General features: G+C 43.1%; 1 protein-coding gene across 1 annotated transcript; it reads right to left on the bottom strand.

Annotated features, from left to right (window-relative positions):
- Nucleotides 1-50,320: 50,320 nt before the first annotated feature.
- Nucleotides 50,321-69,673, bottom strand: LOC311136147 (protein phosphatase methylesterase 1-like). Its single transcript, XM_084170236.1, has 14 exons — nt 69,390-69,673; nt 64,549-64,642; nt 64,252-64,344; nt 57,093-57,150; nt 56,931-56,982; nt 56,152-56,306; nt 55,868-55,958; nt 55,694-55,759; nt 55,449-55,575; nt 55,081-55,210; nt 53,277-53,321; nt 53,035-53,099; nt 52,778-52,845; nt 50,321-50,707 (listed from the first exon to the last, which is right to left on the bottom strand). The coding sequence occupies exons 1-14, from the start codon at nt 69,476-69,478 to the stop codon at nt 50,704-50,706; spliced, it is 1,137 nt and encodes a 378-aa protein (XP_084026362.1). The 5' UTR covers nt 69,479-69,673; the 3' UTR covers nt 50,321-50,703.
- Nucleotides 69,674-72,089: the final 2,416 nt, after the last annotated feature.

Here is a 72,089-nt window from a genome sequence, read left to right as displayed (position 1 = left end):
CATTTATTCACATTACTTTACTTTAATAAAATATTTCAGTTGTTGTGAATATTACATTTGTTTAAGGCCTATTTGCAGCTCTATAGGCAACGGCTCTGCCTATGCTGTCTGACAAAATCACTATTTTAGTAGTTCTTCAAAGTAAATACTTTTACGACTGCTGAATACCAACTATGTATTTTCAGGTTGAGATACCTCACGAAACTGCTGCTCTCTATCGCGCTCGATCGTGCATTCTTCTGTCTCTTCTCTCCGTCTCCATGTCTGCACCACACAGACCGGCCAAGTAGGTGCACAATGGATTATGGTCATTGTAGTTAATTACCTAGTATTTTGCGCTAAACTATGTAGAATATTGCTTGTTGGAAACTACAACTCCCTACTACATCGCACAGTTCGGGCTTGATCTGATTTATATCTAGAGAAACTGTGCGTTGCCCTCACAGAAAAAAAATGAACGAAATGGAATTCAAATAATTGAATCGATGTTGTTTAAAAAACAAAAAATAACTACTATGTTGTGTGGTGTGTGATGCACGTGGTGTATAGTTAGAAGTTAAAGGGTGACATGGTTGGAGAGCCACTTCAGCTAGCGCAGAGAGCAGGTGTTCTAGACAGAGTGAAAAGACTGGGGCTTTAACACTGACTGCATCTGTGCATGTCAAACACACACACACACACACACACGAGCATTGAACACAGGGACAGAATGTTTTGTCATTACTGTGTTTGTGTACGGGAGTTTGTGTGCACGTGTACTTCTACAAACAATAAACACACAAGGTCAGAGGTTAGATCATTACTTTGTGCACAGTAGCAGCTCCAGAGGCATCAGGTTTCACAAATTCCCCTATTCACACACACACACACACACACACACACACACACACACACACACACACACACACACACACACACACACACACACACACACACACACACACACACACACACACACACACACACACACCTCTCAGCTGCCTGAATTCTGAGCACTGGAATGCACAGGGGACTTAAAATAAGTCTTCCCCAAAATAAAATAAAAATGTAATGCCCCAGCTTCAGAGATCTCTTAAGGCGTCCGCATGCTTTCCAGTTTGAAACAGTTTGTGCATATATTATGACGACATTTTGTGACGTTTTTGTATGTTTTGGTCTCCTGCATTTTATTTTTTTTGGGCTGTTCATGCACAATAGTTTTTTTTCTTGAGGCAATTTAAGTTCAGTAGCCGAAGTCTACATCCTTCGTCAATGATTGGTCAACAGTAGGGATTCTTCAATGAAGTGCTTGTTGACGACTAAATGTTAATGCACATTTTTCACTTGAGAAATACTGCACCAAGCATCTTAGTTAGATGTAGAATTGTGTGACTGACACCTCATCGGAAAAAAACTCAAAATTAATTACAGTTGTCTTAGATTAATTCAGACTATTTTGAGGAAGTGTATACTGGCTATGGCGTCTCAAGAGGGACAAACAGTACTATTGACACTTTTTTTTCTCCGTTTATCAAGTAAAGGTCTTTTAAGGGAGTATGCGAGGCACAGACTTTCACTTCGTCTAGCTGAGTTATGTTAGGAGCAAACTGAACCTAGTATGCAGAACCCTTAACTCTCCAGAGGTGGTTAACTGTGTCTGGGCGAGGGGGAGGTTGAGGACAAGGGGGAGGATAAGGGGTCATCCCCCACAGGCCTCCAGTACCAGACAGGGGAGTATGTCTGTCTCTCTGCTGGGTGATGGAGAAACCAGACCTGCTAATGCTGAGGTTATGCCATGGCCATGATAACTTAAGGCTCAGGCTGTGGTAACCAGCACTCTGCTAATGGAGTCATAATGCCTTTCTAATGCCGTTATAACGTTGAGGTAACACTGGGAAAACCATTCCATAATGTTTATATAAAGGTTGGTCATACGGAGGGAGAGTGGCTTCAGGAGAACGACTCATGGAGTTATCATCATCACAATAAACCACAGATCGAAGTGTGGCCTAATCAACCCCTCTAAAGAAGAGTATGTATCGCTCTCTTTCCTCCCTTTCAATTCACTCCCTCCATCATTCACATAAGCATACCACCATGGCATTCACAGACCCTTATTCTGTATTGAATGAACAACATGTGGTAGAGCCTGAATGGACCTTGAAGAGCAGGCTGTTGCTATTAGGTTGTTTCCTGTCACTCAGTATAGGCCTAATGTTGATCACATTCCGTGTCTCTTCGACGTCAGACAGGGGAGTGAGAGAGAATACAAGGGTCCTAAACCACAGGGCAGACAGGAGGACGGATCCGTGTTGATAGAGCATCAGCAGGATAGCTACAGAGACAGACCGGCACTACTACTGGGTTGGAGCCAATGACTGTGGGTTGGAGCACTAGGACAGCCAGGAAAGCAGTTGTGGATAGTGTAAAGGCCTACATAAACAGTCCCATGCGAATGAGGTAGGGAACACACCCTGTGTGTGTGAAGCAGTGATAAATTCACACAGTCCTCTCACTGAGGGAATGTCAGGACCACGCCAAGCCAACACGGCCTGCATGCCTAAAAACACACAATGCTAAGCTCATATTAGACAATGGACTCCAAGGACACAAAACTGTCTAGCATGGAGGGAAATCCCCTTCAAAACACCATTCCCAGTTCCCATAAACTCCCTCTCAGACACAAACATTGAACTTATCTGTGGAAAGATCTAGCGCCAAATTATATTCAGATAAGAGACATATGCTTGCTCAGTAAAGAGTTTAAAGCAGGGCTGTTCAATGTCGGTCCTGGAGGGCCGAAACACTTTGGGGTTTTAATCCACTCCTAATAATGGACTAATTCAGGCCTGGGACACCAGGTGAGTGCAATTAACTACCAGGTGGAAATAAAAACCAGAAGTGTTTCGGCCCTCTAGGACTGGAATTGAACAGCCCTGGTTTAAAGAGTGAGAAAGCAGAGGGATGCTGAGGCTCTGTCTATCCGTAGGGGAAGAAAACAGAGGCTTGATGATGACTCAATCCCAGGCAAAGGGCTCCACTAATGAAGAAGGCTATTTCACATATTTTTCTGCATCTCATTCCTGCATCAAACAGCAGTAGGGGCTGCATAATGCCTAGGCTTTGCGTGTGTGTGTGTGTGTGTGTGTGTGTGTGTGTGTGTGTGTAGGCCAATGACTGTATGGTGTAGGCACTGGGGGGTTGGACACCCCTTGTGGATAATTACATCTTTCCATTAACTTCCGCTTCTAGATTTTCAGATCTGTTTCATCCAACACACCCTGCTCACACAAACATACCACACACACACACACAAACACGCATTACTTACAATGATTCACACCTATTTCATGCCATCCAAAGCCGCTCTAAATTTTAACATGGCAACAGTAAACATGTTATCTCACACGAATGATGCAGTGTCAATTAGTGTCAACAATTCAAACTAGACCGTGTGGTTGATATGAATGTTCTTGAATATGTTGAGTCTTGACAATGTTTGCAACATGTGTGCCAAATTTTGTTACAATACGAATATCTGTGACTGATTTACATAAATTACGGTCCCATTCTCATTTGCTTTTAACAGTACCAAGAACTAGAACAGGTCATGGTAGAAATGGTTTTAGTTACTCAGCTCCGTGGTCCTGGAATTCTCTCCTGAACATTACAAAATGTGATGATCTAGTCATGTTGGTGGAGTTTAAACACTTGGTCTATGTAAATATCATAGAAGAGTGTAATTGTCTTTAGGACAGCTGTTTTTTAGTTATTACATTTGTGTTTCTTTACGTAATATGTCATTGTTGTACTGTATGTGTGTTTATAGTTTTGTTCAATGTTGTGTTAGTGTATGTAAGTTGATTTGTCTGAAACTTTGTTCTCCCTGCTGCTGTTCGACCAGGTCATTCTTGAAAAATAGATTTTATCTCAATGAGAAAACCTGTATAAATAAAGGTTAAATAAAATAAAAATATACTTATGTGCCAGACCACGCACATTTTTATTGGTCAATAGCGGCCATGTTGTTTTAGGTACTAGTTTGGAAAATATTGCGTTGAGAGACCTTTGTCTATAGATACCACATATCATGTTTCATGCAGATCAGTCATTCGGTGCCAGAGTAGCAGCATTTTAAAGCTGCAATATGTAACTTTTTGGGTGACCTGACCAAATTCACATAGAAATGTAAGTTATAGATCTTTCATTCTCATTGAAAACAAGTCTAAGAAGCGGTAGATATATTCTATGTGCGCTATTTCTATGCTTCCTGTTCTTAAGTTTTGTTTTTGCAACAGCAAGGCATGAGGGAATATAGTTTGCTAAAATGTTGTATGACCCTTAGGCCTTGAGAGTGGTTGATTGGTGGGTCTGGGGGTGAATGAGCTGGTCTGATTGGCTGTGGTTCGATCTTGTTTTTAGAGAAGCTGACAGACGCCTGTCGCCAGGAGAGCCACAGTAATTACGAGTGTGAGAAAGTGTGTGTGTGTGTCTGAAAGAAAGAGAGAGAGCAGAAGAGGGAGAGAGTGAATCCTGTCCCAAAGCTAAATGTATTTTGGCGGGATGTGGCACAACACTAGGCAGCATTCTGTGAGTCATTGAGAGGTTATCCCTTCCACAATCCTCCCTCTCTCGTTCTGGCTCCTTTACTTAACAGCAAACCCTAACTAAAACAAGCTTTGTTGGCAATGCCACAAAGTGACAAGACAAGAGTGATTCAATGTTGGCAAAGCAAAAAACTTGAAATAGTAATAATAGCCTAACTGTCTCTGATGCGCATCTCGGTTTTGTGAAAATGAGTTGTTTTGAACTGTGGTTAGTCCTCAGACATACCACCCAATAAGAAAATCTTCCCTCCTCATTCTAAGTTTCAGTTTGGTCTCTGAACAAAGTTATTGTTTGAGAAGTTTCAAAACAGAGGGCTCAAACACAGTATGACTGTTCCTGTTCTTGCAGCCTACAGACTGAGTTGTTATAAAAGTGTTGTTTACTCCGGTTGTTGTGAGTCATACAGTATCTCCAGAAGCCTTCCTTCTCTGGCAACCAACAGGCCTTGTGTTAAAGTGTATATGGAACTCATAGAACGTACCCCATGATCTGCAATAAGCCCTCAATGTAGGCTAAGGTGCTCACACTCATATGGCCTGGAATGCCCTCGCTCAGCCATCTCAAAGTAGAGGTTGCAAATCCTCTAGCAAAGAAAGACTAACTAACTTGAGACAGACTACCCGTCTATAACTCTGTTCAGGCTAAGTGGTAAAACACACAAACATGCTGTGTACACAGATAAACGTTGGGCTTTCGGCTGGTCCTCCGGTACCAAGAGTTAATTAAAGCCTTCCAGAGCCATGGGCAGAAACAAAGACAGGGTGAGGGCTGACAGTGAACCCCATAGACCCACCACACAGTGGCCTGGTGGTTGGTCGCTGTCAGAGACTCAGTCATTGACTGACTGCAGAGAAACCACACTGGAAGGGAACAACCTCCACTATCACTGGGCAGGATATGGCATCACAGAGGAGCCCCATGCAGACCCAATTAGAGTCCCCCAACAGGAAACAATAGCCGAGCAGTGGGAGAATACACTGGGTCGTAATGGCATTAAAACACTCTGTAAAAGGGTAACAAATGTTACCAAGTGCTGTGCATTCATAATTGCTGGGCTGCTGTTATGGAACAGTGTGTTCACCACTCTGCACAAGCTAGGCTACACACATCAGCACACTCTGCTCAGCCCATCAGCAATACACTAGTCATCCGACATGTCTTCTAGCCTTCTAGTTGCACTGAAAAATAGGCTGTCTTATAAAACACACCTTCACAGGTTCATACTGCAGGGAGGAAGAGGAAACACGGCTCCACAGGCACACAGGCTGTGCATGAACCCACCCATCCCTTTGGACACATTAACGAGAAGTGCCCTACTTTTTCATAGCGCCCCTCTCTTTTCTGCACTGCGTGTGGGTGGGAGTTATAGTAAGAGCAACTTTAAAACAGTCTCACTGGCTGAGATTAAGTGCTTCAGCTCTGGGGCAGAATGGATAGGCCTACAACATCCCCCAGAGGGACTCCACAACCATCTGGTTACCAGTTCCCTGCCTTCCCCACACATTTCCTTAGCAGCGTCAATCCATGCCCACACATAGACAAGGGGGATCTGAAAAAGTAACCTGTTGTACCTCAAGCCAGAGTGAAGCACCAGTTAGAGAATTATGTGGAGACGTCATTCACAAGTCTGCCCACAAACCCACGAACAGTACAGTAGTGTCTACTCCAGCTCTACCTGAAAACGCTGGTGGTATTTTAACCCCCAGAGATGCCTTTCCTGTTTCCAGAAATATAAATAATTAAACTAAAAGTATCATTTAATGTAGGTCTACAGTGAGCTGGATGAAATAAGTTCTCAGGAAACGACAGAGAGTAGGTGGGTGGAATAAAAGGAGAAGAAGATGAAGTTAGATGTCAGGTTTTTCCACCCTCCTTCCTGGCCTGCTGTGCTGACTAGGAGATTGTTGCATAAAGAGGAGAGACCATTCAGTGTAAACTCTCCTCCTCAGCAGGACTGCGGCTGGAGACCAGGGTGAAGAAGTCACTACCTCCAGCTCTGCATCATCAGACTTAACCAACCACAAATGATGAATAACAGATGACAAGTGCTGCTATCTGCCTTCGGCATTGCAGGTCATGTACAAGAAAAGGAGGGAGGAAGAGAGGAGGGGAACGGATTAGAGATGGACAGAAGAAGAGTCAGTAGAGGAGCCTAATATGAGGGGGTAGGAGACTAAGGGTGAGCTCTTTCGCTCAGGACTGGTTTTATGGTATAATTACATTTGCATTAAAACATCTCCCAGTCCTAGATTTCCTCAACTGGCTGCACATTTTTTGGCTGAGGTTAACGATGTCATTTTCCAAGGCTGCTTTTCCTATTAAAATGCCCTTGCGGGTTGATGTGATCAACAATGAGAATAGTCTAGGCCCACTTAAATGCTGCCTTTTCTCTCGCTCTTCCTCTTAAAGCACAACGGCAAATCTCCATTTTCATAACTACAAAATAGCATAAGAGCGGAAATGAGAGCATATAAAGAGCCTTCAGAAAGTATTCATACCCCTTGACTTATTCCACATTTTGTTGTTACAGCCTGAATTCTAAATAGATTATATAGATTTTTTTCTCACCCATCTACACACAATACCCCAGTTTTTAAAAGTTTTTGCAAATGTATTGAAGACAAAATACAGAAATATCCATCTCATTTACATAAGTATTCACACCCCGAGTCAATAATTTGTAGAAGCACCTTTGGCAGCGATTACAGCTGTGAGTCTTTCTGGGTAAGTCTAAGAGCTTTGCATACCTGGATTGTACAATATTAGCAAATTCTTCAAGTTCGTTGTTGATCATTGCTAGATAGCCATTTTCAAGTCTTGCCATAGATTCAAGACGATTTTCTAGGCCACTCAGGAACATTCAATGTCATCTTGGAAAGCAACTCCAGCGTATATTTGTGTTGTAGGTTATTGTCCTGCTGAAAGGTGAATTTGTTTCCCAGTGTCTGTTGAAAAGCAGACTGAATCAGGTTTTCGTCTAGGATTTTGCCTGTGCTTAGCTCTATTCCATGTATTTGTATCCTACAAAACTCCCTAGTATTTACTGATGACAAGCATACCCATAACATGATGCAGCCACCACCATGCTTGAAAATATGAAGAGCGGTACTCAGTGATGTGTTGTGTTGTATTTGCCCCAAATATAATGCTTTGTATTCAGGTCATAAAGTTAATTACTTTGCCTCATTTTTAGCAGTTTTACTTTAGTGCCTTATTGCAAACAGGATGCATGTTTTGGAATATTTTATTCTGTACAGGCTTCCTTCTTTTCACTGTCATTTAGGTTAGTATTGTGGAGTAACTACAATGTTGATCCATCCTCAGTTTTCTCCTATCACAGCCATTAAACTCTGTAACTGTTTTAAAGTCACCATTGGTCCTTCCTCTCCAGAAACTGAGTGAGGATGGACAACTATATCTTTATAGTGTCTGGGTGTATTGATACACCATCCAAAGTGTAATTAATAACTTCACCATGCTCAAAGGGATATTCAGTTTTTTTTTTTTTTCTACCAATAGGTGCCCTTCTTTGCGAGGCATTGGAAAAACCTCCCTGGTCTTTGTGGTTGAATCTGTGTTTGAAATTCACTGCTCGACTGAGGGACCTTACAGATAATTGTATGTGTGGGGTACAGAGATGAGGTAGTCATTCAAAAATAATGTTAAACACTATTATTGCACAGAGTGAGTCCATGCAACTTATTATGTGACATGTTAAGCACATTTTTCTCCAGACCTTATTTAGGCTTGCCATAACAAAGAGATTGAATATTTACTGACTCAAGACATTTTATATTTTATTTTTAATTAAATGTGTAAAAATGTCTAAAAACATAATTACACTTTCACATTATGGGGTACTGTATCTAGGACAGTGACACAAAATCTCAATTTAATCCCATTTTAAATTCAGGCTGTAACAACAAAATGTGGAAAAAGTAAAGTGGTCTGAATACTTTCTGAAGGCACTGTATAATGCATTGTAGACATGTTTAACCAGCCTGCTCTCAACTTTAACACCAGCAAAGATGGACTGTTCTGAGTATAACAGAAAGGGAAGGGAGGATATTACAAGGGTATCATAGATAGGAACTCAAAGACAAAGTCTGCAACAAATTAATTCAATCAAGGTCAAATACAGAGTGGGAGGGGTACATTTCTCAGTTTGTCTCTTCCTTTTGAGTTTAAAACAACAGTTAAAAACAACTGCATCTGGTAGTACTCTGTAGTCTGTCTCTTATACTAAACTCCTTTCAAGAGAGGGAGGAGACACATTAGAAAAAGATAGGCTGATATCAAATCTACACAAACAAAAACAGATATCAACATGGCCACTGTCATATTCTCTTCATTGAGTCACAACACTTACAAACACAGAGGCCAACACTTACAACACACAAGCATTTAAACCTAGCCTTTCGGTTATTGCTTGAATCTAATCCTCTAAAGAGCTAACAAAAGACAGATCCTCCAAAGCTTGTTCCGGGTCACTGCATTAGACAGCCTGCCCAGTGAACCCCCACACCCCCTCCCTAATGCACGCACGCACGCAGACACACTCACACCACGGAAGAACGACTGCCCCCTCTCATTGAAGCCACAGAAGTTCAAGGCCGACCACGGCAGTACCCCAGGCATTGTTCTCAGAAAACTCAAAAAAAATAAAAATAGAAGACAATCATGGTACCAATAATTGCTTTTATAACACCAGATGTATGCTCTTGAACCGATTATTTTATCAATCGCAAACAGAATAAGTTATAAGGATAATTTAGTTGCTAATGGCAGCCTGCAGTTTCCCAGTTGGAATTCAATTTGAGATACTCAATGAGAGGGGGCAGCACTGAGGTAGCCTGCAACATCACTTCCTGGAGTATCACTTCCTGGAGTAACTCAAACTGCGCATGTTATGTCTCCATAAGAAGCCATCTTAACTGACTTCCTTGGCTTCAAATGCGCTATATAGGGCTCTCTATTCAATCTGTAAAGCGTTACATTCCGCAATATACGTTTACAGGTAATTTCCAAATGAGCCGACATATGCAGCGTTTACCGTGAATGCAGTCTCCACTGAAGCGGGAACATCACCTTTAAATGTAAATCACGCTCTAAAGATGAACTTCCACACTGCAGATTAAATAGAGCCCTGAATCTTCACATAGGAATGAAAGGTATCACTCGATCGATGGCTTTGTGCATTCATATACAATGAGTATGTTTACATGCACGCTAATAATGGGATATTAAACTGATTATGGCAGTAGGCAGATTACGCAATAGTCATGTAAACACCTTACTCTGCTTATCTTAAATCAGCGTAAGGTCAAAATCGAAGTAAGCATCAAATTATTATTAGGACATGTAAACACCTTACTGCATGGCGTACTGCATTAGCATCAAATAGCCCACGAGATATGCAACTTTTCAGGGAAGTTAGGAACCAATATACACAAGCAGTCAGGAAAGCAAAGGCTAACTTTTTCAAACAGAAATGTGCATCCTGTAGCACTAACACCAAAAAGTTTTGGGACACTGTTAAGTCCATGGAGAATAAGAGCACTTCCTCCCAGCTGCCCACTGCACTGAGGCTAGGAAACACTATCACCACCGATAAATCTACAATAATCGAGAATTTCAACAAGCATTTTGCTACGGCTGGCCATGCTTTCCACCTGGCTACCACTACCCCGGCCACCAACTCTGCACCCTCCGTCTTCATCGACCTGGCCAAGGCTTTCGACTCTGTCAACCACCGCATTCTTATTGGCAGACTAAATAGCCTTGGTTTCTCAAATGACTGCCTCGCCTGGTTCACCAACTACTTCTCAGATAGAGTTCAATGTGTCAAATCGGAGGGCCTGTTGTCTGGACCTATGGCAGTCTCTATGGGGGTGCCACAGGGTTCAATTCTCGGGCCGACTCTTTTCTCCGTGTTTATCAATGATGTCGCTCTTGCTGCTGGTGAATCTCAGATCCACCTCTACGCAGACGACACCATTTTGTATACATCTGGCCCTTCATTGGACACTGTGTTAACAAACCTCCAAACGAGCTTCAGTGCCATACAACACTCCTTCAGTAGCCTCCAACTGCTCTTAAACACTAGTAAAACTAAATGCATGCTTTTCAATCGAACGCTGCTGGCACCCGCCCACCCGACTAGAATCACTACTCTCGGCGGGTCTGACCTAGAGTATGTGGACAGCTACAAATACCTAGGTGTCTGGTTAGACTGTAAACTCTCCTTCCAGACTCACATTAAGAATCTCCAATCCAAAGTTAAATCTAGAATCGGCTTCCTATTTCGCAACAAAGCCTCCTTCACTCATGCTGCCAAACATGCCCTCGTAAAACTGACTATCCTACCGATCCTTGACTTCGGCGATGTAATTTACAAAATAGCCTCCAACACTCTACTCAGCAAATTGGATGTAGTCTATCACAGTGCCATCCGTTTAGTCTCCAAAGCCCCATACACTACCCACCACTGTGACCTGTACGCTCTTGTTGGCTGGTCCTCACTACATGTTCGTCGTCAAACCCACTGGCTCCAGGCCATCTATAAATCATTGCTAGGCAAATCCCCGCCTTATCTTAGCTCATTGGTCAGCATAGCAGCACCCACCCGTAGTCTGCGCTCCAGCAGGTATATCTCACTGGTCATCCCCAAAGCCAACACCTCCTTTGGCCGCCATTCCTTCCAGTTCTCTGCTGCCAATGACTGGAACGAATTGCAAAAATCTCTGAAGCTGGAGACTCTTATCTCCCTCACTAACTTTAAGCATCAGTTGTCAGAGCACCTTACCGATAACTGCACCTGTACACAGCCCATCTGAAATTAGCCCACCCAACTACCTCATCCCTATATTGTTATTTATTTTGCTCATTTGCACCCCAGTATCTCTATTTGCACATAATCTCTTGCACATCTAGCATTCCAGTGTTAATACTAATTGTAATTATTTTGCACTATAGCCTATTTATTGCCTTACCTCCATAACTTGCTACATTTGCACACACTGTATATATATTTTCTGTTGTATTTCTTTGACTTTGTTTTTTTTACCCCATATGTAACTCTGTGTTGTTGTTTTTATTTAACTGCTTTGCTTTATCTTGGCCAGGTCGCAGTTGTAAATGAGAACTTGTTCTCAACTGGCTTACCTGGTTAAATAAAGGTGAAAAAAAAAGCAGCAGTGTATTTGATGTGCGCATGTGCTAGCACCACTCTTTAGTGTGAGTGAAGTGAGTTCGTAACGACTGAATGTATGCGTCTTAGAAGTAATTCACATACAAACGTTATATGTCCGAACTCAGAATCAAATATGCTTCCCACAATGAACATGTTCGCTGTGGTAGGATGTTTATTTTGCCTGGCGATTCAGGTAGCCTAATTTCAGATGTGTCCATGTAAACAGGATTATTAGGGAAATCGTTCTTCTTGCAAAGCATGTAAACGTTTTAATCAAACTATTATATTAATCTGACTATCCGCAATAATCACATTAATTGTGTGCATGTAACCACACTCAGTCATTGATACACACCTTTTCAGCATATTCAACAATTATTCAGCATAACACAAAGAGTCCCTTCAGATTATTAAGAACAACATGTTTTGAATCAAATACTATCAATCAATATACTGAAAGTACCTCATGTTCCCGATTCTGGGAATATAGCCTACTAGAAACATTCATGCAATGTTTCTACAATGGAAACTCATATACCAGCTAAAAATGCTTACCGCACGCACGCACGCACACACTCCAGAGATATTATTATACTGAGCCAGGTTGAGTGTGTGTGTGTTTAACTGTCATGACAGTCGGCCCTCCCCAGAGAGAGAAGGAGCATGCTTAAGCTGCCTCCCTCCCTCCCTCCCTCCCTCCCTCCCTCCCACTGCCCCTCTCCCCCTCTCTGTCAGAGTGAAGGTTGGGTCAGATGCAACAGCGCAGAGTAAAAAGCAGAGGTGTGGGAGGGAGGCTGAAGAGGAGGATGAGGAGAAGCAGGCTTGCTGAGCTTGCTGAGTTTACAATTTAGTCAATCTTGACACGACATTGTAGTGGCATTGAGCGAAGACCTGGGGATCACCAGAGAATACAAATGTGTTAGCCAGGTGTCCGTGTGTGTTTGTGTACGTGCTTTACATAAACCCCCGAGAAGAGCTGTTTCTGAACACACATCTGACATTAGGCAGGAAATCACAGACACATACAGTAGGCCTACACATAGCGTGTCAAACAGGTAACACAAAAGCAGCAGATTCTAACAAATGCACAAGTGAGGCCTGACGCAAATTAGAAATCTCTCAGAATGTCTTGCTAGTTTCTCATTATTGAATGAGGGAATTTGGCATCGTCCCATTTGAGCTTGGTCAGGTTCAGATTTACCACAGCGGAGGCAGCAGCAGCAGCAGCACAACAGTGGGAGTTGGATAGGTTTAACACAGGTAAGAAGTGGAGTATAATGAGTTTAACACAGGCAGGCCTGCCTCTGCGTCTCCCTCCCTCTCTCTCAGTCAGAGTCGACCACAGTCCCATGTTTGATGGCTTTGATGTAGAGAGGCAGCAGGAGTAGAGCTGCACTAGGAGACTGGAGGAGTGTGGTGGGAGAGTGGGTGTGTGGGGGGCTTTAACTGAACATCAAAGTGAGGCTCTGGGTTTTGGATTGATACAATCCCACCCTCTTCATGAGGACCACCCTGATCCCATGGCCCAACCATTAGAGCACTGTCAAGGAGCAACGCCAGCATGTGGCTCAGAGTGGGACCAACCTTCCTATTACAATCCAACCAGCAACAGCAGGGATAGTGACAGCTGAAAGAACAACACCAAACTACACTAATGTGACTGTTCCAAAATACAATACAATCAATCACACTATAAGTGTGTGCATGCAAGCAAAGTGTGTGTGTAGTGTGTGTGGTGTGTTGTGTGTGGGCGGCATGCTTGTGGGAACGTTGACATGTAAGAAGATGACAGGCTCCATGTGAAGAGAACATGATTTATTCAGCATCCCTTCTTTCTCCCTGGTAGCCCCTGGCCTGGCCTGCCCTGCACAGCCCAACATCAACACAATGCTCTCATTGCGTTATTACAGGTCAATAGGGCTGGCACAATAATCGTATAATCATGTAACTGACAATTATGTAAAATAACTGAACTAAAATGAGTAATCTGCAAAATCGTCTTAATACATAATCATTTTAAGAGCAGAATGGCATGGTCGGGAGGAAAAGCTAAATTTCCAAAAGTTCCAAGTGGTCAAAAAACATTTGTTTTTGAGACAGGGGTGTCACTAAAGCTGTTTTGTATTCATTAGCTAGGCCTATGTCGTAGCTAATTTCAAAGATGCATTACAAGCTCAAAACATTTTCCAACAAAAATGACAATTATGTCAATAACCGTGGCCATTTGCATGACAATTAATCATTTCCCAAAATTCCATAATCGTCACAGCCTTACAGGTCAAACAATACAATTTAATCTAACATTGTGTCTGTTGTCTTATAATGCTTACCAACAGTTGTTGTGGTCCTCTGTAGCTCAGCTGGTAGAGCACGGCGCTTGTAACGCCAAGGTAGTGGGTTCGATCCCCGGGACCACCCATACACAAAAAAATGTATGCACGCATAACTGTAAGTCGCTTTGGATAAAAGCGTCTGCTAAATGGCATATTATTATTATTATTATTATTATTAGTGCTATCAAAGACATATAAATACTTTACAGAGACAACAGTGATGCAATGAGAGGGTGTGTGTGGGTTCAGTAAAAGGATTGAGCTACTTTCAATTCCCAAGTCACATCAGTGCCTTCATCGATCCAAGGCAACAAGCAGGAAGACATACTGACAGAAGACGAAGGAGACAGGACATAGACAGAAGCTGACTATAGAATGAAGGGTAGAGGAGGAAATTAGGAGGAGAGGATCCTCCTACACTCTTAGAAATAACCCTTTTTGGTTCCACATTGAACCCTTTTGGGTTCCATGCAGAACCCTCTGTGGAAAGGGTCCTACATGGAACCAAAAAGGGTTCTACCTGGAACCAAAAATGGTTCTTCAAAGGGTTATCCTATGGGGACAGTGGGATTTTTTGTTAGGTTCTGGATAGCTCCTTTTTTCTCAAAGTGTAGAAGAGGGAACAGAGACACAGCATTCACCAGTGATGTTAGAGGAGGAATACCAGCAGTAATCCCCCGTTCCCCTGTGGTATTTTAACTGTTCCTCCTCTTCCCCTCTCCCCCTGTTGCCATCAGTCAGTCAGAACACATTTTACGTTTACATTTTAGTCATTTAGCAGACGCTCTTATCCAGAGCGACTTACAGTTAGAACACAGCAGCTAATGGCCATGCATGGGCCACCTGGGGGGCTGTGTTCCACCTTACCGGACCCAAGGTCACACACTGGCTGGAGACGCTCTGTGTGTGTGTGTGTGTGTGTGTGTGTGTGTGTGTGTGTGTGTGTGTGTGTGTGTGTGTGTGTGTGTGTGTGAGAAAGAGAGGCAATATTGATCGCTAAACAACAGGATCGCCTGCATTTTTTTAAATAATCACTAAATAAATAATTTACTATTAAGCAGACAGACAACAGAAATAGTTAGTCTCTAGCTCATGAAAACCCCTGCTAAACCAGGCAACTATAACAACATGTCCCACCATTTCTAATGTATGAGAGGTGTGATAAATTACCACAGTATGAAAAATGTATGCACTCACTAACTGTAAGTCGCTCTGGATAAGAGCGTCTGCTAAATTACTAAAATGTAAAAAATTTAACTAGCCTACTGACAATCGTGTCTATATTGGAGCATCGTTGATCTCCCTAAAGAGACTGGGAAGTCGACGGCCATCTTTATAGCACTTGCTGTACAGCATAATAATATGCCCCAAAATAAAGAACTGACACAACAGAAAGTGCATCTCAATCATAACAGGACAAGAGAAACAGATTAAACTGCAGACACACCTACCCCAAATCAATCAACTAATGTCCACTTGCCTGACAGCAACCGTTTCAACGCCAGCGACAGGTGCTGCCTATGGCATACCAATTGGACCAATTGGCCATATGTTTATTTCATCTTCTGTCATGGCTAGCGAGACCACCTTTAGACCATCGTTTGATCGTCGTCAGTCTAGTAAATGGAGACAGATGTCCACAAACAAACTCAATATCAAGCACTGTATTTCCCACAATTGACTGTAACCATCATGTTGATGCTTCTGGACTGGTCTTCAAATTCTACCACCTCCTACTACATATATCAAATAATTCCCAGTCAACTAAAATATTTGTCAAACACCAATTTTTCTGTGGCAATTGACGAGACGATAACTGACTAAATAGACCCAGAAAAAACTATAACTAAACGAAAATGATTTTTCACTTCGGTTGACGATAACCGAGATGAAACTAAATGATCTCCGTGACTCAAATCTGACTAGTAAGTGGACTGGACAAGAGTTTTGAGAGATTGAGAGCTTTTCAGTATTATTTGTTTAGTCCAATCAAAAGCATGCATGACATTAACAGAATTGTAAGGCTTTCTCTTTGCAATGTTGCAATGCTGTTATTGGATGACAGAACGTTGAGTACAATATACAGTTGAAGTCGGAAGTTTACATACACTTAGGTTGGAGTCATTAAAACTTGTTTTTCAACCACTCCACAAATTCCTTGTTAACAAACTATAGTTTTGGCAAGTCGGTTAGGACATCTACTTTGTGCATGACACAAGTAATTTTTCCAACAATTGTTTACAGACAGATTATTTCACTTATAATTCACTGTATCACAATTCCAGTGGGTCAGAAGTTTACATACACTAAGTTGACGGTGCCTTTAAACAGCTTGGAAAATTCCAGAAAATGATGTCATGGCTTTAGAAGCTTCTGATAGGATAATTGACATCATTTGAGTCAATTGGAGGTGTACCTGTGGATGTATTTCAAGGCCTACTTTCAAACTCAGTGCCTCTTTGCTTGACATCATGGGAAAATCAAAAGAAATCAGCCAAGACCTCAGAAAGAAAATGGTATACCTCCACAAGTCTGGTTCATCCTTGGGAGCAATTTCCAAACGCCTGAAGGTACCACGTTCATCTGTACAAACAATAGTACGCAAGTATAAACACCATGGGACCACGCAGCTGTCATACCGCTCAGGAAGGAGACACGTTCTGTCTCCTAGAGATTAACGTACTTTGGTGCGAAAAGTGCAAATCAATCCCAGAACAACAGCAAAGGACCTTGTGAAGATGCTGGAGGAAACAGGTACAAAAGTATCTATATCCACAGTAAAACGAGTCCTATATCGACATAACCTGAAAGGCCGCTCAGCAAGGAAGAAGCCACTGCTCCAAAACCGCCATAAAAAAGCCAGACTATGGTTTGCAACTGCACATGGGGACAAAGATCGTACTTTTTGGAGAAATGTCCTCTGGTCTGATGAAACAAGAATAGAACTGTTTGGCCATAATGACCATCGTTATGTTTGGAGGAAAAAGGGGGATGCTTGCAAGCCGAAGAACACCATCCTAACCGTGAAGCACGGGGGTGGCAGCATCATGCTGTGGGGGTGCTATGCTGCAGGAGGGACTGGTGCACTTCACAAAATAGATGGCATCATGAGGAAGGAAAATTATGTGGATATATTGAAGCAACATCTCAAGACATCAGTCAGGAAGTTAAAGCTTGGTCGCAAAATGGCTTAAGGACAACAAAGTCAAGGTATTGGAGTGGCCATCACAAAGCCCTGACCTCAATCCTATAGAAAATGTGTGGGCAGAACTGAAAAGGCGTGTGCGAGCAAGGAGGCCTACAAACCTGACTCAGTTACACCAGCTCTGTCAGGAGGAATGGGCCAATATTCACCCAACTTATTGTGGGAAGCTTGTGGAAGGCTACCCGAAACGTTTGACCCAAGTTAAACAATTTAAAGGCAATGCTACCAAATACTAATTGAGTGTATGTAAACTTCTGACCCACTGGGAATGTGATGAAAGAAATAAAAGATGAAATAAATCATTCTCTCTACTATTATTCTGACATTTCACATTCTTAAAATAAAGTGGTGATCCTAACTGACCTAAGAAAGGGAATTTTTACTAGGATTGTGAAAATGTTTAAATGTATTTGGCTAAGGGGTATGTAAACTTCCGACTTCAACTGTAGCTACAGTATGTCAAGGGGCAAATCAAATCACATTTTATTTGTCAAAAACACGTTTAGCAGATGTTATTGCGGGTGTAGCGAAATGCTTGTGCATCTAGCTCCGACAATGCAGTAATATCTAACAAGAAATATCTAACAATTTCACAACATATAATAATATGCCATTTAGCAGACGCTTTTATCCAAAGCGACTTACAGTCATGCGTGCATACATTTTTGTGTATGGGTAGTCCCGGGGATCGAACCCACTACCCTGGCGTTACAAGCGCTGTGCTCTACCAGTTGAGCTACAGAGGACCACAATATATATACAGTGGGGAAAAAAGTATTTAGTCAGCCACCAATTGTGCAAGTTCTCCCACTTAAAAAGATGAGAGGCCTGTAATTTTCATCATAGGTACACGTCAACTATGACAGACAAATTGAGAAAAGAAAATCCAGAAAATCACATTGTAGGATTTTTAATGAATTTATTTGCAAATTATTGTGGAAAATAAGTATTTGGTCACCTACAAACAAGCAAGATTTCTGTCTCTCACAGACCTGTAACTTCTTTAAGAGGCTTCTCTGTCCTCCACTCGTTACCTGTATTAATGGCACCTGTTTGAACTTGATATCAGTATAAAAGACACCTGTCCACAACCTCAAACAGTCACACTCCAAATGGCCAAGACCAAAGAGCTGTCAAAGGACACCAGAAACAAAATTGTAGACCTGCACCAGGCTGGGAAGACTGAATCTGCAATAGGTAAGCAGCTTGGTTTGAAGAAATCAACTGTGGGAGCAATTATTAGGAAATGGAAGACATACAAGACCACTGATAATCTCCCTCGATCTGGGGCTCCACACAAGATCTCACCCCGTGGGGTCAAAATGTTCACAAGAACGGTGAGCAAAAATCCCAAAACCACACGGGGGGACCTAGTGAATGACCTGCAGAGAGCTGGGACCAAAGTAACAAAGCCTACCATCAGTAACACACTACGCCGCCAGGGACTCAAATCCTGCAGTGCCAGACGTGTCCCCCTGCTTAAGCCAGTACATGTCCAGGCCCGTCTGAAGTTTGCTAGAGTGCATTTGGATGATCCAGAAGAGGATTGGGAGAATGTCATATGGTCAGATGAAACCAAAATAGAACATTTTGGTAAAAACTCAACTCGTCGTGTTTGGAGGACAAAGAATGCTGAGTTGCATCCAAAGAACACCATACCTACTGTGAAGCATGGGGGTGGAAACATCATGCTTTGGGGCTGTTTTTCTGCAAAGGGACCAGGACGACTGATCCGTGTAAAGGAAAGAATGAATGGGGCCATGTATCGTGAGATTTTGTGTGAAAACCTCCTTCCATCAGCAAGGGCATTGAAGATGAAACGTGGCTGTGTCTTTCAGCATGACAATGATCCCAAACACACCGCCCGGGCAACGAAGGAGTGGCTTCGTAAGAAGCATTTCAAGGTCCTGGAGTGGCCTAGCCAGTCTCCAGATCTCAACCCCATAGAAAATCTTTGGAGGGAGTTGAAAGTCCGTGTTGCCCAGCGACAGCCCCAAAACATCACTGCTCTAGAGGAGATCTGCATGGAGGAATGGGCCAAAATACCAGCAACTGTGTGTGAAAACCTTGTGAAGACTTACAGAAAACGTTTGACCTGTGTCATTGCCAACAAAGGGTATATAACAAAGTATTGAGAAACTTTTGTTATTGACCAAATACTTATTTTCCACTATAATTTGCAAATAAATTCATTAAAAATCCTACAATGTGATTTTCTGGAGAAAAAAAATCTCATTTTGTCTGTCATAGTTGACGTGTACCTATGATGAAAATTACAGGCCTCTCTCATCTTTTTAAGTGGGAGAACTTGCACAATTGGTGGCTGACTAAATACTTTTTTCCCCCACTGTATACCCAATACACACAAATCTAAAAAGGAATGGAATTTAAGAATATATACATATATGGACAAGCAATGACAGAGCGACATGGACTAAGATACAGTCAAATATTATAGAATAGAATACATATGAGATGAGTAGTGCAAGATATGTAAACATGATTAAAGTGACTAGTGTTCCATTTCTTAAAGTGGCCAGTGACTTCAATAGGCAGCAGCAGCCTCTAATGTGCTAGTGATGGCTATTTAACAGTCTGATGGCCTTGAGATATGTTTTTAATTCTCTCGGTCCCAGCTTTGATGCACCTGTACTGACCTCGCCTTCTGGATGATAGCGGGGTGAACAGGCAGTGGCTCGGGTGGTTGATGTCCTTGATGATCTTTCTGGCCTTCCTGTGACATTGGGTGCTGTAGGTGTCTTGAAGGGCGGGTAGTTTGCCCCCGGTAATGCGTTCGGCAGACCGCACCACCCTCTGGAGAGCCCTGTGGTTGCGGGTGGTGCAGTAGCCGTACCAGGCGGTGATACAGCCCGACAGGATGCTCTCAATTGTGCATCTGTAAAAGTTTGTGAGGGTTTTAGGTGCCAAGACAAATTTCTTCAGCCTCCTGAGGTTTGTCAGTGATTTGTACGCCAAGGAACTTGAAGCTTTCCACCTTCTCCACTGCGGTCCCGTCGATGTGGATAGGGGGGTGCACCCTCTGCTGTTTCCTGAAGTGTACGATCATCTCCTTTGTTTTGTTGACGTTGAGTGAGAGGTTATTTTCCTGGCACCACACTCCCAAAGCCCTCACCTCCTCCCTGTAGGCGGTCTCGTCATTGTTGGTAATCAAGCCTACTACTGTTGTGTCGTCTGCAAACTTGATGATTGAGTTGGAGGCGTGCTTGGCCACGCAGTCATGGGTGAACAGGGAGTACAGGAGAGGGCTGAGCATGCACCCTTGTGGGGCCCCAGTGTTGAGGATCAGCGAAGTGGAGATGTTGTTTCCTACCTTCACCACCTGGGGGTGTGCCATCAGGAAGTCCTGGACCCAGTTGCACAGGGCGGGGTTCAGACCCAGGGCCTCGAGCTTAATGATGAGCTTGGAGGGCACTATGGTGTTGAATGCTGAGCTATAGTCAATGAACAGCATTCTTACATATGTAAGAGGAATACCTAGGTATTCCAGGGCTCCAGAATGCCACCATTTAGTTGCATTTTGCGACCCTTTGACCTGGCTGTGGCTGTTTCGCTGGGGCCTGCTGCTGTGATGAGCAGGCCACTTGATGTGCGCTCTGGGAGAGAGTAAAAAGGCTTCTGATTGTATAACATTTCAAAACACAATTGTGGGAAATATATACAGTAGCTTTGGAAGCAACTAGGGATGTAACGATTCACCAATACGTATTGGTCCTGATTCAAATGTTTAAGATACAACTGCATCGGTCCGCAGACCCCAAACCGATCCAAATGTAGCATGCATCAGTCAGAAAATCGAATCAAATGGTACGAATCGCCGATTCACATTTTTTGTTGTTGATCATATTACTTTCTTTCTACCTTCCGAATATTCCTAATCTTTTGTGACAACTGATGTGTCGAACTGCATGTAACAGTGTTGACAGTCATTGATCTACAAGTCATTTTCCATGCTGTACAACCAGAGGGAATATCAGTAGCCTAGTCAAACTGCGCACTGTACCCAGCTTCGCACGCTGACCAACATGAGGTAGGCGGCCTCTTCCTGATCTTGCACATCTGCACAGCACCTTCAGCATTCAAATGCTAAAATGGCTTGCGCGATATTAGGCTTTATTAGTTGAGTGACAAACCTATGTAATTTTGCTAGGTTATTGTTAACTATGCGCTGTTGAAAATTGTGTTTTACTGGAATAAAAGTAAGCTACCGGAGACAACTAATTTGGCTACAAGCTACCTGCTGAACAGCGCTTACAATTAATTTTATTTTGATAGTTCAGGTTCACCATCAGCAATAGGTTTGGTAGTTTTGCTTTAAACAATCAGTGCATACACTCATTTTTAGATATATAGAGGACAGCAATCACTTTGCAAGGCACACTGCATGGCCAAAGCGGGAAGAGAAAATAAGCTCACTAAAAACTTCCAAACAGTTAAAACCATTCGATTTTGAGATGGAGGTGATATCCAAAGTTGTGCTATATATTCATTGGCTAATTTGTAAACGATAAATATCGATACATTACTAGCTCAAACACTGATGGTGATTTCAGAACCAAAGTGGAGGTACCAAAAACATAAGCTACATTGCGCCCTATTAAATGTACTGTTAGATTAATACATGACTACTTGCAGCAGTTATTATATTTCAGGGTTTTTCTGGATCAAAAAGGGACTTAGGTGGTAGGCATGGCAGGGGGCAATGAGCATGGTCGGACGTCGTCACGGCTACATTTTAGACAAAGTTTTAGAAGCCCCCATCTTGGCACTGTAGAGAAATATTAGCATTTTTAAGCCAATTTCCTGCAATTGAAAAAAAATTAACTAGATTTTCTTATATGAAATGTATCTCAGTAAAATTGATGAAATTGTTGCGTTTATATTTTTGTTCAGTATAAACACACCCCTGTTGATAAAAGCACCTAACATCACAGGTGAGTGACTACCTCCTATTATGGAATTTATGGTAGGAACAGCCAGGGGTCTCCTTGCTTTTTTTTTTTTTTGTCATTTTAGCATACGCTCTTATCCAGAGCGACTTACAGTTAGTGCATACATTATTTTTTTTATTTTTCATACCGCCCGTGGGAGTCGAACCCACAACCCTGGCGTTGCAAACGCCATGCTCTACCAACTGAGCTACATCCCTGCCGGCCATTCCCTCCCCTACCCTGGACGACGCTGGGCCAATTGTGCGCCCCATGGGTCGCGGCCGGCTACGACAGAGCCTGGATTCGAACCAGGATCTCTAGTGGCACAGCTAGCACATTCCACTCTCCAAAACGAGTCTCCAGTCTCCAAAAGAGGCCTAGTTTGGAGCTGTGTAAACAAATGTAATCATAACTTCAATTAAATAAATAAAAACTAAGTATTGGCTGTTTGGATCAGACGTCTTCAGTTTAGCTAGTAAAAGTGAGTGCAATTGCTGTGCGACCATGTTGCTCTTCAAAGTTGTCTCACCACTAAAGACCACCTCGCTGTTGCTCCTCAGTGGTTTCCTATGTGAATAATGCTCACATGAATAATGTTTCCATGGTAGCCGCTGCTCACACAATCATCCGCAGCCGCACCATTCCAACACTAAACTTCTCAACAAAAAGGACGCCTGCTTTGTCCTTGCACAGTCCTTAATGGTAAAGTCAACCTTTGTTATAGAAACAATACAATCCCAATTTAAAATGAACTACTAAAACAAATGTTTGCAGACTGTAGACGAGCCCCATACAAGTACTCAGAGTCGCGCGAAACACTCGGCTTTCTGTCTCGCTCTCGCTGGCTGCACTCAGAACTTCTCAACATATTTTACATTAGCTAATGTTACCGAGCGGGCGGGCATAATGGATAGCATACCTGTCAAGCTGTACAGAAGAAACATAAATACAGCATTCTGTCTCTTATGAAGCGGGTAATTCCTGAGGCAAGGCATGAACATTTTGAAAGTAGATCCGTCTTCCATCGAACACGTTTGTCTGTCCGCCGGACTATGAAACCTCCTCAGCAACAACTCCAAACTGCGATTGGACTGTACCACTAGAGCAGCGATAGGGGAGCTCACCTGATTCCAGCGATACAGTCAAATGAGAGGCAATCTTCCACCACACCACCCCAGAAAGAAATTGTCTAAAATATAGATTACGTCATCCTTATTGCAAATAATGATTTAAATTGTGTTGCTACAGTTGAAGGACATATTTAGGCTGCTGAGTATGAAATAAAGCCTGCGTGCCTTTGTTTTTTTAACGGGGTTTAATTTTCCCGTGATAACTGGTAATTAAAAAACAACACATGATTATAATTCATTCACTGAAGAATGAATAAAGCTTTTCTGAAGATCAATATGATTGACATGAGTTGAGTAACACTCTGGCCTTGACACATATTCTCACCAAGTGGAGGTTTTAATCAGACACATTGCTATATACAGCATGGAGAATGCAGCACAATGAGTGTGGCACATGTGCCAGTGTGGTTGTGTCCACAATCATCCATTGCTGTAGGCCTATCTCTGCTCCCCATGTCCAAATTAATTTGTCTTCTATGCATGTTTCACCTCTCTCTGAAGGCGAGTTAACACAGGACCAGTATCAACCTTAACCCCCTGTACCCCACTGGTAATCCCCCACCATATCCTCTCTCCAAAAACCCAATCTGTGTATCCGACCCCCTGCCGCTATTCAACAACTAGAGCACCCCCACCACTCCACCCCAAGTCTAATTGGGGCGTTCACAAATTAACTAGCTAATCCTTGCAAACAGCAATTATGGGGGGCACCCCTCCTGTTGGCTGGAAGCTAACCAGGTCAGTGTTTTAATTTGAGTCTCGTATTATGTCTTCTCAAGAGCCACCAGGGACACAATTACTCTCCTGCCACCCTATTCATCCACACCCTGGCACAGTCTGAGGCAACCCAGGGTGTGTGTGTGTGTTGGAATGTGTGCTGCACATCTTTCCATCTGATTGATGAGATGGGGAAGAAATATATCTTAAAGAGTGCCCTAGCCATTGTGAAGTATGCTATGAATACTTTTCTGACCACAACAAAGGATGGATACTTTTTTAAGAAAGCACAATGTCTTGGTATTAGATTCTCAGAGATAACTCGTCAGATTAGTGATGAAATTACATTAATAACAGGGTTACGAAGTGCTCAGACACTGATATCCTAGTATGTGAAAAAAGAGAGCATGTGATCATTCACAACAAGCAATGATCTAGCAACAGGCTACTTGGCTATATACCAGTCAGCCAAAGCCAGAGTCATTACACCTTGCACAGATGCAGGCTTACAGATGGTACAGAGTCTTATTGTTAGCGAGTCTGTTGGACCGTTTTGATGGTGAGAGAGAGTGGAACAAATACTGTACGTGCTTCATTTGTTTCATTTTATGATCCTTGTATGATCTATGGTTACACCCAATGATTTATATATACATCATTGGTTACACCACACTCATGGCCTCATCAAAATACAATACTTCAAAGTTTCCCAAAACTCTCCCACAACCCCTCACCACGGGGCAGTGAGTGGCTGTCATTACAGGAGCATCCTGTCTGTCAGTGGCCCCAGTAGCAGAGCCCTGGGAGCCCTCACCTCGCCTCAATGTGCCTGAGAGCAGGGGAACTCACTCAGCTCTGGACAAGCCCTTCTCATCTGCCAATGTTTAGATCAACTGAGACCTGAAACTTGACACTTTGTTCTATTTCACTCTATTTCTCCTTTAAAGGCGCTGCATGGTCATTCCGACGTCTGCATTGGCTGTGCAGCATTTACGGTGACATGGCCTCTGCAGAAGTCAGGGCATTCATACTTATTGTGCTTCACTGAGCAGCGCAGAGCTGTTTTGAAGGAAGTTGTCAAGGAAGTGAGTTTGTGTTTATACAGGACCTCCCGCCCTCACCTACCGTTAACCAATCATGTAAATGTGGAGCTATACGGAGCCTTCTGCATTGTTAAAACATTTGAGAGGCACACAGCGATTTGGTACGGAGCTCAATTTGACCTCTGCATGCCTCTGGAGGCTTCGCAATTGCGTCACACCATCCATATGGCGCCTCCGACCACATTTTCGGATCAAGCATAAATTGGCTCTTAGCTGTCTAAACCCTGTCTTTCTCCTTTTTTCACTTTGTCATCCCTCAGGTGTCTTCACTCTTTCCTACATAGCCTTCCCACTGATGCAATATCTTCCTTCACACAGTGATGACATGTGATATTAGGATTTCATAATGCAGTCAAGTATATCTCAAATAAAATGCATTTCATTATTGTGTGTTTACAGATCAGTGTGCTTATTGCATCACCAACTGACAATATCAAAAGAGAAGCTGGACTTGCCAGTAACTTTCAGTCTCAGATGATCTACCACATTAAGTCAATTTATAAGTCTATACAGTGAGGGAAAAAGTATTTGATCCCCTGCTGATTTTGTATGTTTGCCCACTGACAAAGACATGATCAGTCTATAATTTTAATGGTAGGTTTATTTGAACACTGAGAGACAGAATAACAACAAAAAAATCCAGAAAAACGCATGTCAAAAATGTTATAAATTGATTTGCATTTGAATGAGGGAAATAAGTATTTGACCCCCTCTCAATCAGAAAGATTTCTGGCTCCCAGGTGTCTTTTATACAGGTAACGAGCTGAGATTAGGAGCACACTCTTAAAGGGAGTGCTCCTAATCTCAGCTTGTTACCTGTATAAAATACACCTGTCCACAGAAGCAATCAATCAATCAGATTCCAAACTCTCCACCATGGCCAAGACCAAAGAGCTCTCCAAGGATGTCAGGGAGAAGATTGTAGACCTACACAAGGCTGGAATGGGCTACAAGACCATCACCAAGCAGCTTGGTGAGAAGGTGATAACAGTTGGTGTGATTATTCGCAAATGGAAGAAACACAAAAGAAGGAGTGGCGGAGGGAGTTTTGAGCCATCTCTGCCCAGGGGATGAAAGCTGCCCACTCCCCCGGCCGGTCCTGGCAATAGGACCGCAGAAACCTACCCACATCCTGGTTAACTCTCTCCACCTGCCCATTACTCTCGGGGGGGGGGACCTGAGGTCAGGCTGACCGAGACCCCCAGACGTTCCATGAACGCCCTCCAGACCCTCGATGTGAACTGGGGACCCCGATCAGACACTATATCCTCAGGCACCCCGTAGTGCCGGAAGACGTGGGTAAACAGGGCCTCCGCGGTCTGTAGGGCCGTAGGGAGACCGGGCAAAGGAAAGAGATGGCAGGACTTAGAAAACCGATCCACAATGATCAGGATCGTGGTGTTACCTTGTGACGGAGGAAGATCCGTCCACCGATAGGTGTGACCACGGCCGTTGTGGAACGGGTAGGGGTTGTAATTTTCCTCTGGGCAGGTGTCTAGGTGCCTTGCACTGGGCGCACACCGAGCAGGAGGAAATATAAACCCTCACGTCCTTAGCTAAAGTGGGCCACCAGTACTTCCCACTAAGACAGCGCACTGTCCAACCGATGCCAGGATGACCAGAGAAGGGTGACGTGTGGGCCCAACAGATCAATCGATCGCGGACATCAGACGGAATGTACAGACGCCCAACTGGACACTGGGTGGGAGTGGGCTCCGTACGTAACGCCCACTCGATGTCCGCGTCAACCTCCCATACCACCGGTGCCACCAGGCAAGAAGCCGGAAGTATGGGAGTGGGATCCGTGGACCGCTCCTCTGTGTCATACATCCGGGACAGTGCGTCTGCCTTAGCGTTCTGGGAACCTAGTCTGTAGGATAGGGTGAAAACAAAACGGGTGAAAAACATGGCCCACCTTGCCTGGCGAGGGTTCAGTCTCCTTGCCGCCCATATGTACGCCAGATTGCGGTGGTCAGTCCAAATGAGGAAAGGGTATTTAGCCCCCTCAAGCCAATGCCTCCATGCCTTCAGAGCCCTGACAACAGCTCCCGGTCCCCCACATCATAGTTTCGCTCCGCCGGGCTGAGCTTCTTCGAAAAGAAAGCACAGGGGCGGAGCTTTGGTGGCGTACCCGAGTGCTGAGACAGCACAGCTCCTATCCCAGCCTCGGACGCATCCACCCCTACTATGAATGCCAAGGAGGGATCAGGATGAGCCAGCACAGGAGCCGAGGTAAACAGAGCCTTCAGGTGACCAAAAGCCCTGTCCGCCCCAGCTGACCACTGCAGTCGCACCGGTCCCCCCTTCAGCAAGGAGGTAATGGGAGCCGCTACCTGACCAAAGCCCTGGATAAACCTCTGGTAGTAGTTGGCAAACCCTAAGAACCGCTGCACCTCCTTTACCGTGGTTGGAGTCGGCCAATTACGCACGGCTGAAATGCGGTTATTCACCATCTCCACCCCTGACGCGGACAGGTGGTACCCTAGGAAGGAGACGGACTGTTGGAAGAACAGACATTTCTCAGCCTTGACGTACAGGTCATGCTCCAACAGTCGACCAAGCACCTTGCGCACCAGGGACACATGCTCGGCGCGTGTAGCGGAGTATATTAGAATGTCATCTATATACACCACTACACCCTGCCCGTGCAGGTCCCTGAAAATCTCGTCTACGAAGGATTGGAAGACTGATGGAGCATTCATCAACCCGTACGGCATGACGAGGTACTCATAGTGCCCAGAGGTGGTACTAAATGCCGTCTTCCACTCATCCCCCTCCCGGATACGCACCAGGTTGTAAGAGCTCCTGAGATCCAATTTGGTGAAGAAGCGCGCCCCGTGCAATGACTCTGTCACACTGGCTATGAGAGGCAGTGGGTAACTGTACTTCACAGTGATCTGATTTAGACCTCGATAGTCAATGCACGGGCGTAAACCTCCATCCTTCTTCTTCACAAAAAAGAAACTTGAGGAGGCAGGTGAAGTGGAAGGCCGAATGTATCCCTGTCCCAGAGATTCGGAGACATATGTTTCCATAGCCGCCGTCTCCTCCTGAGACAGAGGATACACGTGACTCCTGGGAAGTGCTGCGCCTACCTGGAGATTTATCGCACAATCCCCCTGTCAATGGGGTGGTAGTTGAGTCGCCTTCTTTTTACAGAAGGCAAGAGACAAATCGGCATATTCGGGGGGAATGTGCATAGTGGAGACCTGGTTTGAACTCTCCACCGTAGTTGCACCTATGGAAACATCTACACAGCACTGACGTGACCATCCCTTGAGAGCCCTCTGTTGCCACGAAATAGTGGGGTCATGAGCGGCCAACCAGGGAAGCCCCAACACCACAGGAAACGCAGGAGAATCGATCAGGAAGAGACTAATTCTCTCCTCATGACCCTCCTGTGTTTTCATCCATAGTGGAGCTGTGATCTCCCTAATCAGGCCCGACCCTAAAGGACGACTTTCTAAGGCATGTACAGGGAAGGGCACATCAACAGGAACAATAGGGATCCCTAATCTACGTGCAAATGAACGGTCAATAAAGTTCCCAGCTGTGCCTGAATCTACTAGCGCCTTATGCTGGGAAGGCGGGGAAAACTCTGAAATTCTATGCATACCCACATGTGCGCAACAGGGAGCTCTGGGTGAGCCGGGTGCCTACTCATCTGGGATGATCCACCAGTGCCCTGCCTGCTGCCTCGACTCCCTGGGGAACCTCCCCAGCACCGACCAGCAGTGTGCCCTCTGCGGCCCCCGTTGGTGCAGGAAACGGCCCCCCCTCCGGTCACCCTAAGAGCAGCAGCTCCGAGCTCCATAGGGGTAGGGTCGGAGGTGCTGGGGGATGGAATGGACGGACCCTGACCCGGACGTCTGCGGGTGGCCAACAGGTTATCCAGCCGTATAGATAAATCCACCAGCTGGTCGAGGGTAAGGGTGGTGTCCCTGCATGCCAGCTCCCGACGAACGTCCTCACGTAGACTACACCGGTAATGGTCGATCAGGGCCCTCTCATTCCATCCCGCACTGGCAGCCAAGGTCCTGAAGTCCAGTGCGAAGTTCTGTGCGCTCTTCTTCCCCTGTCTGAGGTGGAACAAGCGTTCCCCTGCCGCTCTCCCGTCAGGTGGATGATCGAAGACCGCCCGGAAGCAGCGGGTGAAATCCTCATAGCGAACCAACGCTGCGTCTATTCCTCCCCATTCGGTGTTGGCCCACTGAAGCGCTCTCCCTGACAGACAGGAGATGAGGGAGGACACGCTCTCGTATCCCAAGGGAGCCGGGTGGATGGTCGCCAGGTAGAGCTCCACCTGGAGCAGGAACCCCTGGCACCCGGCAGCCGTCCCATCATATGCCCTCGGGAGTGAGAGCCGAATCCCACTGGGTCCAGGTGACAGAGGGGTAGACATCGGTGTGGGTTGATCTGAAGTTGATGGGGTTGTGGGAAAACCCAGTCTCTCCCATTGCTCCATGGTCTGCAACACGCGATCCATGGCTATGCCAAGATTCTGGAGCATCGTCACGTGCTGCTGGATGCGCTCCTCCACTGGTACCGGAGGACTGGATGCACCTGCTGACTCCATGTGTGGTGCGTGTTTCTGTCAAGTGTCAATGTGCAGCGGTAGGACGGAGTCAGGCGCAGGACACAGAACTGAGTAAACAACGTACTTTACTCGAAAAAAAAACAACACTAATTTCCACGCAGGGAAAACACACCAGCTCACATAAGTCTTAGACACAAAACAAAGAACAAACACGCACAAAACCATGTGGGAACCAGAGGGTTTAATAGGGAAATAATATAATGTAATGGGAACCAGGTGTGTACAATCAAGACAAACAAATGGAAAATGAAACGTGGATCGGTGGCAGCTAGAAAGCCGGTGATGATGACCGCCGAACGCCGCCCGAACAAGGAGAGGCACCAACTTCGGCGTAAGTCGTGACACTCTCACTGTTCAAATAAACCTACCATTAAAATTATAGACTGATCATGTCTTTGTCAGTGGGCAAACGTACAAAATCAGCAGGGGATCAAATACTGTTTTCCCTCACTGTAGAACTTGTTTATGTGTGACTGAAAATCAATAGGGTATCATATTTCTGTTTGCATGTGCCCCTCTATATCATTATAGAGACATAGAAATCTATGGCGTGTGAATAATCTGGAACCAGACTGCAATCCTCTTCTCCTGATCTTCCCATTTCACAAGTGCTTCCCCTAATTACCACACACACACGCACCCAACAGACTTTACACTGGACAGCCTGAATAGGTCATACAGCATGCACACACACTCACATGCACACATACACACACTCACAAATGGCAACAGAACCTGCACAGTTAAGGTCCTGTCCTGTTAATCTTAGATGAATGCTTTGCACTCTGCTCCATGTTAAAACACATATGCATATCTTTAGCAGGGAAATGAATGGTTTGTTTTGAGAGAGGCAGCATAATTAATTAATCAAAGGTAGAGCAGTAAAACCATTAGCACTACCATTGTCAGACAAGAGGGCACATTTTTTCACAAATTCTCCTGTGGGACCACAATAAACTGTTATAAAACATAATTAATTAAATGAAACACTTAATTGAAGCCGAAGGCAATAGAGGAGGAAAAGGAGCTGTGTAACAAAATTTCACTTTGAACAAGAACCATGATGACAACATGTTTGATGGAGGATTTGAGGAGTCTGTTTAAAAATGTGTTGTGCTGTCCTGTGGCATGGATAACAAACATCTCTCCGTGTTCACATTGTTCTCTTTCACAGAGCACTTTGTCTCTCTGAGGAATGTTATGTAAGCCTCAAGTGCTCTTCAGTGAGGGCCAGGGGGGATTAGAGAGGGGCTGGTGAATGCTGCTGGCGAATGCTGCTGGCGAAGTGAAGATCAAATAAGTGCAAGTCCCCCTCTTTCTCTATTCTTTATCCTTTTATTCTGTGGGTCTCCTCCTCCCCTCTCTGTTTACCCCAATAAATCTCTCTCTCTCTTTCCTGTCCTGTCTCATACACAAGTGTCTGTCTGGGCCGTGGGCAGGTCTGGGACTATGGAGCATAATAAGTCATGATGGAAATAGAGGGAACTATACTCTCAAGCGTCCAGTTTCCCATGCCAGGGTCAGTGGATGGATGGATGGATGGATGGATGGATGCATGTTTTCCCAGGGACAATGATACTCTGTACAGTACTCTGTTCGGACTGAGTTACTTTTGGAGTTTTATACCATTTCACTCTGCTTTTTCCATGAAGGCTAAACCACAGAGAATTTAAAGACGTCCTCCAGTGAAAAAGTGATATCCCGATATCCCAAGTATAAAAGCGATATCCCAAGTATAAATACAGTAAACACACTAAAGGGTAAAATAATAGGTTTTGAGCAAAATAGTGTTTTTTAGACACAACTGCAAACTTCAAGGAGTAGGGCATTCAAGGAGTTGGTCTGATGTGATGTCATTGGCCTCCCCCCCTGCTACACCCCCCTTGCCCCCACGTGTGCCATGTCATGTCATACCTGGACCACCTATTGAGATGTGCCATTTGTTATGTAAATCAGGTGTTAAATTAGGACTTTAAATGTGGCTAAATCCTCACAGAATCACAGTCAGGGAAAATACCATGGATTTAGTTTACCCCAGATTCAAAGGGTCAGAGGTTTTCAAACCTCAACAGCACTCTAATATCAAGATGAGTTCACACCCCACCCAGACTATTTTATGCTTCAGACCCAGACTAAGTTGTATGCTTCAATGAATGGGAAAGATAGGCATAATTTGAAAGAGAGCTATTCTGACTGAGTGAGGGAGGGAGAGACCAATCTCTAACGTGAGTGCATGTTAATAAAACCACCATAAAGTTGTGCATTCATTCACTAGGGTCTAGTCTTCCACTGGATTTCTGATTTATTCCTCCCAAGATTACACCTCATCATGCATGAGCATTCATAGTCGAGAGCTGCACAGCGAGGATCCTGTTTGAACCTACATCGACATCTGTTGGCCATAATAGAGAATTCACATAGGCTGTGACACTGGTAACACATCTAGTATGCTGCTCTTCATTGGAGGCCTGATTCAGACTTGAGATAAGACTTAACATGGACTTAAGTCAACATTTATTGACTTAAAGGAAATATTCACCCATTTTATCTCAAGGCCCTGAGTGCATAAGAAATGTAAGTGTTTCACACCAGACCAAATCCTATGCTATTCTATTGGCATGTTACATACTAGTAACTAAATCATCAGAAATCATTCAATCAGAAATCCTTTTTTATTTACACTGAACAAAAATAGAAACGCAACATGTAAAGTGTTAGTCCCATGTTTCATGAGCTGAAATAAAAGATCCCAGAAATGTTCCATAAGCACAAAAAGCGTATTTCTCTCAAATGTTGTGCACAAATTTGTTTACAAAACTACCTTCATTCTTCCATTCATTTTTTAAAACCGGTACCGGTTACCTTCAGACAAGTCCCGTGACACTTTTGGGGGTCGTAGAGCAAAAAACGGAGAACACCATCGTGTTCGTGAGAGTTTGTAGATCAAACCGTATGTACTCTACAGACGTTTTCGTGAGAAGACCGATTTTCGGGATGTCTCATGGTCTGAAAAACACAGCTCTAGCTCTGCCACTTTTCACCACAGATGCGGAAGTGCGATATCGGCGGTTGTGGTGGATTGAGACGCATCCAATGCAAAAAAACAGATCTTTAGCTTAAACTGACTTTTTTTATTTATTATGTTACTTAGATTGACACACCATCAATCGACTCTAGGGGGTTAAACAGCATGATCATTGCACAGGTGCACCTTGTGCTGGAGACAATAAAAGGTCACTCTAAAATGTGCAGTTATGTCACACAACACAATGCCACAGATGTCTCAAGTTTTGACTGCAGTAATGTACACCAGAGCTGTTGCCAGACTTGAACTTCTCTGCTTAAATGCACACAAGTGCATGACAGCAATATTTATATTAGCAGTATATGTGCTACGATTTGGTTACAATGATTTTGAGTAGCAACTTTTTATATCAATAACTGATCATGGTCATACCAAGGAAATCCCTTCCGCTCTAAAACCAGATCCCCATTAGAGGTCTGTTTCACACTAGGCTTCCATACAGGCAGCATCAATCCATGTGGCCTAGTACAGTCACATTATGAACAGTATGACGTGGACAACAGTGTAAATGGTTCAAAGGTGTGAGAATAGATGTAAAGTTATTCCTCTCGCAGATATGCCTCTGGGATGTCTTCTTCCTCCTCCATGGCAGCAGGTTGCGTGATCCTTTGGCTGTTTTGTATTTTCTTCTCTGCCTCCAGAGAGAAATGTCTGATCTTCTCGACATGCGACTGCGCCACCTGGAGGATGCTCTGTGCTGTCACAGACGCCTGGTCTGCACCTGGTCTTTACCTAAAAACAAACACACAACCAAGGACTAAAACGGACACAGAAGCACTGGTAGGTAGCCTGGTTCAAGATTTGTTTGTGCCATCATGTCACTGGTACCCAGGCTAACTGGTAGGATTATAGGAGGGTCAGACAGTGACACGTGCAAGTACATACTGTGTGTGTACACGAGTATCAAATCAAATCAAATTTTATTTGTCACATACACGTGTTTAGCAGATGGTATAGCGGGTGTAGCGAAATGCTTGTGCTTCTAGCTCCGACAGTGCAGTAATATCTAACAAGTAATATCTAACAATTGCACAACATATACCTAATACACACAAAACTAGTAAGGAATGGAATTTAAGAAAATATACATATATGGACAAGCAATGACAGAGCGGCATGGACTAAGATACAGTAGAATATTATAGAATAGAATGCAGTATACATATGAGATGAGTAGTGCAAGATATGTAAACATTATTAAAGTGACTAGTGTTCCATTTCTTAAAGTGGCCAGTGATTTCATTAGGCAGCAGCAGCCTCTAACGTGCTAGTGATGGCTATTTAACAGTCTGGCCTTGAGATAGAAGCTGTTTTTCATTCTCTCGGTCCCAGCTTTGATGCACCTGTACTGACCTCGCCTTCTGGATGATAGCGGGGTGAACAGGCATTAGAAATCCAGGGCTTAAAAACAAAGGTGTCATTATACGCTGATGATTCATGTTTTCTTTTAAATCCACAACTAGAATCACTCCACAGCCTCATAGAGGATCTAGATACATGTTCTAACCTCTCTGGATTACAACCAAGTTATGACAAATGTACTATATTACGTATTGGATCAATAAAAAATACAATTTTTACATTGCCATGTAGTTTACCAATAAAATGGTCTGATGGTGATGTGGATATACTCGGAATACATATCCCAAAGGAAATAAATGATCTCACTTCAATAAATTATAATAGAAAGTTAGCAAAAATAGATAAGATCTTGCTACCATGGAAAGGTGGGTGCCTGTCAATTTGTGGAAAAATCACCCTGATTAACTCTTTAGTATTATCCCAGTTTACCTATTTGCTTATGGTCTTGCCTACGCCTAGCGAACAGTGTTTTAAATTACGGTATATGAGAAAAGAATATTCCATTTTATTTGGAACGGCAAGCCAGACAAAATTAAACGGGCCTATTTATATAATAAATATGAATTCGGAGGACAGAAATTATTAAATATTAAAGCATTAGACCTAATCACTAAAAGCTTCAGTCATACAAAAGTTATACATAAATCCGAACTGGTTCTCTAGCAAATTAGTAAGATTGTCTCACCCAATGTTCAAGAATGGCCTTTTTCCCTTTATTCAGATTACAACCTCTCACTTTCAGTTATTTGAAAAGGAAATAATCTCCCAGATATCACTATTTCTAAAACAAGCCATAGAAAGTTGGTTGCAATTTCAATTGAATCCTCCAGAAACGACAGAACAAATAATGCAACAAATATTGTGGTTAAACTCAAATATACTAATTGACAAAAAAACTTGTTTTTTTGACAAAATGTTTAAAAAAGGTATAATCTTTGTAAATGATATCATCGGTAGGACTGGTGGAGTTATGTCGCACACGCAGCTAACAAAAACATATGGAAATGTCTGCTCTACCCAAAATTACAACCAAATAATTGCAGCCTTACTGCAAAAATGGAAGAGGAAAGTGCTTGGAGGAGAAAGTAAGGAACTTGTCTGTCGGCCTTGCATTAAAGAACATAATTGGTTAAGGAAAACTGTGATAAATAAAAAGGTATATCAGTTTCATTTAAGGACCAAAGGATTGACAGCCGTCCCATATAGATTGCAAAATAGTTGGGAAGAGCTTTTTGACGTACCGATCCCATGGCATAGTGTTTATGAACTGATACGCAAAATGACACCGGATTCAAAACTTAGAATCTTTTAATTTAAATTATTATATAAAATTCTTGCTACCAATCGAATGTTATTTATATGGGGGATACAATCTTCCCAGCTCTGCAGATTTAGCTGCGAAGAGACAGAATCATTAGATCATTTGTTTTGGTACTGTCCATTTGTAGCTTGTTTTTGGACACAGGTCGAGGAATGGCTAAAGGATTGCAATATTTACCTGGAGCTAACCCTGCAGATAGCACTACTGGTTGATCTGAAAAGTCATAGTCAATCGATCAATAACATAATAATACTATTAGCAAAAATGTTTATTTTCAATTCACAATCTGTAGAAACAATGAGAATAGAAAGGTTCAGAACTTTTGTAAGACATCACAGTACAGTTGAAATATATATGGCAAATAGAAATCCTATATGGATGGTGTTAAAAGATAGATGGGAGGTGTTGAATGGAATTGAAGGATGGGACTAATAACAACTAACAACAAACAATAACAAGATAACTAATAACGTAGGCAAGCTGTGTCCATAATAAGTGTATGGGTTGTAGGTTGGGAGCTTTTGTGAAGGAGCACAGTTAGAAAGATATGGCATATAGAAGCAAAACGGATGGACATCATGAAAATGATCGGAGAGGTTGAGAGTAGAATAAGTTCAGGAGAAAGAACTAACAAAATGTAATTACTGTAAAATTGACTGTGTCCATAAAATGTAGATAGTGGGTATGGGCTGGAACTTAATATTTGGTACAGAAACCTTTGTTTGCAATTACAGAGATCATACGTTTCCTGTAGGTCTTGACCAGGTTTGCAGACACTGCAGCAGGGATTTTGGCCCACACCTCCATACAGACCTTCTCCAGATCCTGCAGGTTTAGGGGCTGTCGCTTGGCAATACAGACTTTCAGCTCCCTCCAAAGATGTTCTATTGGGTTCAGGTCTGGAGACTGGCTAGGCCACTCCAGGACCTTGAGATGCTTCTTACGGAGCCACTCCTTAGTTGCCCTGGCTGTGTGTTTCGGGTCATTGTCATGCTGGAAGACCCAGCCACGACCCATCTTCAATGCTCTTACTGAGGGAAGGAGGTTGTTGGCCAAGATCTCGCGATACATGGTCCCATCCATCCTCCCCTCAATACGGTGCAGTCGTCCTGTCCCCTTTGCAGAAAAGCATCCCCAAAGAATGATGTTTCCACCTCCATGCTTCACGGTTGGTATGGTGTTCTTGGGGTTGTACTCATCCTTCTTCTTCCTCCAAACACGGCGAGTGGAGTTTAGACCAAAAAGCTCTATTTTTGTCTCATCAGACCACATGACCTTCTCCCATTCCTCCTCTGGATCATCCAGATGGTCATTGGCAAACTTCAGACGGGCCTGGACATGCGCTGGCTTGAGCAGGGGGACCTTGCGTGCGCTGCAGGATTTTAATCCATGACAGCGTAGTGTGTTACTAATGGTTTTCTTTGAGACTGTGGTCCCAGCTCTCTTCAGGTCATTGACCAGGTCCTGCCGTGTAGTTCTGGGCTGATCCCTCACCTTCCTCATGATCATTGATGCCCCACGAGGTGAGATCTTGCATGGAGCCCCAGATCGAGGGTGATTGACCGTCATCTTGAACTTCTTCCATTTTCTAATAATTGCGCCAACAGTTGTTGCCTTCTCACCAAGCTGCTTGCCTATTGTCCTGTAGCCCATCCCAGCCTTGTGCAGGTCTACAATTTTATCCCTGATGTCCTTACACAGCTCTCTGGTCTTGGCCATTGTGGAGAGGTTGGAGTCTGTTTGATTGAGTGTGTTGATCGGTGTCTTTTATACAGGTAACGAGTTCAAACAGGTGCAGTTAATACAGGTAATGAGTGGAGAACAGGAGGGCTTCTTAAAGAAAAACGAACAGGTCTGTGAGAGCCGGAATTCTTACTGGTTGGTAGGTGATCAAATACTTATGTCATGCAATAAAATGCAAATTAATTACTTAAAAATCATACAATGTGATTTTCTGGATTTTTGATAAAAATTACAGACCTCTACATGCTTTGTAAGTAGGAAAACCTGCAAAATCGGCAGTGTATCAAATACTTGTTCTCCCCACTGTATGTATGTATATATATATATGTATATACCAATGCTCAAAAAAATGAAGGGAACACTTAAACAACACAATGTAACTCCAAGTCAATCACACTTCTGTGAAATCAAACTGTCCACTTAGGAAGCAACACTGATTGACAATACATTTCACATGCTGTTGTGCAAATGGAATAGACAACAGGTGGAAATTATAGGCAATTAGCAAGACACCCCCAATAAAGAAGTGGTTCTGCAGGTGGTGACCACAGACCACTTCTCAGTTTCTATGCTTCCTGGCTGATGTTTTGGTCACTTTTGAATGCTGGCGGTGCTTTCACTCTAGTGGTAGCATGAGACGGAGTCTACAACCCACACAAGTGGCTCAGGTAATGCAGCTCATCCAGGATGGCACATCAATGCGAGCTGTGGCAAGAAGGTTTGCTGTGTCTGTCAGCGTAGTGTCCAGAGTATGGAGGCGCTACCAGGAGACAGGCCAGTACATCAGGAGATGTGGAGGAGGCCGTAGGAGGGCAACAACCCAGCAGCAGGACCGCTATCTCCGCCTTTGTGCAAGGAGGAGCAGGAGGAGCACTGCCAGAGCCCTGCAAAATGACCTCCAGCAGGCCACAAATGTGCATGTGTCTGCTCAAACGGTCAGAAACAGACTCCATGAGAGTGGTATGAGGGCCCGACGTCCACAGGTGGGGGTTGTGCTTACAGCCCAACACCGTGCAGGACGTTTGGCATTTGCCAGAGAACACCAAGATTGGCAAATTCGCCACTGGCGCCCTGTGCTCTTCACAGATGAAAGCAGGTTCACACTGAGCACATGTGGCAGACGTGACAGAGTCTGGAGACGCCGTGGAGAACGTTCTGCTGCCTGCAACATCTTCCAGCATGACCGGTTTGGCGGTGGGTCAATCATGGTTTGGGGTGGCATTTCTTTGGGGGGCCGCACAGCCCTCCATGTGCTCGCCAGAGGTAGCCTGACTGCCATTAGGTACCGAGATGAGATCCTCAGACCCCTTGTGAGACCATATGCTGGTGCGGTTGGCCCTGGGTTCCTCCTAATGCAAGACAATGCTAGACCTCATGTGGCTGGAGTGTGTCAGCAGTTCCTGCAAGAGGAAGGCATTGATGCTATGGACTGGCCCGCCCGTTCCCCAGACCTGAATCCAATTGAGCACATCTGGGACATCATGTCTCGCTCCATCCACCAACGCCACGTTGCACCACAGACTGTGCAGGAGTTGGCGGATGCTTTAGTCCAGGTCTGGGAGGAGATCCCTCAGGAGACCATCCGCCACCTCATCAGGAGCATGCCCAGGCGTTGTAGGGAGGTCATACAGGCACGTGGAGGCCACACACACTACTGAGCCTCATTTTGACTTGTTTTAAGGACATTACATCAAAGTTGGATCAGCCTGTAGTATGGTTTTCCACTTTAATTTTGAGGGTGACTCCAAATCCAGACCTCCATGGGTTGATAAATTTGATTTCCATTGATACTTTTTTTGTGATTTTGTTGTCAGCACATTCAACTATGTAAAGAAAAAAGTATTTAATAAGATTATTTCATTCATTCAGATCTAGGATGTATTGTTTAAGTGTTCCCTTAATTTTTTTGAGCAGTGTATATATATGTGTGTGTGTATGTATGTATGTATGTATGTATATATGTATATTTATATATATATATGTGTGTGTGTATGTATGTATGTATATATATTTATATAAATATAAAACATGGGGGATTGGAAGTGATGCAGACAATTACATTGATGAAGTTACAATCTATCTGCAATATTAAGCTGAGGTCTCAAAAGGATTAACAAAAGTGAAAATATGTAATTTAATGAATAAAATAAAAATATATATATTGTTTGATGATATAACTACAGTTAAGAATCTTGAGGAAATAAAATGTGCACTACTGTAGTAGTGACACAGTAGTGAAACAAGAAGATGTCAATAGTGATTTTAATTAGGCAAACTGTAGTAAATGTGTCAGTTTTCAATAGTAATTCAAAAGGGTTTATGTATGAAATTAAGGATCAGGAGCAATTTAGTAGTGAACAGTAGTGACACAACACTACACAGACAAATGGCAGTAGTAATTCAATAGGTATAGAGTAGGCATACAGTAGTAATGTGTAGGCATTACATAGTAATTCACCAATAGTGAAACATCCCAATTGACCACTCATTACTACTTAAATTACTACATAAATCACTACTGGTTTACTACACATCTCTATAGCAATCAAGTAGTAAAACCAGTAGGTTTTGTGTAGATCTTGTGCAGTAGTGATGTTAGTAAGGGACAGATCGAAATTTACTGGGGGGCAGGGGTGGTCCAAAATAGGGGAGGGTTGTCAAACTTTGTTTTTTGCTTTGGGTGGGTTGTGTGGTTTTTTATTGGGCACAGGGGAGGGTAGTGCATTTTTTCCCTGGTTTACATTCACTCTTCTGCTCGTATTTTCCCTATAAACAATGGCTTGACTTACTGTTGATATTACCCTAATAAAGTTTAGAAACGTTTGTGAAGGTTTGGTATGGTGTGGATATTATTAAGCTTTAGGTACTGCAGGCCTATGGCAGGCCTATGATATGAAGGCAGCGCGCCCTGGTGCTCCAACTGACTCCGACAGTTGAACTTGAGGGAGGAAGTCTGTTTCAGGCCTACCAGAGTTACTCCTATAATCTAACAATATAATGCTTAGCTTTATACAAAATATTTGGATCGAAAATTAACAAATTAGCCTCCTTCTGTTCGTCTATATCTGTATAGCAGACACAGTAGCCACCTGACATAAAGATATGCATGTCGGTGTCGTAGATTGCCACTGGCTTATCTCTATCTCTCTCTATAGCTCTGGGGTTAGGCCCAAGCTTCTCTTCCTTTACATACAGTGGGGAGAACAAGTATTTGATACACTGCCGATTTTGCAGGTTTTCCTACTTACAAAGCATGTAGAGGTCTGTAATTTTTATCATAGGTACACTTCAACTGTGAGAGACGGAATCTAAAACAAAAATCCAGAAAATCACATTGTATGATTTTTAAGTAATTAATTTGCATTTTATTGCATGACATAAGTATTTGATACATTAGAAAAGCAGAACTTAATATTTGGTACAGAAACCTTTGTTTGCAATTACAGAGATCATACGTTTCCTGTAGGTCTTGACCAGGTTTGCAGACACTGCAGCAGGGATTTTGGCCCACACCTCCATACAGACCTTCTTCAGATCCTGCAGGTTTAGGGGCTGTCGCTTGGCAATACAGACTTTCAACTCCCTCCAAAGATGTTCTATTGGGTTCAGGTCTGGAGACTGGCTAGGCCACTCCAGGACCTTGAGATGCTTCTTACGGAGCCACTCCTTAGTTGCCCTGGCTGTGTGTTTCGGGTCATTGTCATGCTGGAAGACCCAGCCACGACCCATCTTCAATGCTCTTACTGAGGGAAGGAGGTTGTTGGCCAAGATCTCGCGATACATGGCCCATTCCATCCTCCCCTCAATACGGTGCAGTCGTCCTGTCCCCGCTGCAGAAAAGCATCCCCAAATAATGATGTTTCCACCTCCATGCTTCACGGTTGGGATGGTGTTCTTGGGTTTGTACTTATCCTTCTTCTTCCTCCAAACACGGCGAGTGGAGTTTAGACCAAAAAGCTCTATTTTTGTCTCATCAGACCACATGACCTTCTCCCATTCCTCCTCTGGATCATCCAGATGGTCATTGGCAAACTTCAGACGGGCCAGGACATGCGCTGGCTTGAGCAGGGGGACCTTGCGTGCGCTGCAGGATTTTAATCCATGACGGCGTAGTGTGTTACTAATGGTTTTCTTTGAGACTGTGGTCCCAGCTCTCTTCAGGTTATTGACCAGGTCCTGCCGTGTAGTTCTGGGCTGATCCCTCACCTTCCTCATGATCATTGATGCCCCACGAGGTGAGATCTTGCATGGAGCCCCAGACCAAGGGTGATTGACCGTCATCTTGAACTTCTTCCATTTTCTAATAATTGCATCAACAGTTGTTGCCTTCTCACCAAGCTGCTTGCCTATTGTCCTGTAGCCCATCCCAGCCTTGTGCAGGTCTACAATTTTATCCCTGATTTCCTTACACAGCTCTCTGGTCTTGGCCATTGTGGAGAGGTTGGAGTCTGTTTGATTGAGTGTGTGGACAGGTGTGTTTTATACAGGTATCAAGTTCAAACAGGTGCAGTTAATACAGGTAATGAGTGGAAAACAGGAGGGCTTCTTAAAGAAAAACTAACAGGTCGGTGAGAGCCGGAATTCTTACTGGTTGGTAGGTGATCAAATACTTATGTCATGCAATAAAATGTAAATTAATTACTTAAAAATCATACAATGTGATTTTCTGGATTTTTGAAGTGTACCTATGATAACATTTACAGACCTCTACATGCTTTGTAAGTAGGAAAACCTGCAAAATCGGCAGTGTATCAAATACTTGTTCTCCCCACTGTATATATGACTGGTACTGTATATATATACTTATTTTCCACCATAATTTGCAAATAAATTCATTAAAAATCCTACAATGTGATTTTCTGGATTTTATTTTCTCATTTTGTCTGTCATAGTTGACGTGTACCTATGATGAAAATTACAGGCCTCTCTCATCTTTTTAAGTGGGAGAACTTGCACAATTGGTGGCTGACTAAATACTTTTTTTCTGCACTGTACAACATGAAAAACTACAAGTAATCTAGTAAAAATCATAGAAATTACTGGAGTATAAAGAAATCATAAAACAGCAAATTAAAAACATTGACAGGTCAAGGAATCAGCCTCAAAATTCTTCATCAATGATTTAAAAACAATCGGGACAAGTTCTTCCAGTTTAAAACTATTTTGTAAGGCGTTCCAAGCCAATGGCGCAGAGTACATAAAAGCCCTTTTACCAAATTCAGTTCGGACATTTGGAACAGTTAGCAGGATAAAGTCCTGCGAACGAAGAGAGTACCCACCACATTTCTAAAGAATAAAAATGGCCAAATAAAATGGTAGTAAACCCAAAATGGCTTTATAAATCAAAGTATACCAGTCACTGAGCCTACGAGTGACTAGAGAAAGCCAGCCAACCCTGGTTTAGAAAGTGCAGTGGTGCGTAAGGGTTTTGCAGTTTAAAATAAATCTCAATGCTCCATGGTAACGGTGTCAATTGATCTCAAAAACTGAGCGGAAGCATTCATATTTAAAATATCACCATAGTCTAGTATAGGCATAAATGTAGCTGATACTAGCCTCCTTCTGGCTTCAAAAGAAAAACAGGCCTTATTACTAAAATAAAATCCCAACTTCAGCTTCAATTGTTTTGAATATGCAATTTAAAAGAGAGGCCGTTATCAATTAAAATTCTAAGATATTTATATGCGGTTACAGCCTCAATCTCATTGCCCTGACAGGTAGTAATAGGTGAAAGGTTCAGTGGTCTATTTCTTGCTTTAGAAAACACCATTAGTTTAGTTTTGTCAGCATTGAAGCTTCAATTGACACAAGGAATGTTGAACAGTATAAAAAGCAGTTTGCAAGTTCTGGAAAGCTTTTGTCAGAGACGAGGCACAACAATAAATAACAGTATCATCAGCATAAAAGTGAAGTTGCACATTTTGCATATTTTTGTCTAAATTATTTATATAAATAGTGAATAAGAGAGGATCAAGTACAGAGCCTTGGGGCACACCATTACAGACAGACAATTTAACAGACATGAGCCCATCAAATTGAGTGCACTGAGTTCTATCAGACAGATAGTTACCAAACCATGCAACTGCATGCTCCGAAAGACCTACGCTCGACAATCTCTGCCTCAGTATAGCATGATCAACTGTATCTAAAGCTAATAAAAAGTGAGACACAGTGCTGTTTTTTGTCAAGGGCTTCAGTGATATCATTTAAAACCTTCATGGCCGCTGTATTTGTGCTATGCTTCTTCCTGAAGCCCAATTGGTACATTGATAAAATAGAGTTAGTATATAAAAACTATTTTAGCTGTTCACTAACAAGGGTTTCAAGTTATGCCAGGGGTGACAGCTTTGAGATTGGCCTATAATTATTTAAAAGAGTTGGCTCTCCCCCTTTTAAAAGTGGTAAGGCAAATGCTGATTTCCAGATCCTTGGAATTTCATTACATTCCAAGGTTAGATTGAACAGATATGTAAGTGCTTCAGCTATGAAATCAGCTGCCAGTTTTAAAAAGCAGGGATCAAGAAGATCAGGACCTGCAGGCTTTCTCTGATCTAAGGATTTCAGGGCTTTATGTACCTCCTGCACTGAGAATGGCGTAAAAAGCAAAAAGTTTGACCAGCTCTCACCGGTTCATCCACACAGGGTTGTACAGAGACAGAGGACACTGAATCAAACAGCCTACCAGATGATACAAAGTGCTCATTGAAACAATTCAGCATTTCAGTTTTGTCATATACAGCAACAGAGTCCTTCAATACACATGACGGTAATTCATTAACATTACTGTTACCAGACATAGACTTAATAGCCTTCCAAAACTTTCTAGGGTCATTCAGGTTATCAGTGGTAACAGGCATAAAATATTCAGACTTGGCCTTCCTGAGAAGAGAAGAACACTTGTTTCACAGCTGCTTAAACAGAAGCCACTCAGCATCAGAACATGATTTCCTTGCCTTAGCCCAGGGTTGATTACGTTTGTGAATAATACAAGACAGCTCAGAAGAAAACCATGGATTATCAAGCCCTTTAACTCTGAACCTGCGGAATGGGGCATGTTTGTTTACTATTTGGAAAAAAACATAATGAAAGAATTTCCAGGCAGTTTCCACATCAGGAATAAGCTCAATCTTGCTCCAGTCAAAATAAAACAAATCATGAAAGAAAGCCTGCTCATTAAAACTCTTAAAATGTATCTTACGAATAAAGCGTGGGTTTGTCTTAGGAACCTTAGTATTTCTAACAGCAACAACAGCACAATGGTCACTTAAACATTACAGAAAACACCAACCGCAGAATATGTATGTGGAACATTTGTCAATATCAAATCAATCAGGGTAGTTTCTCTGGACATTTGAGATTTGGGCGGGTGGGTGAGTTAATCAACTGGGCAAAATTCATAGAATTACAATACATTTTAAAATCATCAGACATCGGCTTTAACCCACACCAGTTGAGATCACCAATCAAGATAATTTCACTGTAAAGAAGTTTAGACATAAGGTGCATCAGAGAAGAACATGCATCACCGAGAGCAGAGGGGGGTCTATAACAGCCAATCACAGTTATAGAGAGACCCTTTGAAACCTCAAGAATCAAAGCAAGAAATTCCAACTGTTTACAAATAGTTTCAGACTTTGCCACACTTACAAGGAATTCAGTCATTACATATATAGCCACACCCCCACCTTTCTTAACTCGATCAGTGCGATACACATTGTAAACATTTATACAAATATCCTTATCAAGAACAGACTTGCTGAGCCAGGTTTCAGAAAACACAATTACATCAGCATCAGTTGATTTAGCCCAAATCCTAACTCCATCAATTTCAGACAACAGGCTTCATACATTTAAATGAAAAATACCAAAACCAGATCTTGATTTAAAATCAGAGGGGGTTTGGAGACATTGCATATCAGGGCCAGGGTTAGGTTGCACGCTACCTGATATCAACAAAAGAAGAATAACTAGGCACCTCTGTTTAATAACCTTGCACGGCTTCTCTTTTTTAAGAGACCTACTCCAAGCAAATTCTACAAGCGAGTTTCCAGACAATACAAAACAGTCATTTAAAACCATTAGACTTTGGTAGTGACATATGTTCATACTGCTCACATCATGACACAAATGCATTGGCACTTGGACGAGTGGACCGGGGGAAAAAGAGCGAGTTCCCGCAGACACAATGTCTAATGGAGGGGAGTGCACATTGTCAGATGTACTCACCCAGCGACAATGTTCATTTTCTCCAGAGTTCAGTAAAGTCAGTGTGAAAAGCAATCCAACGAAAATTGACATTTTCTCTGAGAGATGTAAGAAATAGAGGCCAAGGAAAGGTAAGGGGAGAGAGGGACTGTGTGTATGTATGAGTCTGTATGTGAGTGTGAGTAGATTGGGGGTGGGGGTCGATTGAGAGAACGGGTTGGGGATTGTTGAGATGCTTCCTGACAGCCAGGTGTAGAGCGAAGAGGAGCAGCTTGGACGAGACACTCCGCGGAGGGAAGCAGAGGATAGAACCCAGGCCAGCCAGAGAGAGGGTTTCTTTGGTAAACTTTGAGTAGGGAAGTGCAAATAGCGATAAAAAAATTATAAATAATAATAATAATAATATGCCATTTAGCAGACTCTGTTGTTGAGGGAGACCTGCGATCTTTACACCAGCAAAACTAAATAATTTGCACTACACAACAAGGAAAGTGTAAATTTGCTCTACCATAAATGAATAGGTTATTAGTAGGATAAAAACTACTAGTCACAGACAAACGACTTGACATGCTGCCATCTTGTATCTGTTGCCAAGCTTGTGTTGTGACAAGGTCAGGTTGGTATACAGAAGATAGCCATATTTGGTAAAAGACAATGTCCATATTATGGCAAAAACAGCTCAAATAAGCAAAGAGAAACGACAGTCCATCTTTACTTTAAGACATGAAGGTCAGTCAATTCGGAAAATTTCAAGAACTTTGAAAGTTTCTTCAAATGCAGTCGCAAAAACCATCAAGCGCTATGATGAAACTGGCTCTCATGAGGACCGCCACAGGAAAGGGAGACCCAGAGTTACCTCTGCTGCAGAGGATAAGTTCATTAGAGTTACCAGCCTCAGAAATCGGCAATTAACTGCACCTCAGATTGCAGCCCAAATAAATGCTTCACAGAGTTCAAGTAACAGACACATCTCAACATCAACTGTTCAGAGGAGACTGTGTGAATCAGGCCTTCATGGTCGAATTGCTGCAAAGAAACCACCACTAAAGGACACCAATAATAAGAAGAGACTTGCTTGGGCCAAGAAACACGAGCAATGGACATTAGACCAGTGGAAATCTGTTCTTTGGTCTGGAGTCCAAAATCTGAGATATTTGGTTCCAACTGCCGTGTCGTTGTGAGTCGCAGAGTAAGTGAACGGATGATCTCTGCATGTGTGGTTCCCACCGTGAAGCATGGAGGAGGAGGTGTGATGGTGTAGGGGTGCTTTGCTGGTGACACTGTCAGGGATTTATTTATAATTCAAGGCACACTTAACCAGCATGGCTACCACAGCATTCTGCAGCGATACGCCATCCCATCTGGTTTGCGCTCAGTGGGACTATCATTTGTTTTTCAACAGGACAATGACCCAACACACCTCCAGGCTGTGTAAGGGCTATTTGACCAAGAATGAGAGTGATGGAGTGCTGCATCAGGTGACCTGACCTCCACAATCACCCGATCTTAACCCAATTGAGATGGTTTGGGATGAGTTGGACCGCAGAGTGAAGGAAAAGCAGCCAACAAGTGCTCAGCAGATGTGGGAACTCCTTCAAGAATGTTGGAAAAGCATTCCAGGTGACTACCTCATGAAAGAGGAGTGGGAGGCCCCGGTGCACAACTGAGCAAGAGGACAAATACATTAGAGTGTCTAGTTTGAGAAAGAGACGCCTCACAGGTCCTCAACTGGCAGCTTCATTAAATAGTACCCGCAAAACACCAGTCTCAACGTAAACAGTGAAGAGGCGACAGTCCAGTGTCTGTGTTCTTTTGCCCATCTTAATCTTTTCTTTTTATTGGCCAGTCTGAGATATGGCTTTTTCTTTGTACCTCTGCCTAGAAGGTCAGCATACCGGAGTCGCCTCTTCACTGTTGACGTTGAGACGGGTGTTTTGCGGGTACTATATAATGAAGCTGCCAGTTGAGGACCTGTGAGGCGTCTGTTTCTCAAACTAGACACTCTAATGTATTTGTCCTCTTGCTCAGTTGTGCACCGGGGCCTCCCACTCCTCTTTCTATTCTGGTTAGAGCCAGTTTGCGCTGTTCTGTGAAAGGAGTAGTACACAGCGTTGTACGAGTTCTTCAGGTTCTTGGCAATTTCTCGCATGGAATGGCCTTCATTTCTCAGAACAAGAATAGACTGACAGGTTTCAGAAGAAAGTTATTTGTTTCTGGCCATTTTGAGCCTGTAATCGAACCCACAATTGCTGATGCTCCAGATACTCAACTAGTCTCAAGAAGGCCAGTTTTATTGCTTCTTTAATCAGCACAACAGTTTTCAGCTGTGCTAACATAATTGCAAAATGGTTTTCTAATGATCAATTAGCCTTTTAAAATGATAAACTTGGATTAGCAACCACAATGTGCCATTGGAACACAGGATTGATGGTTGCTGATAACGGGCCTCTGTACGCCTATGTAGATATTCCATAAAAAATCTGCCGTTTCCAGCTACAATAGCCATTTACAACATTAACAATGTCTACACTGTATTTCTGATCAATTTGATGTTATTTTAAATGGACAAAAAAATTGCTGGATAGTATGATAGAGCTCTGCAGGCTATCTCTACAGTAGATTGCAACTCCGCTCCCTTTGGCAGTTCTATCTAGACGGAAAATGTTGTAGTTGGGAATGGAAATGTCAGTATCTTTGGTGGCATTTCTAAGCCAGGATTCAGACACTGCTAGAACATCAGGGTTGGCTGAGTGTGCTAACGCAGTGAATAACTCAAACTTAGGGAGGAGGCTTCTGATGTTAACATGCAAGAAACCAAAGCTTTTGCGATTACAGAAGTCAACAAATGATAGCGCCTGGGGAGAAGGAGTGATACTGGGGGCTACAGGGCCTGGGCTAACCTCTACATCACCAGAGGAACAGAGGAGGAGTAGAATAAGGATACGGCTAAAGGCTTTAAGAACTGGTCTTCTAGTGCGTTGGGTACAGAGAAAAAAAGGGGCCGATTTCCGGGCGTTGTAGAATAGATTCAGGGCATTATGTACAGACAAGGATATGGAAGGATATGAGTACAGTGGAGGTAAACCTAAGCATTGGGTAAAGATGAAAGAGATAGCATCACTGGAGGCACCGATTGAGCCGGTCTCCGCGTGTGTGGGGGGTGGGACAAAGGATCTATCTGAGACAGGTTGAGCAAGACTGGGGGCTCTACATTGAAAAAGTACAGTTAGAACTAACCGAAACAGCAATAGGCAAGGCATATTGACATGGGAGATAGGCATAAAGCAGTCACAGGTGTTATTCGAGAGAGCTGGTAATGGCGACGAAAGTTTAAGCTGAGGCTAAACAGATCAACAGGATGGGGTACCGTATAAAGGAACAGTCCAGCAGGCATCAGCTGTGTAGCTGAGTGATCATAAGGTCCAGTGAACAGCAATAAGTACGTCCGGGAGCAGTTCAGTGGCTGCTACGCTACAGGCGAGCTGGAGGCACGGCTGATGATTGCGTGTGCTAGCGGGCCGGGGCTAGCAGATGGATCTTCGTGGTCGTCGCAACGGGAAGCCTGTTGAAACCACATCAGACGATTACGTCGGCAGACCAGTCGTGATGGATCGTCGGGGCTCCGTGTCAACACTAGGAGGTCCCGTCCGGTTGACAGAGAGGTAGATAGCCGGGAGATGGGCCTGGCTCGAGGCTAACTGGGGTTAGCTTCAGGACAGTGGTGATTAGTGGTGATTAGCCAACAACGACAACAACCATTCGGTTGCAGCTAGCTAGTTGCGATGATCCGGTGTTAAGGTCCAGTGATTCAGTGATTCCGGCAGACAATCCGATATGCTCTGGCTCGATAGCGCGATGTGCAGACTGTCCAGACTTGCCGATAATTGTCCAGGCTAGAGCTGGCTGTTAGGTAGTGCAGGCCACGGCCACGGACAATGGTGAAGAGCGCTAACGGTGGCTAATAGCAAGTAGCTAGTTAGCTGGCTAGTTTCAGCCAGAGGTTCTGGATAAAAATGTCTGAAGAAATAATAGAAACCGTTCCACATTGGGTGAGGCGGGTTGCAGGAAAGTATATTTAGTTAAAGGATGGAAAGTGAGAAATATAATCGAAAAAGACACAAAAAAAAAAAACTGGCTATTTACATGAGGACACTACAGATAACACGACCGCACTGCTATGCCATCTTAGGATGTTAGCTAACCCTTCCCCTAACCTGAACCCTTTAACCCTTTTTTTTGTTACCGCAATATTTTGCACACGGCAGATGAAAGTGTTTCAGGGGTTCAATACTTTTAGCTTTGAAGCTCTGTCTCTCATCATCATTTACACATACATCGCCGTCATTGTAGCAGCCAGCCTCTTTTGACAAAACTAAAGCCAGTAAGGCCCACAAGACAGTGCTACTGCACATGGTTTAGCTGGGCCTCTCTCTCTTTCCTGTACTGTATGCACCCATAGAAAGTACACTGGCCAGTGTAGGCAGTACTGCTCTCTTTATTGACCTGCAGTACGTCAACTTCCTCATCATCCTACCAAGATGTTTGAGACCCCTCATATATGGGCTGAGGGATGGCGCCGTACAACCCGTTCCTACACTACTTAACTTGCAGGACTAGAAAGGTCAAGCCTGCTGTGATGGTACAATAGAAGAAAATGTGCCACTCTTTTTCATGTTCCTTCGAGCCGATTAACTTGCAAAATACTCCATAATGGGTGTCTTTGTATTTATCATGGAAATAAATAGTGCATATACCAGACGTACAACAGAACAGTAATGAAAAGATCTGGAGAAATGTTCCTTATCCATTTTTAATCATCATTCTTAAAATCCAACAACGTTAAACACATAGCACAACAATATGCAGTTAGCCTAAATTTAACAAGAAACAGGCAAGGCATCACAGGAAATTAAAAGAAAAAAGGTTGAGTGGGATGGGTGAAACCAAATCCCTGATTTAAAAAAAATACAAATAATAGTAGTAGTAATAATAAATTGTTACAAAATATTATTTAAATTTAAGTGCTGAGAATTTTACATCTATTTTAACCCAGTTGGGAGTAATTGGCAGAAGATGGTGTCTTTGAGGCTCCAGGCAACTCCTCCATGACTGCTGGTTGGGTCCAGGGCAAAGCTGGGACTTGTCTATGTAGTTTATTGTTTATTTGGATCCCATTAGCTGTTACAATAAAACATTTAAAAACATGAATGCATAAACAAATGCTTTTTGGTTTTCCTGTACCAATTAGCATCCCATTTTGACATAAAAAAGCATTACTTGTGTCAGAACAGACCTTATACAGTGACTACCAATATGTGGTAGCAATCGTTACAAAACCTTATATTGTATGATGTCCATAATTTATGTTTATTAAAATAAATATATACATATACACTGAGTGTACAAAACATTAGGAACCATTTTCCATGACAGACTGACCAGGTGAATCCAGGTGAAAGCTGTGATCCCTTATTGATGTCACCTGTTAAATCCACTTCAAATCAGTGTAGATGAAGGGGAGGAGACAGGTTAAAGAAGGATTTTTAAGCGTTGCGACATGGATTGTGTATGTGTGCCATTTAGAGGGTGAATGGGCAAGACAAAATATTTAAGTGCCTTTGAACAGAGAATGGTAGTAGGTGCCAGGCGCACCGGTTTGAGTGCGTCAATAACTGCAACGTTGCTGGGTTTTTCACGCTGAACAGTTTCCCGTGTGTATCAAGAATGGTCCACCACCCAAAGGACATCCAGCCGACTTGACACAACTGTGGGACGCATTGGAGTCCACCCTCCACCCTCTCACGGCTGAGGCTCTGCACACTCTTGGACTGCATCCTACATGGCAGGCCCCTCCTACCAGGTGACGCAGAGAGGATCTGTGTCTGCACTACGTACTCTCACGACTGGTGTCCCCCAGGGCTCGGTTCTAAGCCCTCTCCTCTTCTCTCTATACACCAAGTCACTCGGCTGTCATATCCTCACATGGTCTCCATCATTGCTCTGCAGATGACACTGAACTACTTTTCTCCTCCCCCCCCTTCTGACACCCAGGTTGCGACACGCATCTCTGCGTGCCTGGCAGATATCTCAGCTTGGATGTCGGCCCACCACCTCAAGCTCAACCTCGACAAGACGGAGCTGCTCTTCCTCCCAGGGAAGGCCTGACCGCTCAAAGACCTCTCCATCACGGTTGACATCTCCACAGTGTCCCCCTCCCAGAGTGCAAAGAACCTTGGCGTGACCCTGGACAACACCCTGTCGTTCTCTGCAAACATCAAAGCAGTGACTCGCTCCTGCAGGTTCATGCACTACAACATCCATAGGCTTTGCTCAAACCCTTCACCTCAACCCGAGCACTCCGTTCTGCCACCTCTGGTCTCTTGTCCTTCCCACCCCTACGGGAGGGCAGCTCCCGCTCAGCCCAGCCCAGTCCACGCCAAAGCTCTTCTCTGTCCTGGCACCCCCCTGAAGCTAGGACAGCAGAGTCCCTTGCCCATCTTCCGAAAACATCTGAAACCCTTCCTCTTCAAAGAGTATCTTAAATAATCCCACAGCACCCGCTCAAACCCCCTCCTCACCCCGACCCCCACAAAAAATAAATGAAAAAAAGAAAGCCTTTCGTGAACTAACACTCACACTTTACTTTTCTTTCCTTCCCCTTATTAGTTCTGACTTTGCTGATAGCTACTTTACTGAGGAAAAATGTACTTACTGTGACGTGGTTGTCCCACCTTGCTATCTTAAGATGAATGCACTAACTGTAAATCACTCTAAATTACAAAAATGTAAAATGAATCAACATGGGCCAGCATCCCTGTGGAACGCTTTCGACACCTTGTAGTCTATGCCCCGACGAATTGAGGCTGTTCTGAGGGCAAAAGGGGGTGCAACTCAATTTTAGGACAGTGTTCCTAATGTTTTGTACACTCAGTGTATATTTTTTAGAGGGTTTTCTATTTTATTGGGCTGAGAAGAGACAGTGGGAAAGATAGACAGCAAGTGAGTCACAAGGGCAGTGAGCCGGATTCAAACCATCGCTGACACCGGCAAGCATGTGTGCTTATAGGCGGCAGCACTTACCGCTAGTCCACCAAGGCCACAAATCATGTGGCTTTAACATTAACAGTGCAGACAAGCGATACGTGCTTATGCAGGTCTTCACAATGAGATTGTACAATGATTACTGGAGAAGCAGACTTAAAGGTAATAAACAATGATGTGTTTCTATTCATGTTAAATTAGTCTTACCACAGGAAACCCTCCTTAAATTCAGTGAACTTGTGACGGACCATGAACGAGGCCAGAGCGTCTGCTACCTGGGGAAACAAGAGCAATGTCGGTTTAGTTCCCAGACCGTTTAGTTCCCAGACATTGAGAATAGTATTTTGTGTGCAATATTACTTGCATATTGGCCTGAACTTACTATCGCAACAAAATGGGAAACAAAGACACATTTACCAAGCAGTTGTTCAGCCTCATACCCAGAAGTTTAAAAACCCACTCACTTTTTCAGGGGCGTCCTCATGGACAGCATGGCCACACTGAGGGAGCACCTGCATCTGGAACTTCCCTGAACACAAATGGAACACAAATCTTTATGTGCAACATACTTACATTTGATTTAGAAGATGTTACAGTAAAACCACAGGGAGTGGGGAACGATGTACAGTGGATTGTCAGTCACCATCAGAACCACAATTGTCAACAACAATCAACCTAACAAACATTAATCTGAGGCGGTCCTCACCTTGCATCTGTCCAATCGTGAGATCTTTGTCAAGCCTGTCCACACCTGTAAAGGGAAAAAATTTACACGCAACAATGTGTGATGTAGTCCAATGTCAAAGACAAATGTATTTGAATTACAGTTGAAGTCGGAAGTTTACATACACTTAGGTTGGAGTCATTAAAACTAGTTTTTCAACCACTCCACAAATGTCTTGTTAACAAACTATAGTTTTGGCAAGTCGGTTAGGACATCTACTTTGTGCATGACACAAGTAAATTTTCCAACAATTGTTTACAGACCGATTATTTCACTGTATCACAATTCCAGTGGGTCAGAAGTTTACATACACTAAGTTGACTGTGCCTTTAAACAGCTTGGAAAATTCCAGAAAATGATGTCATGGCTTTAGAAGCTTCTGATAGGCTAATTGACATCATTTGAGTCAATTGGAGGTGTACCTGTGGATGTATTTCAAGGCCTACTTTCAAACTCAGTGCCTCTGCTTGACATCATGGGAAAATCAAAATAAATCAGCCAAGACCTCAGAAAAAAAATTGTAGACCTCCACAAGTCTGGTTCATCCTTGGGAGCAATTTCCAAACGCCTGAAGGTACCACGTTCATCTGTACAAACAATAGTACGCAAGTATAAACACCATGGGACCACGCAGCCGTCATACTGCTCAGGAAGGAGACGCGTTCTGTCTTCTAGAGATGAACGTACTTTGGTGCGAAAAGTGCAAATCAATCCCAGAACAACAGCAAAGGACCTTGTGAAGATGCTGGAGGAAACAGGTACAAAAGTATCTACAGTAAAAACGAGTCCTATATCGACATAACCTGAAAGGCCGCTCAGCAAGGAAGACACTGCTCCAAAACCGCATTATAAAAGCCAGACTACGGTTTGCAACTGCACATGGGGACAAAGATTGTACTTTTTGGAGAAATGTCCTCTGGTCTGAAAAAACAAAAATAGAACTGTTTGGCCATAATGACCATCGTTATGTTTGGAGGAAAAAGGGGGAGGCTTGCAAGCCGAAGAACACCATCCCAACCGTGAAGCACAGGGGTGGCAGCATCTTGCTGTGGGGGTGCTTTGCTGCAGGAGGGACTGGTGCACTTCACAAAATAGATGGCATCATGAGGAAAGAAAATTATGTGGATATATTGAAGCAACATCTCAAGACATCAGTCAGGAAGTTAAAGCTTGGTCGCAAATGGGTTTTCCAAATGGACAATGACCCCAAGCATACTTCCAAAGTTGTGGCAAAATGGCTTAAGGACAACAAAGTCAAGGTATTGGAGTGGCCATCACAAAGCCCTGACCTCAATCCTATAGAAAATGTGTGGGCAGAACTGAAAAAGCGTGTGCGAGCAAGGAGGCCTACAAACCTGACTCAGTTACACCAGCTCTGTCAGGAGGAATGGGCCAACATTCACCCAACTTATTGTGGGAAGCTTGTGGAAGGCTACCCAAAATGTTTGACCCAGTTTAAACAATTTAAAGGCAATGCTACCAAATACTAATTGAGTGCATGTAAACTTCTGACCCACTGGGAATGTGATGAAAGAAATAAAAGCATCAATCATCAAGCAAATCATTCTCTCTACTATTATTCTGACATTTCACATTCTTAAAATAAAATGGTGATCCTAACTGACCTAAGACAGGGAATTTTTACTCTGATTAAATGTCAGGAATTGTGAAAAACTGAGTTTAAATGTATTTGGCTAAGGTGTATGTAAACTTCCGACTTCAACTGTATATTGAAAACCCCATTTAAAATCATGTGGATTAAAATGTACTGAATCGAGGGACTCACCAGCGAGCAGGAGCAGTTTTGGCACAGGGCAGGAAAGGAAGAGGGCAGACAGGCCACTGAACCAGCCCTCCCAGTACTTCTCTGTCTTTGACAGATCAATCTGCCAGGTATAAATGGTCTCCTTCTTCACCTAAGAAAGCCAAGAGACAGTTAACCTTCATTTACTCTTCATGTACACACTACAACAGACCGTGTAAAGGTGGGAAATGACATACACACTCCCCCAAGATGACATATGCACCCAGATGTATACACCAACTACTAATGCCTAATAAGATCCATACATACAAACCCACCCGAATAAATGGGTATAAAATATATTTAAAAAAATAAACATTACATTTTCCCCCAATCATCCCATCCCTAACCTCTTGGTCATCCTCCTTCTTCCTTTTGTGGTTGGATTCTCCTTCCTCTTCTTCCTCCTCTTCCTCTTCAATAATGCCGTCGCTGATGCTCTTGGAGACGCCTGGACTGTTGAGGGGTTCCTCACATCTATGGAGGAGGTCAAAACTTGTGTTTAGTTACAGGTCCTGAAAAGTCACATCTTGAAGTTGATTCATTTAAAAAGGTCTTTGTCCTCTGAGCCCGTTTTTCCCAGGTCCAGACATACTTTTTCACCTGGCCTCCCATGGACACACGAGCTGACTCAACGTTTCGGATCTGTCCACTCTTCACACTGATGGGGGAGGGACAAGATCAGAGAACACATTACTTGGATTACGCTCTATTAGTAAAGCATTTGCTGAGTATTTTTACACTTCTGCATGTATGGACAGCATCTCACCTCCACTCAATGGCATTCTCCACAGACTTAAAGGTCTTTGGTCGACTCCTGAGGAAATTCTGCATACTGTTTAAGGCATCCATTGCTGTGCCTGAATAAACACAATAGCGGAAATATTATGAACTAATCACTCAATCAATAAATTGATGACTACACCTAGTGTCATATCATAGTTTAAAACAATGAATACATCAATTAATCTTATGTCAGCTCCTCAACTGCTGCTTGTTTGATCATCAAATGACAAGTCCCGATCATGAGACAAACACAAATACCATAATCACCTTCCACGACATCAATCACACACAGACCAAGTAACGACGGCACGTGGTTTGCTGCAGCGGTATGAACTGCTATAGCTCCACCCATGCTGTGTCCAATCATCATGATCGGAGGTGGGTTTTCTCCATAGAGTGCTTCCACCACTTTGCCAATGTCCCTGGTGGAGAGAGGAGACAAAACCAGCATAAATCAACTGCTGGAACAATCTCACCCATACAAACCAGCCTAATCCAGCTCCTCAAACAATCACACCCAACAGAAGATAGACAATATAGAAATCTCTATCCCTAAGTTTCCAGAGCAGAGATGGAAAGAGATATCAGTTTCTTCCCACTGGCACTTTGTTAAATGTAAACAAGACTATTCTGGGGTTGCAGCAAGCCTGTTTTCTCTCCTTGCATCAAACAGCAGATCAGTGTCTCAATGGGAGGCAGCAGCCGATAGCTCATCTGACTCAGTCCTCCTCTCTCTCCAGCAGGTTCTCTCCACCCCCCTACAGTACAGCAGCTGATAGCTCATCTGACTCAGTCCTCCTCTCTCTCCAGCAGGTTCTCTCCACCCCCCTACAGTACAGCAGCTGATAGCTCAACTGACTCAGTCCTCCTCTCTCTCCAGCAGGTTCTCTCCACCCCGCTACAGTACACCTCCACCACTGCCTCCGGTCGTGTCCGGTTCCCTCCCATCTCAACAACACAAAATCTTCCCCATCACTCACCCTGCGTAACACTCATCTCTGAGTGTGACAGATTACAGAGAAAACATTCCTGACCTGGCAACTTACTTGGCCATTGTTTCCGCTGAGAGATCGTCAGAATTCTTTACTTTGGTGTCACCTTTGTGGGACAGAAAATAGTAAATAAATAAATAATAATACTATTGAGACCATGAATATGAGGTAACCAGATGGAATGTGTGTTATCATGAGGGAGAGTTAGCCACTCACCATGGGCCCTGAGGTCCATAGCCACCACCCTGCAGTTAATTCTGCTGTATATCACCGCCTGCAAACACAAACCCACTCTGTGTTGACTGTTAACACAGTTAACAGTCTGTGTTATTATGAAGGCAGGCTCACAAACATACAGCTCCATCTTCAACAGTCACTCAATACAACCTTACAGTGCCTTCAGAAAGTATTCACACCCCTTGACTTTTTCCACATTTTGTTGTGTTACAGCCTGAATTTAAAATATATTTTTTTGTCACTGGCCTACACACAATACCCCATAACGTCAAAGCGGAATTATATTTTTCAAATTTGTAACAAATTAATTTAAAATGAAAATCTGGAATGTCTTAAGAGTCAATAAGTAATCAACCCCTTTGTTATGGCAAGCCTAAATAAGTTCAGGAGTAAACATTTGCTTAAAGCTGCAATAATGTAACTTTTTGGGCGACCCGACCAAATTCACATAGAAATGTGTGTTATAGATCTGTAATTCTCATTGAAAGCAAGTCTAAGAAGCGGTAGATCTGTTTTATGTGCACAATTTCTATGCTTCCCGTTCTTATGTTTAGTTTTTGCGTCTTTTACTTTCGATTTTGTACACCAGCTTCAAACAGCTCAAAATACAACATTTTTAGTTATGGAAAATATATTTCACAGTGGATCATAAACTAGAGTCAGCCGCAGGCCAGAACATAATTATAAATCATTTGTAGACTGCAAATTAACTGCAAGAAGCCCAAACATATGTTTGACTAAAACATAATAATTTCAAACCTTGCTTACATGCATCATGTTATGGGTATGCTTGTAATCTTTAAGGACTGGGGAGTTTCTCAGGATAAAAAAGAAACGTAATGGAGCTAAGCACAGGCAAAATCCTAGAGGAAAACCTGGCTCTGTTAGGTTGGCTGGGGAGCGTCGGTGCACAGCTATTTTCAGGTCTCTCCAGAGATGTTCGATTGGGTTCTGGCTGGGCCACTCAAGGACATTCAGAGACTTGTCCCGAAGCCACTCCTGCGTTGTCTTGGCTGTGTGCTTAGGGTCGTTGTCCTGTTGGAAGGTGAAACTTCACCCCAGTCTGAGGTCCTGAGCGCTCTGGAGCAGGTTTTCATTAAGGATCTCTCTGTACTTTGCTCTGTTCATCTTTCCCTCGATCCTGACTAGTCTCTCAGTCCCTGCCGCTGAAAAACATCCCCACAGCATAATGCTGCCACCACCATGCTTCACCGTAGGGATGGTGCCAGATTTCCTCCAGACGTGACACTTGGCATTCAGGCCAAAGGGTTCATTCTTGGTTTCATCAGACCAGAGAATCTTGTTTCTCATGGTCTGAGAGTTTTTAGGTGCCTTTTGGCAAACTCTAAGCGGGCTGTCATGTGCCTTTTACTGAGGAGTGGCTTCCGTCTGGCCACTCTACCATAAAGGCCTGATTGGTGGAGTGCTGTAGAGATGGTTGTCCTTCTGGAAGGTTCTCCCATCACCACAGAGGAACTCTGGAGCTCTGTCAGAGTGACCATTTGGTTCTTGGTCACCTCCCTGACCAAGGCCCTTCTCCCCCGATTGCTCGGTTTGGCCAGGCGGCCAGCTCTAGGAAGAGTCTTGGTGGTTCCAAACTTCTTCCACTTAAGAATGATGGAGGCCACTGTGTTCTTGGGGACCTTCAATGCTGCAGAAATGTTTTGGTACCCTTCCCCAGATCTGTGCCTCGACACAATCCTGTCTCGGAGCTCTACGGACAATTCCGTCGACCTCATGGCTTGGTCTTTGCTCTGACATGCACTGTCAACTGTGGGACCTTATATACAGTTGAAGAAGGAAGTTTACATACACCTTAGCCAAATACATTTAAACTCAGTTTTTCACAATTCCTGACATTTAATCCTAGTAAAAATTCCCTGTCTTAGGTCAGTTAGGATCACCATTTTATTTTAAGAATGTGAAATGTCAGAATAATAGTAGAGAGAATGATTTATTTCAGCTTTTATTTCTTTCATCACATTCCCAGTGGGTCAGAAGTTTACATACACTCAATTAGTATTTGGTAGCATTGCTACATTGTTTAACTTGGGTCAAACGTTTTGGGTAGCCTTCCACAAGCTTCCCACAATAAGTTGGGTGAATGTTGGCCCATTCCTCCTGACAGAGCTGGTGTAACTGAGTCAGGTTTGTAGGCCTCCTTGCTCGCACACGCTTTTTCAGTTCTGCCCACACATTTTCTATAGGATTGAGGTCAGGGCTTTGTGATGGCCACTCCAATACCTTGACTTTGTTGTCCTTAAGCCATTTTGCCACAACTTTGGAAGTATGCTTGGGGTCATTGTCCATTTGGAAGACCCATTTGCGACCAAGCTTTAACTTCCTGACTGATGTCTTGAGATGTTGCTTCAATATATCCACATAATTTTCTTTCCTCATTATGCCATCTATTTTGTGAAGTTCACCAGTCCATCCTGCAGCAAAGCACCCCCACAGCAAGATGCTGCCACCCCCGTGCTTCACGGTTGGGATGGTGTTCTTCGGCTTGCAAGCATCCCCCTTTTTCCTCCAAACATAACGATGGTCATTATGGCCAAACAGTTCTATTTTTGTTTCATCAGACCAGAGGACATTTCTCCAAAAAGTACGATCTTTGTCCCCATGTGCAGTTGCAAACCGTAGTCTGGCTTTTTTATGGCGGTTTTGGAGCAGTGTTTTCTTCCTTGCTGAGCGGCCTTTCAGGTTGTCGATATAAGACTTGTTTTACTGTGGATATAGATACTTTTGTACCTGTTTCCTCCAGCATCTTCACAAGGTCCTTTGCTGTTGTTCTGGGATTGATTTGCACTTTTCGCACCAAAGTACGTTCATCTCTAGGAGACAGAACGCGTATCCTTCCTGAGCAGTTGAAAAACAAGTTTTAATGACTCCAACCTAAGTGTATGTAAACTTCCGACTTCAACTGTAGACAGGCGTGTGCCTTTCCAAATCATGTCCAATCAATTGAGTTTACCACAGGTGGACTCCAATCAAGTTGTAGAAACATCTCAAGGATGATCAATGGAAACAGGATGCACCTGAGCTCAATTTCGAGTCTCATAGCAAAGGGTCTGAATACTTATGTAAATAAGGAATTTCAGTTTTTTTATTTTTAATACTTTTGCAAACATTTCTAAAAACCTATTTTCGCTTTGTCATTATGGGGTATTGTGTGTAGATTTCTGAGGATTTGTTTTTTTATTTAATCCATTTTAGAATAAGGCTGTGGCTGATCTTGCTCTGTTTTGAGACCGGTGTGACTTTTTGCAGAAAGTACAGATTGGCTCATCAGATATTGTTTCCCAAAACCAATGTTATAGGATCTTTGCGAGGATTTAAGATCTACTTTAGAAAGGCAAACACATGCCATTCCGGTGCACATCAAAGTGCTATCCACCCTCGGGTATGGGCACTTTTCAGCGGGAGCTTGCCGATCGGCATCTCACATCCCTCGATGAGCCAATGTTTTGGATGCAATCATCAGCAAAGCGAGCTGTAACATACAATTTCCATACACCATTGTACAACAGGTTAAGAGGGGTTTCTTTGCCATCAGTGGGTTCCCAAATATATTTTTTTAGCAATAGACGGCACCCACATCGCCATAAAAGCACCATCCAAAAATGAGTTCAACTAGGCAATGATAACAGAAAAGGCTTCCACTATTAAATGTGCAGGTGATGATGTAATGCGCAAAAAAACACTACTGAATGTGGTGGCAAGGTTGCCAGGTGAAACGCATGACTCGTTCATTCTGCAGAACAGCAATGTTGGCCTATACGCCTACAGGAGGGAGCTGTTGAGGATGGATGGCTTATTGGTGAGTGTTGCCTACTCATTTGAAGTATATTTGACATTGCTAAAGCAACTTGAATTGTCCTCTCTTTGTAGCCATGTTTTAATTTTGACTGGTCAAACCACAACTGAGCGAGTCAAATAAAACCTTTCGGTTGTATTCAATCTCTGGACTGTTTGATAAATCACACTTTTTCTAAGCATACGAACATTCTAAATTCAATTAGTAAGTAGTATGTGACCGTTGAGTCATGGTAATCTCCTCTTATGCACTCTGGACATGCGTTGGTAGTACCAAACTCGCTAATGGCCTGGTACTCAGGGCTCTATTGTCCCTCTAACACATCAACACATAATCAAAACAGTATCATGCTTTTAAAACTCACCTAACTGTGATTGATTTGAAGAAAAAAATATGGAAAATATGGACATTGTGTATGTTGTTTCAACACAATGAAATGGATAGCACTTTCTAAGGTGATGATTTATTCAAGACACCCATATGCATATTCGAGCTTATGCATAGGCCTATATACAGTGGGGGAAAAAAGTATTTAGTCAGCCACCATTTGTGCAAGTTCTCCCACTTAAAAAGATGAGAGAGGCCTGTAATTTTCATCATAGGTACACGTCAACTATGACACACAAATTGAGGAAAAAAAATTCCAGAAAATCACATTGTAGGATTTTTAATGAATTTATTTGCAAATTATGGTGGAAAATAGGTATTTGGTCACCTACAAACAAGCAAGATTTCTGGCTCTCACAGACCAGTAACTTCTTCTTTAAGAGGCTCCTCTCTCCTCCACTCGTTACCTGTATTAATGGCACCTGTTTGAACTTGTTATCAGTATAAAAGACACCTGTCCACAACCTCAAACAGTCACACTCCAAACTCCACTATGGCCAAGACCAAAGAGCTGTCAAAGGACACCAGAAACAAAATTGTAGACCTGCACCAGGCTGGGAAGACTGAATCTGCAATAGGTAAGCAGCTTGGTTTGAAGAAATCAACTGTGGGAGCAATTATTAGGAAATGGAAGACATACAAGACCACTGATAATCTCCCTCGATCTGGGGCTCCACGCAAGATCTCACCCCGTAGGGTCAAAATGATCACAAGAACGGTGAGCAAAAATCCCAGAACCACACGGGGGGACCTAGTGAATGACCTGCAGAGAGCTGGGACCAAAGTAACAAAGCCTACCATCAGTAACACACTACGCCGCCAGGGACTCAAATCCTGCATTGCCAGACGTGTCCCCCTGCTTAAGCCAGTACATGTCCAGGCCCGTCTGAAGTTTGCTAGAGTGCATTTGGATGAACCAGAAGAGGATTGGGAGAATGTCATATGGTCAGATGAAACCAAAATAGAACTTTTTGGTAAAAACTCAACTCGTCGTGTTTGGAGGACAAAGAATGCTGAGTTGCATCCAAAGAACACCATACCTACTGTGAAGCATGGGGGTGGAAACATCATGCTTTGGGGCTGTTTTTCTGCAAAGGGACCAGGACGACTGATCCGTGTAAAGGAAAGAATGAATGGGGCCATGTATCGTGAGATTTTGAGTGAAAACCTCCTTCCATCAGCAAGGGCATTGAAGATGAAACGTGGCTGGGTCTTTCAGCATGACAATGATCCCAAACACACCGCCCGGGCAACGAAAGAGTGGCTTCGTAAGAAGCATTTCAAGGTCCTGGAGTGGCCTAGCCAGTCTCCAGATCTCAACCCCATATAAAATCTTTGGAGGGAGTTGAAAGTCCGTGTTGCCCAGCGACAGCCCCAAAACATCACTGCTCTAGAGGAGATCTGCATGGAGGAATGGGCCAAAATACCAGCAACAGTGTGTGAAAACCTTGTGAAGACTTACAGAAAACGTTTGACCTGTGTCATTGCCAACAAAGGGTATATAACAAAGTATTGAGAAACTTTTGTTATTGACCAAATACTTATTTTCCACCATAATTTGCAAATAAATTCATTAAAAATCTCACAATGTGATTTTCTGGATTTTTTTTCTCATTTTGTCTGTCATAGTTGACATGTACCTATTATGAAAATTACAGGCCTCTCATCTTTTTAAGTGGGAGAACTTGCACAATTGGTGGCTGACTAAATACTTTTTTCCCCCACTGTATGAGCCCAAGCCCGAAAAAATCTCCTGAATTAAAATAATGATTGTGCTGTTATACAATACATAGCCTACCGCAAATTATGCAAGGCAGAAAAACATTTAAAAAACAGATTTAAAATGTCTTTGGTACATAATATGGTACTTATTCAAAAAAAGAAAAATGTATAGTAACCGCCATTGAGTGTGGACTGTATTATTATGCATACTGGATGGACTGGTTACCTTATGCTACGTTCCAAACTTTCTATCCATGAGTTTGGGAGAGAACGTATAGGCCTAGGCGATGCAGTTGGTTCATTGATTGTGCAGGGCTGCTTACAGAGTTAGCCTACAATTATAGTGCATTTGTATTTGATTTTGAATAGCCTAGTAATAGGGCATTTTTTATATTTTCATAATTAATAGGCTGACATTACCTTTAGCTACAGAATATCTCACCACCGTGTGTTTCCATCTCCTCCTCTCTCTCCTTCATTCCTTTCTCGAGCGTGCAGAGAGAGGGGCTGTCAACAGTTTAATTAAATATGTTTTGTTGTGAAAACATGTTACTATCGATGTTCCAGAACAGATTTCACTTGGTTTCCCAAATTAAGCACTGGGTAGCTGCAGGAACAGGGTTGGAGAGCCCATGGCATACAGAGTTTAGGCGAAATATCACCTGTTGCGCAGCAACACGATTCATGCTTCTCAAACAGTGGTTGATGAAATAACCGGAGAAGCATACCCAATAGGATTGAAAAAGGAACCGGACGGAAAAGCGGCCTCCATTTGCTATTCGAGTGCATAATGATGACATGTCTTTTTCCTCCTGCCCCTGTTCCTGCCCATTTGATAATGGGACATTCTAAATTGAATTAAATTGATTTATTAGACTATATTACAATGTATTTATTATACTTTTTTTTTATTATACTGTTCCGAAGGTGCGTATCAGCAGCTTGTATGCAGCTTCTATGCCTGGAGGCCTGGAGATGCTAAACGTCTTTATGTTAATTAACGGTCAATTACCGTGAGACCGGCAGTCTTTTCATGACAATAACCAGCTGACAAATTTTCATTCATACAGCCCTAAACACAACAAAATGTGGAATAAGTCAAGGGGTATGAATACTTTCTGAAGACTCTGTAAATGCAGGACATGTTGTGATGGTATGTGTGTACATAAAACAGTATGTTTGCTCTTTCTGGTATTTGATAGTATTACTCACAGTGAACACAGCCCAGGAGAGAGCAGAGTGGCCTCCTCCATGGAGCAGGAGCAGCACAGGACCATGCTGGCCGCTGCTGTAGATTCTGAACGTGTGCAGAGTAGTCAAGGAATATAGAGTACAGACACATTCACAATGGAGATATGCTTATGATGCACTGGATCAGGAGTTAAATATTACACTGTATAAAATGACTTCTCTTCAGTAAGTGTTTCAAAAATATGATACATCATTCATGGTTCAATTCCATGTGTAGATGAACAGTAGCACACTTATGGGAGCCACATTAAAGGATATATCTTTGCCATTATTGTTTTCCACTTCTACATCTTCCATCGCTTCAAAGTATTCACTCCAGGACAGAGGGGAGAAGTCTCTCTTCCGTCCAGGTCTGTGTGTTAGCCAGGGAGTATCAGAAACAAAAAGAGGATTTTAAAAAGTGGGTAAATCCATTTGAATTCAATCACTTTTTGACGGCACCCCTTTAAATTTGAAAGAAACCTTCCATACATATTTGCCCATTGTAGAAATGCTCAGAACAGTGACTTTTTGGACCTGAATGCCAAAACATTCAAGAGATAAAGGTGCTCAAAGTTGACCTATTTGCATACCCCACCATACCATGAGACATCCATGTTTTCATCATTGGAAAAGATAAACGGTTGAGATTGATATCATTTAACTATTTGATCATTGAAAAAAAAGTGTTTAAAAAAAAACGATGTCATTTTGTAACCTTAAATGCAGTGGCGGCTGGCCGATAGAGGGCGCTAGGGCGCCGCCCCCTTAAATAAAATTATTTAAAAAAATAAAATAAAAAATAAATAAAAATAATAATAATAATAATAAAAACATCAGTATGTCAATATTTGTGTGTTTGAAATATGGAATGCACACAGTAATATGTGTAAGATATGATAGGAAATCATATTCGCAACCTTTCCTCTGCCTGTCAAACGCCTCGTCAGCTCTGGGCGATACAGAAAGTGCCCCGAGGAGGCGGGTCTACGTAGCAGTTAAGCCAATTGCTAATTTAAGATATGAATGTATGACATAAAATGTAGCCAATCAGCGATCTTAAATCGAATCCAAGGAGGGCGATTATTTTATCGCCCCAAGCTCGCCCCTGATAAAATAAGGACCGGGCTCCAGTGGCGCCATTTTTACTAGACGACAATGGCGAGCGCAAACGTTACTCCTCCAAGACCCAACCCTAACTCGGTGAAATCTCTCCTCCAAGATCCGTTTGAGAGGAGAACTTTGTCAGAGAAAGTTCGGGTGAAAGAGCTGGGCCCAGATCAACCTGACCTCTCAATCAGACAGCAGGCTAGCGAGAAAGGGAAGCAGTATATGCGCGGCTTCTCCCGTAGCTGGTACACCAGGAAGGCTTGGCTAGCTGGGTGCACTGATGCTAATGCTTTATTTTGCTTTCCGTGCTTGCTTTTTAAAACGACGGGGTCAGATTCAGCATGGACAGGTACCGGAGTGAGGGATATGAAGCACCTGTCAGAGAAGGTAAAGAAACATGAGAACACCAGGGCACACATGGACAACTCTGTAAAGCTAGCTGTATTAGGAAGGGTGAACATTGCTACGCAGCTGGATGACGGCCACAGGATTGCGGTGAGGAAACACAATGAGGAGGTGGATAAAAACAGGCACATTCTATCCAAAATTATCGATTGTGTGAAGTTCTGTGGGGCTTTTGAGTTGGCCTTGCGTGGGCACGAGGAGACTGACTCCTCGGACAACCCCGGCATTTTCCGGGGCTTAGTGGATTTTGTTGCCTCCCTCGACAGTGTGCTGGAGGAGCACCTGAAGACAGCTACCGTTTTTAAGGGCACGTCAAAGACGATACAGAACGAGCTGTTGGACTGTATGCTGTCAGTGCTTAAGGATTACATCCTGGAGGAAGTAAAGAGTGCTGATTTTATCGCCATTCAAGCTGACGAGACGACTGACGTTTCCACCCACTGCCAGTTGGTGCTTGTGATACGCTACATCGATGCTAAAAGTAACGTCCAAGAGCGTTTTTTCGAGTTCATTTTGATCGAGAACGCAACCGCCGACACCATCGCTACAGCGCTGCTGGAGAGGCTCAGCACCATACTCTCACATGGACAAAAGGCCAAACTTATTGCCCAGGCTTACGACGGAGCAAGTGTGATGAGGGGAGCCACTGGCGGAGTGCAGCGTAAAATAGTGGATGTGTACGAAAATGCGCACTACGTCCACTGCTATGCACATCAGCTGAACCTCATCATGCAGCAGGCTACTTCACGCATCCCCAGGATCGGCACTTTCTTTTCCGACCTTGCAGGATTTTCTGCTTTCTTCTCCAGGTCTCCCAAGCGAACCACCGTGCTTGACGAAGTGGTTGCGCATAGACTCCCCAGAGCCTCTACAACACGGTGGAACTTCCACAGTCGCGCTGTAAACACTGTGTACGAGTACAGGGATGACCTCCTAACGTGTTTCCAGACCATCAGAGACTCTGGGAACTTTGATGCCCCGACTGTCAGAGAGGCGGGGGGCTTTGTGAGGATGCTCGAAGACGAGGCTTTCTGTTTTTTCCTGGCACTGTTCCACAAGATCATGCCAAATGTGGACATGCTTTTCAGCCAGCTGCAGAAGAGGAACATCGACCCTGTCTTCATTAAAGCACTTGTCCAGAGGTTCACAGACAGCATGCTAACAATCAGGTAAATAACTATATTTACTATTGGCTGATAAAGATGTTGTTAGAAAGATGAATAGTTCACTTACAACAGTTTAAAAGCCTAAATGTGTCTGGTCATCAAAGTGAGTGATTATCATAGAGCCGTCACAATTATATTTGTTTTAGTATTTTAAAAGGAAAGAGAAGACACAATCAGACGTTGATAATAATGCAGGAAAGTACTACACAGTTTGTAATAATTATTCAGGTGTCCACCAGGTCAATTTCTAGAAGAGGCCTAGTTGTTATTGAAGATTAACTTTATTGCTAAGTGCACAGCAGAACAAAATGATGTTGCATCCCTCTCACAAATGTAATAGAAAAAGGCTTTAAAACGTAATAACATCAGTTAATGATGTACATCACAGGTTAAAAGCAGTTACTAGACATAGTTTGTTTGTATATACACACTATCTGTCTGTCTGTCTGTCTATATATATATATAAAATTCCTGTACAAATAAGATGACAGACACACACACACAGAGCAGCTCTGGCTGCATGTTTCTTTGTATATAGTTGACCTTAGCATAAAAAATCCAGTTATATATGGTACTCTAGAAAGTCTTAATAGTGTCTTTGCTAATATTACTGTATATATGTTGTTTTGTATCAATTAATTGTTGCAGTTCTGGAGCACATTAACAATTAGTCACATTTAGTATGATCATAAAATACTGTATGCTATTCTTCCAGTCAAAGGTTTGAGTTCATCCACTTGATATCCATTTCTATATTATACATCCTTTTATACAGTGTAAGATTTCCTATAAACTTTATAATAATTTCATGTTATTGTCCACTTTCCACTCTGTTCTGACAGCATGCCTGTTGCGTTGCCTGTTTACTACCAATGGTGAAAAGTTCACTTTAAATGCAAATGAAAGGCTTGGGTTTGTGTAATATGTTTTTGTGTAAGAATGCCTCAACTTTTTAATATTGGCATTAAATAATTACTGAATGTTTCACTGAGCACTGCTGTCCTGCAGTTTGTGTTAAAATATATCGCGATGGTTACAGGAAAAAAAAAGTATGGCACAGCCCCACCGAGAATATTTTTCACCAGCCGCCACTGCTTAAATGTCAATTATCAAAAAATGCGTAAAACACATTTTTTTTATTCACATATGTTGTAGCTTAAACCCTATTTTACGTATTCTGAGGTTTTTGTGTTGTGATGTTCTTGAATACAAGCTGGGTGTCATGTTTTGGCTGAAATGGGAATACAATTTAAATTTAAACTTTCAAATGGTACCACAAAGATGGTTAGAAGTCCACACATCAGAGAAATTTAACTTGAATGGGAATAGCTGTTGTTTTCAATTATACTGTCAATTCTCTATAGGAAACCAATTGAAATCATAGAAATATAGATAATAGAATACCTACACATTTAAGTTGACTTTCGATGGTGGGTGGACCGGTGGCCATCTTTGTGGTAGTAATTAGAAGTAAAAATTTCAATTTAATTTACATTTCAATGGTGTACCAGCTAAATTGCTGTGGTCTGGAGGAATAGGTCCATTCTATGAATTATATTTATATGATTGAAATGACACCCACCCTGTATTCAAGAGCATATGTCTCAACAGATGGCTGGCACAACACAAAAACCTCAGATAATGTAAAGTAGGGTCTAAGCTACAACAAATGCAAATATGAAAAAAATTGTAGTTTACGCGTTTTTTGATAATTGGTTTACAGGTTAATAATGTCATGTTATATATATATATATTTATTTAAAAAACAATAAATTATTAAATACTTTGAAAACCCTGTTTGCAAGCTTTTAAATTATATAAAACTATGGGCCTATGATGAGCCTACGACTGCAGTTTTGATGACGGAGAGAGGAAGGGGGAGGGATACCTACACATCAAAGAGGGTGGCATAAGTTTAGCTATACCGGTTCATAAATTGAGCCATCAACGACCCATATGAAATACTAATACTGAAGAATATGGAGGCAGCATAATCCATAAAAGATTCGTAGCTAGTAAGCTAACTTATTTCATAACACGTTAGCTTGTTTACTGGGACTTACTGATGATGATGCTCTTACTGTACTGACCTGTCAAAACCAAATTAGGTCAAAACCAGCTGGCTGTCGCACTTGAATGGAACAACTAAACAACACGTGAATAGGAGCATTGTTCACCACAAGATAATAGGATTGAAAAGCCGCATTAGTTTCAGTTGTCAGATTTAACCGTTATCTAGTTAGCTTGCTACTTAGGTAGCAATGTCGTGAATTTAGCTAGCTACAGTAGCTAGCTCTACCACAAAAGTTAAACAGAGGACGAGACGGTTGTTGGCTCATGTTAGTTATGCATTCACAAGTTGAAGGGCTTAGCTACAAGAGCCAGACAACTATCTGATTAAAGCCTCGCCAACCATCTCAAAACTAGCTGTGAACTCACCCCATTCTCATTTTAGACCGCGACTGCAAGCCTCCTTCTGGCACGGGAGGTCTGGAGGCTAACACATTCAAATGCAACTGTTTCTCCATGCCGTCGAACGCGGGGCCAAGGCCGTTCAGTCAAATACCAAATCGTTCCCCTCCTTCGAACCATACGATTTTCCTCCAGCACCGGGTAGCTATTAACAGCTAGCTATAAATTGACAACTGCAAAGATTGTTTATCCTCTCACAACTAGTCACCCCCCACAACACGACCCGTTTGCCAATTGGCACATTGCACTCTGGGATATGTATGCGCACTGTCAACCATTCTCAACTAAACCATCGAGATACAGTCATAAAAAACTATATTTCACAGAAAACATGGTGTAAGTGTAGAACCTTATTTTTATGACGTAATCAAATAAAATCAAATAAAATTGTATTGGTCGCGTACACATATTTAGCATATGTTATTTTGGGTGTAGCGAAATGCTTGTGTTCCTAGCTCAAACAGTGCAGTAATATGTAACAATTCAAAACAATACAAACAAATCTAAAAGTAAAATAATGGAATTAAGTAAAATATAATTATTAGGAAGAGCATTGTCTAAATATATATCTGTAGAATATATATATATATATATATATATATATATATATATATATATATATATATATATATATATATATCTGTAGAATACGTAGGATAGAATAGTATATATACAGCAATAGTTGAATGGGATGGCATTGACTAGAATACAGTATATACATACGAAATTAGTAAAACAGTATGTAAACATTATTAAAGTAACCAGTGTTCTATTATTAAAGTGACCAGTGATTCCATGTCTATGTACATAGGGCAGTAGCCTCTAAGGTGCAGGGTTGAGTAACCGGGTGGTAGCCGGCTAGTGACAGTGACTAAGTTCAGGGCAGGGTACTGGGTGGAGGCCGGCTAGTGATGGCTATTTAACTGTCTGATGGCATTGAGATAGAAGCTGTTTTTCAGTCTCTCGGTCCCAGCTTTGATGCACCTGTACTGACCTAGTCTTCAGGGTGAACAGGCCGTGGCTCGGGTGGCTGATGTCCTTGATGATCTTTTTGGCCTTCCTGTGACATTGGGTGCTGTAGGTGTCCTGGAGGGCAGGCAGTGTGCCCCCGGTGTTATGCATTGGGCAGACCGCACCACCCTCTGGAGAGCCCTGCGGTTGCGAACGGAGCAGTTGCCGTACCAGGCGGTGATACAGCCCGACAGGATGCTCTCAATGGTGCATCTGTAAAAGTTTGTGAGGTTCTTAGCGGCCAAGCCAAATTTCTTCAGCCTCCTGAGGTTGAAGAGGCGCTGGTGTGCCGTCTTCACCACACTGGCTGTGTGGGTGGACCATTTCAGATTGTCAGTGATGTGTACGCTGAGGAACTTGAAGCTTTTCATCTTCTCCACTGCGGCCCCATCGACGTGGATGGAGGCCTGCTCCCTCTGCTGTCTCCTGAAGTCCACGATCAGTTCCTTCGTTTTGTTGATGTTGAGGGAGAAGTTATTTTCCTGGCACCACTCCACCAGGGCCCTCACCTCCTCCTTGTAGGCTGTCTCGTCGTTGATAATCAGGCCTACTACTATTGTGTCATCTGCAAACGATGATTGAGTTGGAGGTGTGCGTGGCCATGCAGTCATGGGTGAACAGGGAGTACAGGAGGGGGCTGAGCACACACCCTTGTGGGGCCCCTGTGTTGAGGATCAGCGTAGTGGAGATGTTGTTTCCTACCTTCACCACCTGGGGGCGGCCCGTCAGGAAGTCCAGGACCCAGTTGCACAGGGCAGGCCCCGAGCTTAATGATGAGCTTGGAGGGTACTATGGTGTTGAAGGCTGAGCTCTAGTCAATGAACAGCATTCTTACATAGGTATTCCTCTTGTCCAGATGGGATAGGGCAGTGTGCAGTGACATGGCGATTGCATCGTCTGTGGATCTATTGGGGCGGTATGGGGGTCAAGTAAGGTGGAGGTAATATGATCCTTAACTAGCCTCTCAAAGCACTTCATGATGACAGAAGTGAGTGCTACGGGGCGATAGTCATTTAGTTCAGTTACCTTTGCTTTCTTGGGTACAGGAACATTGGTGGACATCTTGAAGCAAGTGGGGAGGGCAGACTGGGATAGGGAGAAATTGAATATGTCAGTAAACACTCTAGCCAGCTGGTCTGCACATGCTCTGAGGACGCGGCTAGGGATGCCGTCTGGGCCGGCAGCCTTGCGAGGGTTAACATGCTTAAATGTCTTACTCACGTCAGCCACGGAGAACGAGAGCCCACAGTCCTCGGGAGCGGCCCGCATCGGTGGCACTGTGTTATCCTCAAAACGGGCGAAGAAGGTGTTTAGCTTGTCTGAAAGCAAGGTGTCGGTGTCCGCGACGTGCCTGATTTTCCCTTTGTAATCCGTGATTGTCTGGAGTCCCTGCCACATATGTCTCCTGTCTGAGCCATTGAATTGCAACTCCACTTTGTCTCTGTACTGACGTAATCTTTTACCAAGCAGGGGGAATTGATTACAGGAAAATTATAATCATCATCATAATGCCAATGGCAATGGTTAATCAAAATAGTCATAACAAGCATAGTAATCATAACAACTGGCCCCTAATCATCATCATCATCCCATTCCCTTGGGTCAAATCAGTTTATTTATTGGTTGAGTACACAGATTTTTAGATGTTATCGCAGG

Source organism: Coregonus lavaretus (genome assembly GCF_964263955.1).
Source record: "Coregonus lavaretus genome assembly, chromosome: 10".
NCBI lineage: Eukaryota > Metazoa > Chordata > Actinopteri > Salmoniformes > Salmonidae > Coregonus > Coregonus lavaretus.
This window is presented reverse-complemented; position numbering and strand designations above follow the sequence as displayed.

What these genes read in the sequence shown, in the direction of transcription:
- LOC311136147 (XM_084170236.1), bottom strand. Translation starts at nt 69,478, where the DNA reads ATGGAGAAACAGTTGCATTTGAATGTGTTAGCCTCCAGACCTCCCGTG. An exon ending in TCAGCGGAAACAATGGCCAA is followed by an intron (nt 56,307 to 56,930) that starts GTAAGTTGCCAG and finishes TCTCTCCACCAG; the next exon opens with GGACATTGGCAAAGTGGTGG. An exon ending in AAAACTGCTCCTGCTCGCTG is followed by an intron (nt 53,322 to 55,080) that starts GTGAGTCCCTCG and finishes TTCCCTTTACAG; the next exon opens with GTGTGGACAGGCTTGACAAA.